Source organism: Pteropus vampyrus, unplaced genomic scaffold (genome assembly GCF_000151845.1).
Source record: "Pteropus vampyrus isolate Shadow unplaced genomic scaffold, Pvam_2.0 Scaffold324, whole genome shotgun sequence".
NCBI lineage: Eukaryota > Metazoa > Chordata > Mammalia > Chiroptera > Pteropodidae > Pteropus > Pteropus vampyrus.
The window spans coordinates 1,285,418-1,337,474 of NW_011889105.1; the positions used below are offsets into that span (position 1 = coordinate 1,285,418).

A 52,057-nucleotide genomic window follows, 5' to 3' on the forward strand; every position below is an offset into this window, starting at 1 on the left:
TTATGAGAATTTTATATAACTTTCAAACACCAGTCTCAAAGAAAATTAAGCACTGGTTAGAAAATCTGCAGGAATAAGCAAAGAATTGATATCTTGTGTCTAAAGAGGGGACATGGGTGCTTAGGGACAGGGGTGAAGAAACTATATTTTTAACCCTTTTACTTCCCTTTTGAATTTTGAACCATGTATTAATGTATTACTGTTCAAAAAATAAACTTTAAAATGTTATAAAAATCATGTATAAAATGTACATTAACAAGGAATAACCACAGTAATTTGCTTTAACAGTACCTTTATTTCGATTATTAATTGAAACGATGAAAAGATGAAGCCATTTCATTGTCAATATGATTATCTTTTTAACAGAATTTGTGGTCTCTGGGCATGTTTAAAACTTCTGAATAAAATAATCTTTCCTTTTTACCATTATTTTGAAAGACTGCTTTGCTGAGTGGTAGATTAAGTTGAATGGAATGAGTTATTTCCTAACGATTACATTATATGCAGGTAGGGCAGCCATTTAGCCATTAGCTTAGGGAGAAATGGTGCAAGAAGTGAATGTAGGTGAAGAAAAGGAAGAGGTTAAGTCTGGCATTGATAAGAGCCAGCTTTACATGCTAGTGCTGCACACATGCTGAGACACTACTGCTCCTGTGCCCTTTTGCTCTATCCAGTACTCTATCCAGTACTGCGTAGAGTTAGGTGCCTGCATTCCTCATCTGTTGCTATCACCAGGTAGGGCTGGATTAAGATTTTCGCAGTCCTCTAAACTCTAAAAGGATAATGGTGCCCTCTCCCCTTACGTAATTAAAAATAGAAATTAAGTTTGGAAATGAATTAAGACTTAAAAGGGAATGCAAAACCTTCCTTCCTTCTAAACTTCGTAAAATAAAAATTCCGAATAAATTCATCGGTATTGAACTTTTTTTTTGCATTTTCCTCCATTGCTAGTACTTTAGTCTTAGTTCAGGGGCCCGTTCACAATCCAGCACTTTCCGGCCCTTGAACCCCACCCACCTGGCGGCTCACAGGTGTCAAGCCTACCCAACCAGGGATCTCCTCCTTCCCCCCGCCACCACCTGGCCCTTAGCCCCGCCCACTGTGCGCGTCGTCGTGACGTTAGCTCGCAGTCGCCGAAGGCAGGCAGCAAATGAGCGCAGGCGGCCGTGGCCCACAGTCGTACCCTCTCATGCGCTTGCGCGCTCGTTCTGGGCCCTGCGAAGACCTGGCGGAGCCCAGCGCGGATGGAGGCCTAAGGGCGGCGGGGGCGGAGCGCGCCGCGAGCTGGGGGCGTGTCCGTGGCGGGCGCTGTCTTGAGGAAGGCCGAGCAGCCGCCACCACGCTTTCAGTCGCGGCGAGACGCAAACGAGTCAGGCTGAGGGCCGCGGCGGCGATGCAGCGACGGCGGCGCCCTTCGCTGCCTGCCTCTCAGCTGCCCGAGGGCTGCGGGGGAGGCGGTGGCGGCCGCGGAGGCTGCGGTGGCGGAGGCGGGAGCGGGGAGGTGGAAGTGCAGTTCTCCGCCGGGCGTTTGGGCTCGGTCGCGGTCGATTCGGCGGCGGCGGCGGCGGTGGCCGCACGCAGCACCGAGGAGGAGGAGGAGAGGCTGGAGCGCGAGCACTTCTGGAAGATCATTAATGCCTTCCGCTACTACGGGTAAGGAGCCCTTGGGGGATCCCAGCTTAACCCGTCGGGGGCGTCCGCTGGTGCAGCTGACCCGCCGGAGCGGTGGCGCCGCCCGCGCTCGCCCCGCGACCGCCACGCCTACGGGGCTCCCGGACCGGGTCGCCTAAGCTGACCTTGGGGGCCCCGAGTCACCTCGCATCACCATAGCCCCTCTCGGCCTTGCACACCCACGTGTCTGCTGCTTAGCCTCGTGTCTTCTGATCTCAGGATCAGATTAGCTCTCTAGCCTTCCAAGCCTCGTGTAAGGTTTGTCTTTGAGGCTGATGGGGGTGACGGGAAAAGTGCTGTAACAATTTCAGGCAGAAGGTAGTGGTGGTAAGTCGTCCACTGCTGGGCATGATTTATTTGTATGTGTTGTTGATGTTCTCCAATCCATGGTGAGCCCAAGTTCACCTCCACGTGGGATGCGGTAGGACGCATTTACCCAAACGGTTGCCAGTTCTTTTGAGAGCCGCGTAAGATTTCGACCTCACCTGCCCCTGGTGCGGTGAACGTACCGGCACATTTGTGGTGAGCGAGCGAATGATACCGCTCAGTGTCTTTAACTGGTGAGTGACATTAACATCGGAAGTGGTCTGGATGTTCTAACATTTTCTAATTATTAAGGAGGGACTCGAGTGAAGGCACAACAAGAGCCATCTTTGTGATCTTATATTTTGCAAATATGTATCGAATTCTCACTGTGGCCTGGACACGGTGATGATAAGACTTTAAAACTTCCTAACTTCTACTTTTCTCCTAGGTGTTAAAATAGGTTAGTCAAAAATTGTAATTCCAAGATCTCAAAGGGACTTAAGTCAACTGGATTTTCAGGTAAAGGTAGTACTTTTATTCGTGTAAGAGATGAGTCCACCAAGGGACATGTTCTAAGTCTGCAGTTGTAATCACACAGGCATGACCTCCTACATCAATAAAACCGTTCCCTGTGTTTTATGCAAACTTTTTATATTGCTTGACTGTGACCTCCTCAAGGACAGGGACTGAGCTTTATTTTTATGTCATCAGTGCCTGCCATATATTATTAAAGCTCTATTTTTAACAAGTAAGACAAGGAGTAGTAAAGAAATACATTTGTAATTCCCAAATAGACTGTCAATTTGTGACCAATTGGTAACTAGTTTGTTACTGTTCTGAATTTAGTAACTTGCTAAATAGAAGCTTAAAGTTACTTAGAATTGGATTACATTTGTGACATGAAGTTTTGAAGTTTAGAGACCTTGATGAAATAATTTATTAATTAAATACAGGAATAGAAGCTGTGGACTGCATTACTTATGGAGCCCTAAAGGGTATTAGTAGCGTGGGGATTTGATTTGGTATCAACAGAGGGAGGAAGACAGACAGCCAGAGAATTGAATTTGATGTAAGTATTATGCCTGGAAGAACCATACAGGAAGGGGAAGCAGCTGACAGATAGCTAAGAGTGATGCAGAAAAGCCTGGTACATTTTCCTATCGAAAAATCTAGAAAGAATATTGAGAAATGTCTTGGGAATATTCTGGACCTAATTAGTTAAAATGTATGTTTGTACCGATTTCTAAAATATTAGGACTAATTTTGAATTGATAATTATGATTAGGTATTAGATGGACCTTTTCATTGTGCGGGCAGGGGGACTTTGACCTAGATCTAGGACCCAAGTGTGACAATTTCTAGTGGTTATGATACAGTGTCCTATACTCTCATCCCTCTACTTTACCAGTTTAATGTGGGATTGAGAAAAATTTCATTTTTAAAAAGTAGTCTTTACTTGTATGTACTCTCTTGATGAAACACTTCAGATATCTTGACTGAAAATAGAATACAATTAAAAATAAACTTTTAAAAATATCACTTAAAGGATTAGGGGAACAGAAAGCATTGTGTTACAGAAAACACTGGATTGTTACATTCCAACATTTTATGATCTTCTAGACCTGCACTGACCAGTACCTTAGCCATTAATCACATCTGGCTAAATTTAAGCTTGAATTAATTAAAGCTTAATAAAATTAAAATTTTATTTCTTTAGTCTCAGGAGCCACATTTCAAGTGCTCAATTCAATAGCCACGTCTGGCTAGTGTCTGCTGTATTGGACAGTGCAGATGTAAGTCTTTCTATCATTGCAATAAATTCTGATAGACAATTTTGTTCTAGACCTTTAACAAGTACTTCCAAATTTTAGAGTTTGCTTTTACTCTAAATGTCTTTTAGTCAATATGTAGGAGATTTAGATTAAAGGTCATTGGCATGAAATACCTTTTGATTAATGTTTTTTCTTTCCAATGGCTTCCAATTTTGTGCTTCCTACAGATTTTGCTTAGATAACATTCTGACTAAAGTAAAAATGATTATAGCATTGTACTGAATTGCAAAAAATGTTGTTAGCCTTAAAATACCACTCTTGTTATGAATGAAGATAGCTAGTCACATAGAATATACTGAAGTTGAAAGTCGAAGGTTTTGTCAGAAACATCCTACTTTTAGAAATAGTGGTTAGATGAGATTTTAAAAATTGAGATGTAGAGCTCATTTTTACAAGTGAGGGGATAGGCATATAAAGACACGAGTAACTTGCCCGGGGTTGCACAACCAAATTGTGGTATAGTCTGGCTTGAAATCCACAGTTACTCACTAAAATTTTATCCTGCATTAGTAAGCCATGATGCTCTTAAGACCATTTTAACCTTCTGTATTAAATAAATATTTTAAATGGATTGAGACAGACTTCCCTTCTGAAAAGATGCTTTCCTGTTTGGAATTCAAGAGTAGTTCTACAGGTGCAAAGGAATGGGTCAATGACCTTTCGTTCAGAGTCAGCGTCGGATCCACCCTGATGATAGGTGACTAAATCAGAGTTGGGGGTTACTGCCCAGACCAGCCTTCCAAAAAGAGCTGGAGGTAGATACCCTGAAGGAAAGGTGGCTCCTGACTTAAAGCATAGTTGGCATACTTTTTTTCAAGGACCAAGCAATGAATATTTTAAACTCTCGGGGCTAAGTGGTCTCTGTTACAACTATTCAGCTCTATTGTGTAGAAGCAACCATAGGCAATATGTGAACAAATGGGCATGGCTATGTTCTAGTAAAACTCTTTTTACAAAAATAGAGCAAGTAGCAAGGGGCCATAGTTCACCCACCCCTGTCTTAAGGCACATAGTTTTTGAATAAACTCAAAAAGAACGTGGAGGTTTTGGCTCGAAATAAATGATAAAGATTTATTCTAGAGTCTTGGGGTTTGGAAACTGGAAATATAACTAGGCAAAAACACAGATGTGTTCTGAAGAAGAAAAAGTTAAGAGCTCTTATAGTAAAATGTGCATTCTTGAGAATAATCAGTCGTATATTTTTAGTCTTAGGATTAGTCCACGATGGTTATCAGTCAGATGTTAGTTAGGCAGTCTAGATGGATGTCAGATGATCTGGATACATGATTACTTCAGGGGGATGATTAGAGGGTGATCTGGAGGTCTCATGTATATCTAGGCATTGTCACAAAACTGGAAAGTTTAGAAATTTAAGTTTCCAGGCTAATTAAAACAAGAATAGAATCATTTCCTCGTACGTCCACCTACTTGATTTTAGTAATTTAGCAGCTTGACTGTAGTGACTCCATTTTATTTCTTCACTCTAAATCTCATAATATAAGCATTTCCAGAATACTGAAGGTAGCCCCAATTATAATAGTATTGAAAAGATTGGACTCTTCTTAACTTTTATAAGACCTCAATTATTTTAAGAGAGTCAATGTGGATGTGTTGTAAACAGCTTTGCACACCATTAAGTAACCAAGTTTAAGGGATATGCTACCTCTCATCCTGCTCTGTGTAGTTACATCACTTCTGTTGCAGGAATTGACAGCAAGTATGTGTGTGGGTTCTTCTGACCAATCCATAACTTACCTCAACTTCTTTGCTATCATGGAAATAAGTAGTCTCCATGGAAAACCAAAAATGGCACCTAGGTACCCTAACTGAACATTTATTCATTGCATTTTACATATGCTGAAATATGGAGATTAAATAGTGATAAAGATGACACTAATATTTTGAAGAATTCATCTGATGGTGGGAGGGGGTTGGGGACAGCAACCTTAGGCAGCAAGCCTTTCAGTAATTTTTGGAAGACATAATAAGGGCCTGAGGTAAAACATTGGAGGGGGGGAGTATAATTTGCAGATAGTTTTATGAAGTAGAATCAAAAAGATCTTGGGCTTATTGTGTGGGCTCTGAGAAGAGACATTTTAGAATGACTTGTTAATTACTTGAGTGGATGTATGGTGTACCATTCATCACTATCAGCCATAAAGGAAGAAGTGCAAGTTTTTTTGTTGAGACATGTCACGTGCTAAGTTCAGTTTGGATATGTTAAGTTTTGAAGTATGGTCAGAGGGAGATTGTGGAGCATCCAATGCCCAAGAATACTAGGAATGTAGTACTAAAAGACTATTTAAACCTGTTGACAGTGAATTGTAAACTATTGCAATGCTGCTGTTTGTCTAACATTATGGCCAGTTTAGTGCTTTCAGAGTCATAATCTACTGCTAGGAATATAAATTGATACAATCTTTCTGAAAATCAGTTTGTATCAAGAGTCTTAAAAATATTTACACTTTCTGTCCTAGTAACTCTTCTTTGGGGAATTTGTGGTAATTAAAAAAAAAAGATTTTAACACAGTTTATCACATAGACAAGTGAAATATCTAGATGCCCAATATTTGAGAAAATTTTGGTTGCAGAAGATGAAACGATGAACACTCATTATAGTCATTTGTCATATAGTCATTTGAAAACTTTTCTCAGGCCTAGGAAAACTCCTTTAACAGGGATGAAGAATTACAAGTGCTTTTAAGACTTTAATGTGCATGTCAATCATTTGGAGGTCTTGCAAAAAAACAGATTATATTTTAGTAGGTCTTGGGTAGGGCCTGAGATTTTCCATACCAAACCACTTCCAATTGATCTGCTATTCTACATCCCCAAAAGCTAAAAATAGTTGCTTTTAGAGGAGGGATTACTAGTAGCTTTTTTCCCTTGAATACTTTTACTTTTCTGCATTTTTCATATTTTCACTGTGAACATACTAATTTTACAAATCAGATATAACTGCTATATTTGACTGGTTCCTTTGTTTTCAGGCACTGGACTAAGTATTTTGTATGCATTATTTTGTTACATTTTTGGTGAAACCCCATTGGATACAAAGAGGAGTATAATGGTACCTATGTCATAGGGTTTTATGGAGATATTTTTTAAATAATTTTTTTTTCAATTACAGTTGGTATACAATATTGTATTAGTTTCAGGTATACAGTGTAATCATTAGATATTTATATAATTTATATAGTGATCACCCTGATAACCCTATCTGACACCATACATAGTTATTACAATATTATTGACTCTATTCCTTATGCTATACTTTACATCCCCATGATTATTTTGTAACTACCAATTTGTACTTCTTAATCTCTTCCCCTTTTTCACCACCCCCACCACCACTCCCATCTGGCAGCCATCAAAATGTTCTCTGTCTCTGAGTTTGTTTCTGTCGTGTTTGTGTATTTTGTTCTTTAGATTCCACATGTGAGTGAAATCTCATGGCTTTTGTCTTTCTGTGTCTGACTTACTCCACTCAAGCCCAGTATCCTCTAGATCCATCTATGTTGTTGCAGGTGGCAAGATTTCATTCTTCTTATGGCTGAGTAATAGTTCATTGTATATATGTACCACTTCTTCATTATCCATTTATCCATTGATGGACATCCAGGTTGCCTTCATATCTTGACTATTGTAAATAATGCTACCATGAATATATGGATTCACAAATCTCTTCAAGGTAGTGTTTTGGGTTTCTTTGGATAAATACCCAGAAGTGGGATTACTCTCGTTTGTTTTAAAGTCTGTTTTGTCTGGTATAGCGTTTGTTTTAAAGTCTGTTTTGTCTGGTATAGCGTTTGTTTTAAAGTCTGTTTTGTCTGGTATAAGTTTTGCCACCCCAGCCTTTTTGTTTGTTTGTTTCCATCTTCATGAAATATCTTTTTTCATCTCTTTGTGTGTGTCTTTCGATCTTAAGTGAATCTCTTGTAGGCAGTGTGTGTAAGTGTCTTGTTTTCTTAACCATTTACTCACCCTGTCTTTTGATTGGAGCATTTAATCTATTCACATTTAAAGCAATTATTGACAGATATGTAGTTATTGCCATTTTATTATTCATATTTTTTATCTGTTTTCTTCTTAAGTCCCTCTGACATTTCTTGTAATACTAGTTTGGTGTTGAATTTTTGCTTTTCCTTGTCTGAGAAGCTCTTTATCTGTCCTTGGATTCTAAATGATAGCTTTGGTGGGTAGAGTCATCTTTGTTGTAGGTCCTTGCTTTTCATCACTTTGAATATTTCATGCCAATCCCTTCTGGCCTGCAAAGTTTCTGTTGAGAAATCAGCCGACAGCTTTATGGGAGCTCCCTTATAGGGAGCTGCATTTGAGATTCTCTCTTTGTCTTTATCCTCTGGAATTTTAATTATGATGTGTCTTTGTGTGGGCCTGTTTGGGACTCTTTGCGCTTCTTGGCTTGTATGTCTATTTCCTTAGCCAGGTTAGGGAAGTTTTCTGTCGTTAATTCTTTAAATAAGTTTTCAATTCCTTGCACACTCTCTTCTCCTTCTGGTCCCTATGATGCAAATGATGGTACGCTTGATGTTGTCCCAGAGGCCCCTTAAATTGTCCTCGATTTTTTTGTGTTCTTTTTTCTTATTGCTGTTCTGATTGTTTTCTACAATCTTCTAAATCATTGATTTAATCCTCTGCTTTATATAATCTATTGTTCATTCCCTCTAATGTATTCTTCATTTCTGCTTGGTTCTTTTTTGTGTTTTCTATCTCCATTTTTATGTTTTTTGTCTCTGTGTTAAAGTTCTCACTGAATTCATCTACTCTTCTAAGTTCATTGAGTATCCTTATAACTAGTGTTTTGAATTCTGCATCTGGTCGATTGCTTGTCTCCTTTTTCTTTAGTTCTTTTTCTGGAACTTTGATCTGATCTTTCATGTGGGACATGATTCTTTGCCTCTCCATGTCGGCTGCCTGCCTGTGTTTGTTTCTATATATTAGGTAGGGCTGCTGTCTCTCCCAGACTTAGGAGAGTGACCTTAACTGATCACCTGAGCCAGGTGCCCCAAGTATGTCCCTTGTATGGGTTGTATTTGCCCTCCTGTTGAGACTTGGTTGCTGTTTGCATGTCAACAGGAAGGATTGACTGTTGAACTGATTGGTTGTGAGGACTGGCCAGTGAGAGGTTGACCCTATAGAGCAGGATTTGTTTTAGTAGGGCTCCAGGGCTTGCCCAGTTTGGGAAAGGCCCCACTGCAGGCCAAGTTCAGCTGTAGCCTGTGCCCTGCTTGGGGCTACCTGGCAAGAGTCACCAAGCATCAGCAGATGGCCAGCACCCATGCTGCGCTTAGAGGTACCTTGAGAGGCCAAGCTGTGAACCAAGGTCGGCTGTGACTGGCACTGGCCTTGGGGCTGCTCTGCAAGAGGTACAAAGAGTGCTAAGGCCAGATGCTGCTTGTTTGGGTTTTATGAACCTTTGAGAGATTTTAGGAAAGTCCACAGTATGAGCCAAGTGTCTGGAAAAGCCTCTGGAGGTGGCTTGGGTGGACCCAAAAGTTGGGTGGGGTGGGGTCTTGGAATTACCAGGGTAGGACAACCAGTGTTAGCCAGGTTGATGGAGACAGATATGGTGGCCTCCTGTGTCTGCATGCCAGGAGTTGGGAGGGTTCAACAAAGAGACAATGGATTCTGCCTGCACTTCTGTCTGGGAGGAAGTTACCCCTCACCCTGAAGCCAGAGAACTCAGTTTCTCTTCATATGTACCTGGTGCCTTCAATGTGTTGCCCCAGTGCTAGAGCTCAGAGCAAGTGAACTGTCAGCGCATAAGTTTGCATGCAGGCCCCTTAAGAGCAATGTCTGTGACTTAACTTAAGCCACCCCCCGTCTCTCTCAGCCACAATCTCTGCTGGTTTTCACAGACGGAAGTTGTGGGAACTTTTCTTCCCAGCACTGGAACCCTGGGTTGGGGAGCCTGGTGAGGGGCTAGGACCCTTCTCTCCTTGTGGGGAACTTCACAGCCGAGATATCCCTCACGATTCTCAACCACCCCATCCAGGTGTGGGACCAGCCCGTTCCTTGTCTCTGCCCCTCATACCAGTTGCCCTCCTACCAGTCTTCTTGAGGTGGCCTCCTCTGTGTCCCCAGTTATAGCACCTTTGTTCAGCTAGACTTTGGTAATTTCCAGTGGTGGTTTTTCTGTAGTGTAATTTTGATGTGGTTGTAAGAGGAAGCAAGCACAGTGTTTACCTACTCTGCCATCTTGACTGGAACTGGAGATTTTTCACAATAATCTATGTTATGTGACTTGGTTTAGTGCCTGGCATTTACTAAATCTCAACAAATGATAGATTCTGTAATCATAATCATCACTGTTGTTATGTTTTACAGAGAAAAGAAGTAATTTGCCAAGGGTCACATAGCAAATAGGTGGCATAACCTGGATTTCAATCCAGATCTATTTGACTCCAGAGCTCACTATTATAAACTGAAGGAGAGAAAAGGCAAACATCAATACAGCCACTGCCAGCTTATCTTTTCACATTGCCTATAAGCCCCCCTAGAACATCACTACACGCAAGCTTCTGAAAACATGTCTAGTTTTTTGCTTAAGTTTTGTCAGAAACTTCTTCAGAACTTCTTTTTTCATTTGTTTATCAGTAGTTATTATTATCTTTATTTTATTTACCTCCCAAAACAGCCCTGAATTATCACTGTTTACAGATGTGGAAAGTGAGAGTCAGGTAGTTCAACTTGCCAAAATTATATATTTAATTTGTGGTTAGGCCAAGATTCACACATAGCTTTATTTAACTCCAAAATCTATGGTCTTTTTACTACACCATAGATATAAGATCTTTGCATGGTTAGGATTGCCAGCTAAAAATTCAAGATACCCAATTAAATTTGAATTTCAGATAAACAATGAACAATTTTGGTATGGCGAATGAAGTATTTGAGACATTTTTAAAATACCACTGTTCAGAAATTAGAGAGTAATTTGCTATAAAGTAAAAATGAGAATTATTTAGATAGAGATACAGGCAACCAAATGAAAGAGAGTATTTTTAAGTTTAATACTGAGAAAATGCCAAAGAACATTAAAAGAAACATTTATTTGTTAATATATGTAAATTGTAAAGAATGATACAGTGAACATCCATAAATCTACCACACAGTTTTAAAAAAGAACATTATCTTATCCCTTTTTCCCCAAAGAAATTACTTTCCCGAATTTTCATTTCCTTGCTATCCTAGTAGTTTTTCTACATATGTTCAGTCCCTATAATATATTATTTGTTTTTATATAAAATGGAATTATATATTATGTATTTTTCTGCAACTTGATTTTTCAGGAAATATTTATATTCCTGAGCTTTATCCAAGTTATTGTGTGTAGCTATAATTTATTAATTTAACTAAATCCCATTGTATGACTATACTGTGCTTTCTTTGTTCAGTCTACTGGTGATGGATTTTTGGGTTGTTTCCAGATTTTTTATTTGTTATTTATGACAATGATGTGATGAAGATTGTTCACATTTCATAGTGACCATTTGCAAGAGTTTCTTGAGTATATGTTTGGGAGTATAATTGCTTGGTCATAGAAAGTGTGCACGTTAAGCTTTACTAGGTAATGCTACATTATTTTCCACAGTGGTTGTCCTAATTTACGTAACCACTATCAGTCAACATATACATATTCTAACTAGTCTACATTTTTACCAACATTTCATATAGACAGACTTTTAAATTTTGCCCATCTGATTGAAATAAAATGGCATTTCATTGTGAATGTAATAGTTAACTTTTAAAAATGATGTTCTTTTGAAATTTATAAATAGGTAGTCCCCAGTGTGACCTTTAGAGTTATTTGGTAATTTTAGAATGCAAAGTGTGAATATTGTCATGTAAAATGGCATAAAATTTCCATTTTTCATTTTTTACTACCTTTGCAGTATATAAAATTATGATATTTTGAAAAATTCAACTTATGTTGGATCTTAGTTAATTTCAAAACACATTTTATATATATTCTAAAGTAATTTCAGAGCAGCATTCTATTACTTGATGAACTCTATAACGTTCAGCTGGTTTTGCTGAAAATTTTAAGTTTGGAAATCAAAATCTTAAAAATAACTTAGTACACAAATTCTGTTTATCTCTCTCTTTTATCCCCTTTTAATTGGTGCTGATGTTTACTAGTTATAAACAGTTATCTTTTGGTTGCTTAGAGAACTTGTAATAAGGTAGAAACAAAATTTTCTAAGTAGGTATCTTTTAAGAAACAAAAAGGTTGCGACAGGACAGTATCCAACATTATAAGGAAATAATTGTACAGAAAGACAACCTTAAAATAAGATTGGCCTCTTCTGAGAATTTTTTGCCAATTTAAAAAACTCCTTTTATGTTTTAGCACCAGTATGCATGAGCGAGTGAACCGGACAGAAAGACAATTTCGATCACTTCCAGCTAATCAACAGAAACTACTTCCTCAGTTTCTTTTTCATTTGGACAAGATCCGGAAATGCATTGATCATAATCAAGAAATACTACTGACCATTGTGAATGATTGCATACATATGTTTGAAAATAAAGAATATGGAGAAGACGTATGTAAAAGTTTGTTCTATTTTTTATTTTAGGGCTTAACCTCTATATTTTAATGTCTGTATCTTTCTTGATTTCATTTTTATAAGTTTGCATGGGTCATTTGCGCTACTCAGGGCATGTTTTCACTTATGTGTTCAGTCATTTGATTGGACTTAGTAGAACAGTATACCAGAAACTGAATTTGTTCACTAATTATTTTTTCTAAGACTACTAAAATAATCTTTGGCATTTTGATACACTTTCAAATACTGTTCTGGCACATAGAGTTTGTGACTTAAATTTTTGTAACAACTTTACTAGCTACATAAAATTAAACTCAGTATCTGGTATCTGTCGATAGTCATCTTTTATTTTAAGAAATTATTTTCACTTATGAATCTCAAGGGACTGGCAGTAATAGAAACTGAAGTCCTCTTTTTGTATCCACAGGATAGATACAGTTGGGCCACTCCAGTGTGAGCCTCTCCATGCTGCCTCATCAATGACCTGGAGGGACTTTCTTTTCTCTCTTAGAGAGAGAATGTTCGGTCTCCATAGCAGCTCAGTGCTGGTCCTCTCCTGAGTAAAGAGTGTTTAATTATATGGTAGTTTCATGATTAATGGACCATAATCTATTGAGGGTAGAAGTGAGACCACCACACTCTTTTCATTTAGGATCTCAAGCTGCACTCGAACCCCGGTTGAGGTGAGAGGCCAGTGATTTATCCACTAACCCATCTATATAGCCCCTTAGTAGCATGTCTGTTTAACCATATTCAACATTGATTTCTCAGGAACTAATTGATTTCTCTTTTATAAACAGGGCAATGGAAAGATTATGCCAGCATCTACATTCGATATGGATAAGTTAAAATCCACTTTGAAACAGTTTGTGAGAGACTGGTGTGAAACTGGGAAAGCAGAAAGGGATGCCTGCTATCAGCCAATCATTAAAGAAATTTTAAAAAATTTTCCAAAAGAGAGATGGTAAATAGTATCTTGTTTTTAACCAGTTTATTTAAGATATCTGAGACATTTCATAGTCTTGATTCATTTTTATGGTTGCTGTGTGCCTTTATTCTTTTCATGTGTGAGTGTGTGGTTTTATATTTGTTTTGGGGTGCTTTGTGTGAGGTTGCAGTTAATGTTTCGAATAATTTTTGCTCTAGCATTTACGGGAAATTATCTAGAAATTACATAATGTGGTTAGATTGGATGTTCATTATCAGTGATGTCTTACCTTTTTATAATTTGCTTTATGGCAGAGCAAAAACTGCAAACTTTGAATTTTCCTCATGACATATTTGTAAGCAAATGAAGGATTGATAGCTTAGAACAGAGATTCTTCACTTTTTTATGTCATGAAAACCTTGAGTAGTGTAAAGCCCATAATCTGCTTTTCAGAATAACATTTGTAAATGTCTAAGATAAAATACATAGGATTACAAAGAAACCAGTCATTTTGAAAGATAGTTATCAAAATACTTAAAAAGCAAATTTGTGATATAATCTGCTTTTTATCATGTATCATATTAAATAAAATCTAGCAGCAAGTGTTATTGTGTTTTGAAAATACTGAATGGTATGTATATTTTGAGAATCTTGACAGCTAATAAGAAGTTAAAATATATGTGGTTTGTTTGGTGATTAAGTCACAAGTATTTCTAAAACTACTGTTGTTTGTTGCCCACATTTATAATTGAAGAAAAAATATCAGTTAAAAGTTAATGAAATTAAAATGTAATTTTGTTTTTCTTATCACCTTCTTAGATCCAGTGATTTCTCTCCATAGACCCCTTGGGTTCATGGATCTCAGGTTAGGAACCCCTGACTTAGAGACTGTATGTTTAAAGAGAACCACTGAATGGAGTTTAGTCTGTCATTTAAAAGGTCTTTGTAGAGAGGCTCCTTTTCCTCATCTCTTTCCCCTCCTTAATGATTAACATCTCTAAGTTTGGTATATACTTCCAGAAATTTCAGTACTTGTATGTGTGTATTCTTCCTCTCTTTAAAAAAAAAAACCAAACTATTTCAGAATAACTTCAAAATTACAAATAAGTTGTATGAATTATACAGATAGCTCCCATATACTAAATTCGTCAATTCTTAACATTTTACATTTGCTTTATTATTTCCTTTACCTGTTTCCCTCTCTCCTTCCTTCTCTCACTTCATGTGTATGTTTAGTATATACATATACATTAAATATATATACACAATTATTAAGCCATTTAAGAGTAGTTTATGTATATCTTGTTTTTTGTTGCTTTAAACTTCAGAATAATGATATTCTCTTACATAACGATATTTTCTTACATAAACACCAAATTAAAGAAATTTAACTGAATACTGTTTTCTAATTTACAGTCTATATTCAAGTTTTATAAATTATCTTGATAATGTCCTTTGTAACACTCATTTTTTTTGTCCAGTCTAGAATCCAATCCAGAGTACTGTATTACATTTGATCGTAATGTCTTAGTCTTTTAATCTAGAATAGTTCTTTGGCCTTTTTTTGACTTTATGACTTCATAGTTTTGAAGAATGTAAGGAAGTTATTTTATAGACTATTCCACAGTTTGACATTGTCTGACATTTCTTCATGATTACATTTAGACTATATGTCCCCTGTCAAAATAATATATAATTGATGTTTCCTTTTCAGGATACCACATTCAGTGACATACAATGTCTGTCAGCCCATCATTGATGATTTTAATTCTGATTACCCAATCAAGATGTTATTTGGTTTCCCTACGGTTTAGTTCTGTTCCTGAAACTAATAAGCAATTTCTGGGGAGACACTTTGAGACCATGCAGTTAATATCCTGCTACTTCTCACACCTTTTCCCTCTTAGAATTATCGCTCATTGATGATTCTTGCATGAACTAACCTATGCTATGATGATTGTGGAATGCTGATTTTCTAACACTACAATTATCAGTCAGCATTCTACTATGTCAGTATATCTATTATCAGGATGGACTCATGGTTCCCATTTTATCCAGTTATATTCAACAGTTATAATCCATTATTGTTGTTTTTTTATTTTGTTTTCACATTGCCTCAGATTTAGCCAACAGGAATGCTTTCAATTGCCTCCTATGTCCTTTTGGCAAGGCATGCCCCAGTCTTTTTTTTTTTTTTTTTGAGCACTTCCTTACTTTCTGGCACAGTAAGATGTTTCAGTCACATCTTGTATCTACCCTAGTTCAGTCCTGGAATGGGGTATACTTTTTAAGGACTTGGTTCCTTTTAATGCAGAATAGTGTATAGAAACCAAGATCTGGCACTAGGCATGTTCATTGTTAATAAGATGTCATTGCTTCTGGGCCTTTCTGTGGAGAGAACACACACACAAAATCATGAGGTTACACTGATACCTCCAATTCATCCAACCCCACTGGGTTTTTCCTTGGCTTCCTTCATTCTCTATATCTGTCTGCTTTTTTCCACAGTGAGGACTCTGGCTTCTGACAACATCAATACATTTACTTATTTACTCAATCCTATAATAAAAATAAAATGGTTTCAGAATTGCTACATCCATACCACTATGAAAAAAAACAAAACTACCCAAAGGAGTTCAGGATTAGCTAGCCATTATTTTTCTTCCTTAACCAGAAGTATTTGATAAAAATATTCTTCACATTTTGTTTATTTATTTTAGCTCCCCTTCAACCTTCTCACCCTCAGTGTGGTTGTCTTTTATTGGAAATTCAGTACATTGAGGTTTATTTGTTTCTGCTTGCTTTCAGTTCTAGGATCTTGTGATCCTGGTCCCCACCTCATCCTTGTCGATATATTTTTATTTTTTGATTTGTGGACGACTATTAAGTAGGCAAAACTAGACAAAAAGTGGTGTTCAGGAAAAGTGTAATTTCTTCCCCTGTTCCTTCTATACCCCATCTTACCCTCCACCCTCAATCCCACACCACGTGTAGGTAATCAATATCACTGATTTCTTGTTTATCCTTCTTGTTTTTGTTTTTTATGAAAGTAAATAGATACATGTTTTTAAGTACCCCCCTTTTCGTACACAAAATGTAGCATACTGTATATTTTATTTTGCACTTTGCTTTTTTCACTTAACAATACATCCTAGAAATAGCTACATATCAGTTCTCAGTTCATGGAGATATTCTTCCTAGGTCTTTTTTTTTTTTTTTTTTTACAGCTTCAGAGTATTTCAACCAATCTCCTATATTTGGTTATTTAAGTAGTTGGCAGTATCTTATGATGATAAATAATGCTATAGTTAATAATCTTAAGCCTATGTATCTTTGTATTGTTGGAAGTATATCTTTAGTGAAAATTCTTAGGTGTGGGATTGCTGCATTTGGATGGTAAATGTGTGTGTAGTATGGTTTGTGTACTAGTTATCCATTGCTGCATAACAAATTACCACAAATTTAATTGCTTAAAACAACACACATTTCATGGTTTCCGTGGGTCAGAAGTCTGGGCAAGGTTTAACTAAGTTCTCTGTGTATAGTCTTATAAGGCTGCAATCAAGACGTCTGCTGGGCTGTGTTCTCATTTACAGGCTCGGCTGTGGAAGTATCTACTTCCAAGCTCATTCATATTGTTGGCAGAATTTATTTCATTGTTGTTTCAGGCCCTGGCTTCTTATTGACTGTGAGCTTTCACAAATGGCCACTTCATCAAGCCAGCACGGAAAGTGTAGAGCAAGCAGGCGCCAAATGGAGTCTTACATAATGTAACATAATCATAGGTGTGACATCTGTTCATTAGAAGCAGCTCATAGGTTCTGCACACACTCAAAGGGAGGAAATTATAAAGTGATGTGACAGCAGAAGGTGGGGGTCACTTTAGTGTCTGTCTGCCACAGTTTTTGCCATATACCCTACTATGAGAGTTGTACTGTTTTACCTTCCTACTAGCAATGTATGAAAGTGCCTGTTTACTCACAGCATAGCCTTGCCAAACATATTATATTATCAAGTATTTGAACTTTTGTCAGTCTAATTGGTGGGAAATTATATCTTGGAATAATTTTAATTTGCATTTCTCTCATTATGAGAGAAGTTGATTGAATATCTTTGTATGTTTAAGGGCCATTTTGTATCTTGTTTTTAGAATTATACATGTCTTTTTCTTCATTTTTAAAAATTAAGACGATGAAATGCACATAAAAAGGTAACCATTTTAAAGTCAGCAATTTAGTGGTGTTAAGTACATTCACAGTGTTGTGCATCCATCACCTCTACATAGTTCTGAAACATTTTCATCAACCCAAAATAAACCCCATACTCATTAAATAGGTACTCCTTATTCCCTTCATCCCACTCCCCACCTTTGTTTGTCAGCAGTTTGAATATAAAGTGCCTAGACATGGTTTTCTTTGTCTTTATCCTGCTTGGGGTTTGCTTTGCTTTTGAGGGTCTGAGTAGATATATAACACCAAATCAAATATTCATTGCTCTTCTCTTTCCAGATGTATCTCCTACCCTTTTCTCTATTTCTTTCTCTCCTGGGATTCCAGATGCATGTACATATATTAAACAGTTTGATATTGTCTTGGGTTTCAGATAAAACTCTTTTTCCATATTGTCCCTGACCCCTAACTCTTTTTATATTTTAGTTTGGATAATTTCTATTGACTTTGCTTGAACTTCACTGATTATTTATTATGCTGGTCTGTTGACAAACCCATTGAAGCTTCTTTATTTCTGATAATCACATTAAAAAAAAATTCTAGCACTTCTACGTATATATTTTCGTGTGTATGTGTGTTCTTGCTGCTGAAGTTTCCTATTCGTACATGTGATTTGCCTTTTCCCCTTGATTCTTTAACATATTTTTAATGGTTATTCAAAAATTTCTGTCTCACGATTCTATCTAACATATGTGCTCTTTGTGGGCCACCTCTGTTGAAGGCTTCCTGTCATGGGTCACATTTTTTGCTTCTTTGCATGTCTCATGATTTTTTTTATTGAATGCTCAGACAATGTATGTAATGGAACAGTAGAAACTGAATTAAATAATATTGATAACCAGAAAAGTGGCCTTCCTTGTTTTCTGGCAAGCCACTACTGTGGGGAGTTGAGTGAATCTCTTAAGTGTTTTTAATATCTAATGTTCTTCTTATGTGTTAATACAATCACTTAATTACTTCAAACAATCACTTAAGAAAAATTTGTCCGTAAACCTATATCTAGAAATGTGGCATTGTAAAGTTTTCATCTGCATCTCACCTTTCACTTCATGCACATTGATTTTAGCAGCTCTACTACAGTAGATTAATAGGAAATCTTTGCAGTATTAAGAAATACTCAGACTCTCAAGGCATAGATATATAGTTACTTCTTCAGCAGTAAATGAACTGCTGTGTCTACAGGAAACCATTGGTATATTGGTATTGTCATCTGCAAGAATTAACAATTGAGGTTTTTTTTGTTGTTGTTTAGCCAGCCTTTAGACATGCAATGGCTGCTAATCTACCTTGTTTGAATACCTGTATGTGTATATGACATGTAGGTGGTCTTTAGCTGAATAAGAGTCATAAAAATCACTCACTGTATTTCTTTATGCTTGTAGATAATAATTTTTGGTATTTTGTGATATAATTATCTTCTGAAAACACTGAAGGGGTAAGAGTTTCATTATATACTTGTGATTACTTAAAGCTTTCACTATTTTTATTCCTTCATTGACGACACTTTACTGACATAAATATTTCTTGATTAAACAGTGTTCTGAGTGTGAGACCCAGAAATAGCTTGGTAAGGAGTAATGTTGGAAGCACAATTGAATTTATTGTTATTTAAGCCATGTTATCAAATTAAAAAAAAAAGACCCTTGCTTATTTCTGCATGTTCAAATATCTAATGCACAAGATTCAGGAGTAGTATAAGTAATAATTTATTGCCTTTTTTTTCTTATACACTGCAGATACAATTTAGGACTTTTTTAGCGACATGTTTTTCTAGTAAGAAGTTTATTCATAGGCTTCAGAGCTAGACAGATTTCAAATACTTCAAGTACTGAAACTGCTTGACATATATAGTACTCATCTTACAAGCATTTAATTTACATTTTTAGTGTACATGGACTTTTTAATGCATTTTGTATTTGTTTATTAGTGAGGACACAGTATGGTTGGGGCTTCTAATTTTTTATAGAATACTGTCTTTTCTTCATGCTTTTGATACTCTTTATTATGTCTGGATTGAAGATGGTTTGTCATAGATGAGATTGTATGATCTTTGACTCTTCTTTTTGCATGTATTAATCCCTTGTCAGATACATGATTTGTAAATATTTTCTCTCATTCTGTAGGTTGCCTTTTTACTTTCTTGAGACTGTCCTTTAATGTACAAAATTTTATAATTTTGGTGAAATCCAGTTTATTTTTTTGTTGCTGACTGTACTTTTCATGTCATATCTATGAAACCATTGCCAAAGTCAATGTCATGAAGATTTTCCCCAATAGTTTCTTCTGATAGTTTTAGTTCTTAAGTTTAGGTCTTTGATTAATTTTGAGTTAATTTTCGTATATGGTGTAAAGTGAGGTCTAACTTCATTCTTTCAAATAGGGATAGCCAGTTTTCCCAGCACTATCTGTTACAAAGACTGTCCTGTCCCATTGAATCATCTTGGTGCTGTTGTTGAAAATCAACTGACCATATAGGTGAGGGTTTATTTTCAGGCTCTGTATTCTATTCCATTGGTCTATACATCTGCCCTTATGCCAGTCCCATACTGTTTAAATCTCTGTAGCTTTGTAAATTTTGAAGTCAGGAAGTGTGAGTCCTACAATTTATTCTTTTTCAAGATTATTTTGGCTATTTGGGGCCCCTTGCAATTCCATATCAATTTTAGTATCAGCTTTTCCTTTCTGTGCAAAAGGCTACTGGAATGCTGTTAGGGATTGTGTTGAATGTGTAGATTGTTTTGGACTGTGTGACATCTTAACAATGTTAAATCTTTCTATCCATGAATAAGGATGTGCTTCCATTTATTTAACTTTTCTTTAATATCTTTCAGCAGTGTTTTATAGTTTATAGTGTACAAGTTTTTCACCTCCTTGGTTAGATTTATTCTTAAGTATTTCATTCTTTTAGATGCTATCGTAAATGGAATTGCTTTCTTAATTTCCTTTTGGGATTGCTCATTAAGCATGAAGTTAGCTGTGGGTTTTCATAAATACCCTTTATCATATTGAGGAATTTTCCCTTTATTCCTACTGTCCTGAGGGTTTTTATCATGAAAGATGTTGCATTTTTGTCAGATGCCTTTTATGTGCCAAACAAATGATTGTTTTTTTTATTACATTGATTGATTTCTTTATGTCGAACCACCTTTGCATTACTGAGATAAATTCCACTTGATCATGGCGAATAATCCTTTTAATATGTTCTTGGGTTCAATTTGATAATATTTTGTTGAGGATTTTTACTTTTATACATATAAGGGATATACATCTTTTTTCTTTTGTAAAAATTCTTGTGAAATTTTTTTTTTTCTTCTGATGCCTTATCTGACTTTGGTATGAGGATAATCCTGACCTCATAGAATAAATTAGGAAGTGTTCCCTCCTCTTCATACTCCTTCATTTTTTTCTGAAAGTTTGAGAAGAATTGGTGTTTATTATTCTTTAAATGTTTAGTAGAATTCACCAGTGAAACAATCTGGTCCAGGATTTTTCTTTGTTAGAAGGGATCTTAACTTTTGCCCATGGAATATTGAGGTGGCAACATTGAAATCTGCTTTTAATTCTTCTTTATAAAATATGAAATCTTCCTCAGTAAGACTTGTTTTGAGGACTCATGGCTTAAGTTGGAATAACTAAAAATTATACAGTTCTTAAAGGCTATCTGTGGTTACCTTAATAAGTGCTACAGTTAATTTTGTTATTTACTAATGGTCTTACAATAACTGTTCTACAACTGTTAGAATTTTGATCTAATCTCTTATATTTCCTCATTTTTCACAAATTTTAAAGATGTTTCAAATTTTTGGAACTTTTATAAACATTGTTGCTTCAAAGGAGTATGATATCCTTAAAGTTTCTAGCTGGTGCTCTCTCTCAATGTGTATATTCAGTGCTCTGTTCCATAAAATAATTGGTAATAGTAGAAAAATAGTAGAAAAATAAGCTTCTGGAAACATAAAGTTCAGGTATTTTTCAGAATTCAAAAAGTTTCTGAAAAGTAAGACATAAGAGAAAAATTAAATGCTTTTTCTTGTGAACAGGTAAAATATTTCACAGGGCTCAGAATTTCAAAGGATAAAGTCTGCTTCCCATAGGTGTTACCCAGCCACCCATTTTACTTCTCTGAAAGTAATCAGTGTTATAAAAGTGGACAGGGACAACTAAACTTTAAATGAAGTGTGCCGAAATACCAAACTCTTATTTTGCTATTCTTGAACCCATGGGAAAGTTACACATTTCTTCGCATGTCACTTGTTTTTCCTGTTGAATTTAGATTGGTTTCTTTATAGTAGATAAGATGAGCCATCAAAAAACCTTAAACAATAAAGCTAATAAAACACAGTAAAGTCTGTGTCCATATTAAAGTGATAATTTTGCCATAAAAAGTAAACTCCAAGTCCTAGAAAAGGGACAAAATTATAGCCCTTCAGAATCCAGGTTGATTCCAGGTAAATCCTGATCAAGTTTGGAACTCAGGTAAATTTCCAGGATCTTCTTTGTGCCATAGCAAACATTTGATGTCTTTACACTCAGGCTGGATTGACTCAGAATTTATGTCAGCTAGCCTTTTGTGTTCTTTTCTTACCGAAATTTCAACAAAGGCCTTTTCTAATTGAGCTGTCTGTAAGAGAGAGTTTCCTTAAATATGTATAGAGTTAACTAATTCCTTAAATATGTATAGAATTAACTAATAATAACTTAATTATTAAAGTATTTTTCCTATGAAAACACATTTGTCTTATCAATTTGTCCAATTTGTTCTTGTTTAGAATTTTTAAATGCCTGGTCTGCAAGCACAAGCAGCTTCGAAGTCACAGATTAATGTTTGTATTGGGGTCTATTTGTTACAGAAGCAAATGCTTTTTTAATTGCACTGAATGCCAAACACTTCACTAGTTATTAGCTTAAGAATTTAGTGCTATAAAGTTTATAGTTGCTAATGAAAGAGAGATTTTTAAGTTTGAGTCCTAACTGAAATGACAAATCAGAACTGTACAGAATCATTCTCGTGAATCCTGAAAATTGCTGTATAGAAATCCTGAAAACTTCTGAAAATCTTAATTTCATTAACCCTTTCTATTTTGGAAGTATTTGAAATGATATTTTGTTTGTGGGATGAAAATCTGTTGTCTTTGTCTAACATTCAATTTATGTCTTAGCACTCCAAGAAGATCCTGGTATACTACTGACTATATTGAATATATTTTTTCTTTTATATAACTGGGCATAAGGAAAAAATATGCTGAGCTTTAAAGAAGCAATTTTCCACTTAAAATAAGGAATATAAGCTATAATTTATAAAAGAATTATTTTAGCTAAATAAACCATTTTAAAAAAGAAAATGGAGGAAATGTAGACTGTCAAAAAGTAAGAGTAGCATAGAGACTGAAAATAGATTTCTCCCTCATCTTGAAAGCCCTCTTAGATCAGATACATAGTTCAGGTTTCCTTCAAATCAAGATCTCAAAGCTCATACAATCCAAGGTTTCAAGTGCTTACAAATTCAGAGTGGACAAACAATTCAAGACTGATAACTTAGTAGAAAAAATAATATAAGTAGACAGTTCACAGAAAAAGAAATAAAAGATGCTCAATCTCCTAAGAAAATTCAAATGTAAAAACCACACTCAGATGCCATTTTTCACTTACTACATTGTAAAGATTTAGAAGTTCTATAACTATTACTGAAAATGTGAAGAAACGTTGCTGATAGAAGAATAAATTAGTAAAATTTTTATGGAGGCAACTTGGTAATATTTAAGAACAATGAAATATATTTTTTGACTCTTGTAATTCAATTTTGGAGAAGCTTTCTACAGATACACGCCTGCCTATTGGAAAATTATTTATGCTAAGGGTGTTAGTATTAACATATTAACTAAAGACAGGAAACAATCTAAATGCCCTTAATTAGTGGATTTTGATACATTATTATACAATCATGAAATGGTATACTTTTTCGGTCATAAAACAGATTAAGAAAGTTCTATGTACTGATAGGGAAAGAGGTTCAAGATGTCTTAGATCATTGTTGGTAAACTTTTACTTAAAGGGCCAGCTAGTGAATATTTTAGGCTTTGCAGGCACTGTGATCTCTGGGAACTGCTCAGTTCTACTGTCATTGGAATGCTGCCATAGATAGTAGATAAATGAATAGGCATGACTGTGTTCCAATACTAATTTACAAAAACAGATGACTGACCTGTGGGTCACAGTTACTAACTACTGTATTAAATGCAAGAAGCAAAGTGAAGAACTTGCGTAAACTGTAACACATGTGAATGAAGTACTGAAAGCATTGAGAAATGAGTTCAAGCTTTGCCTGGGATATTTGGGAAAGACTTTCTAGATAAGGTGATAATTTAAGCTACGTTTCTGTGGATGTGTAGGAGCTCTAAAGATTAAGGTGAGAAAATGTTCTATGGAATTGGTGAGAAGTTGTTAGGCTGATGTGTGGAGTTCTTTGTTGGGAGTAAGGTAAGTTGGGGTCATATTTTTGAAGGGGCTAAATACTAATTCTGATTCCTAACCATTTTCTTCTACTTTGAAAAAATTTTTCAACACCTAGTTCTATTAAACTTTAAATTTTTGTTATAAAGATTCTTTTGCATTTTTTAAAGAAACATTTCAGATACAGTTGAAACTGCCCAGCAAACCATGTTCAGAGCACATTCTTCTCTCCAGAGAAAACAATTAACATGAATTTGTTTGTTACTCTAATCTTAACCTTTCTGCATTAACAGTATGCTCATATAGCCATAAACGTACATATATTGTGTTGTTTAGTATATTTTAAAAGTTCATCTAATGGTTTGTGATGTCATTTCACAACTTTTTTTTTTTTTTACCCATATCTCTGTATGGACCAACTCTGATCAATAGAAATGTAATTCAAGCCATATATATACGTTAAGTTTTCTAGTAGCTACATAAAGAGGTAAACAGAATCAGATGAAGTTGATAATATTCTTTAGTAACCCAGTATACATTCCTTTTTTTATGCTAAGTCTTTGAAATCTGGTATTATTTTACTCTTCCAGCGCATCTCAATTAGGACTTGCCACAGTTTAAGTATTCAGTAGCTATCCACAAGTGGTTACTGACTTTTACTAATTGGACAGTGAATTGCTGTGATCAGAACTGAACCCATTTGATGCTTGAAGGTAGTACATACTCCTACCACCAGGGGTCAGCTAAGTGTCATGTTGACACAAGAGAAAGTATTTTGTTTTGGAATTTGCTAATCTGTGACTGCAATGTAAAAATCATTCTGTGTCCAATAAAGGAAACCTCTCAATATTTACTGTTGGTAAGATAGGTGGAATGGAAAGGGTGGTGCAAACGTGATCCATAGCCTCTTTAGACACACTGTGACACAGTGGCTCTCTGTTCTGTCCTTACAAATGTACCCTTTCTTCATTCTTGCTTGTCTGGAATAAACTATTGAGACTTTTCCGACTATTGTCCAGGAGTGTTATATTTGTAGTAAATACACTGCTTCTCCATAGTTACGCCTTAAAAACTAGGTAAACTTGTTTACTTATTTTCGCTAGTAATCTCCAGCAGACAATATCTGATTATTGAGCCATATATTAATTATATGCCTCTATTCCTGGTTTTCTAAGTTTTAACTGGGTTTAAAATCAGTTCGCCTTCTAGGTCTGTACTTAGATTTATATTTCTCTTTTTCTCCACAGAAATACCTTCATAGAAATGTCCTAGACTTTATAAGGATCCATAGCAGAAGCCTTTTAGGTTGCCTTAGTTTCACATACATTATAATTAGATGGACTTTCTGTTACTCTGTTAATATGCCTTGTATAAAGACCCAACTGAAAAAAAATCTAGCTAAGAACAAAGATTTAGGGAAAAATTTCCTCCATCTTGCCTATTCGTTGTTAATTCTTGATCATTTTTTCAATTCTGGAGAGTTTTTATGTCTCTTTTTTTGTCAAAATACAAATAATCGGTACATCTATAATCTCTGCTAACTCTGAAAATAGGGCCTTGATGTATTCTGCATTTCATGGCTCCATTACAACCTTCTCATAACAGTTTTATCCAGAAACTTTCTACCACAAGGTGGGGGTATAGGGTTCTATGGCCCTGGTTAGTAAGAGAGAATTTGATAATAGCAGTAATAAAGTTAACTTTCCTTAGGTTAACAAAATAATAGTTGATACTATTCTTAAAAAAATTTTACCTTAAGGTTAACATGGTTCTTAATGTCTGCATGGTATTTTTTGTTTTAATTAACATACAGTAAAATTTACCTTTTTTTAGTGTATAGTTCTGTGAAATTTTACAGAACTATACACATGGAGTTTTGTAACTACCAAGAGGATACAGAAGTTTCATCACCCCTCCAAAAACATTCGTGTTTCCCTTTGTGGTGACACACTCTCCTCACCCTTTACCTATGGTAACTGCTGATCTATCACTATAGTATGTTCTCGAGACTGTCATAAATGGAATCATATAATGTCAGCTTTTGAAATGGGCTTTTTGACTCAATAATGCTACCATGATTTCATTTAGGTTGTTTGCCACAGTAATTTTTTTACTCAGATTATCAGCCATTCAGAAATTGATTATTAGTGGTTATTTTTATGTAAAGATTTAGGTACTCTGGATTTACTTGCAAATCCTACTTTTGGTCGCATTACTTTGATTTTTAGAAAAATTCTAAGCTGACAACAGGCACATGGGAAAAATGCATGTTTGGATTGGGCAAATGGGAACTGAAAAAAGGAAAGAAGTAGTTCTGGAGAGAAGGGGGTTTTTGGTGTGTCTGCTGGGAATGGAAAAAGAGAGGGAGAGACCTGGGTGCAGTGCCATACCACTTTATAATAGGGGTAGCACAGAGTTCTATAGCTAGAAGTTTTTCAAATTCTAATACTAAACTTTCATACGTTTTTGTTAGATAACCGATATAGGTAGGCCTGAACAAGGTGAGAGGATGTACTCATTCTCTTCATTAAAAATTAAAGTGCTCGCACATGCACACACACATACATATACACATTATCTATAATGTAGAATGAGAAGAAAGCATTTTATTTCAGCGAAAACTATTATATGGCACCCTGACATTAGTTTGCCCTTATCAAGCATTATAGGATGTCCTGCTAATCATAATAAGCCTATTTGTTAGAAATCATTTTTAAAAATTTTAGTTTACACCTTATTGTATATATACAATTCAACAGTGAAACAAACTAAATTAATTAATAAGGTTTTTATTCAGATACATGCTTCATATGTTAAGACTAAATAATCCTGGGCAAATTCCCATGTTACTATATTTGTAGACTGAATTTTCAAAAGCCCCATAGTTATGTTTGTTTTTCATTTCAAAGTGGGAAATGCAAAGATTATCATAGGGCTGCTAGTAAAGAGCCTGTTAGGAACACGCCAAACTTAAAAAGACCATGTAGTTTAAAGATAAAGAATTACGCATAGGAGTAGATTTGGAAATTGGATTTGGTTTATGAACTAAATTTGGTGGATACAGACAATATTGAAATTCATTTTTAATTGTCATGACAGTTAATACACACATTTTTTTCTTTGGTTTTCTGTAGGAATGCCATTTTAGTTTCCTTAGGGTTATATTGATTTGCCAGAAGTCCAGAGAAAGGTCTTTGATTTGCTAAGGCTAATTTTTAGCAGTTTGGAATAGATTTTATAGCAAAAGGAATTTGTGATGGTGGAGTGATGCTTATAAGTGGAGAACAGTTTGGTTGTGCTCCTGGTTGTGATATATTTGCTATCGTATGTGCTCAATTAGAAGACAGTTCCTCATTTTCCGCATGAGATTATCCCCTCTCTATGCCAACTGAAATAGAAGCTTTTAAAGATAGACCTGACACATTAAAATTTATATATATTTATTTACATAAATCGTATTAAATATAGAATTTAGAAATAAAATTATATTTTGTTTTACTGTCTCAGATGATAAAATAATTTTGTTCAGTCTCTTCGTATGTATTGGGATCCCTTTGAGATAATTTGTCTTCCTAAGACAGTTGTTCAGGTGACAGCTGCTAGGAATATGAGTGTCTTCATAAGTCTTCAGATCTAAGGTGACTACATATTTTCTGAAAAATAATACTTTGGGGATAAAACCCTCACCCAATATCTGAACATATGATAATTCCTTATACTTTTATTTTTCATTGATATTTAGAAGTACTTCTCAATTTCAAGTAGTCAGAGTCTCAACTGAGCTTATTATTAAATATCTAAGTTTTTAGTTGTTAATGTGGATTTCATTTTTTTGTTTTGTTTTTTGTTTTTGTTTGTTTTTTTCCTTTAAGGGGTTGGACATAATTGCCTTATTTCATTTCAGGGATCCATCTAAAGTAAATATTCTGGTACCTGGTGCTGGACTAGGAAGACTGGCCTGGGAAATAGCTATGCTAGGTTATGCTTGTCAAGGAAATGAATGGAGTTTTTTTATGCTCTTTTCTTCCAACTTTGTACTCAACAGGTATTTAATTTACTTTTTGCTAGAAATAGTAATTTCTCAGAATCAGATTGACTTACCTATTTTTGAACAATTCTGAATTTGAAGATAAGTACATAGTGTTTAATTATGATATATATCAAATATATCTTAAAATCAATTTGCTTATACAATCATCACTTTAATCAATTGCCTAGTTAACTGAATTTTTAATAGGATGGGTGACTTTAGAAAGTGATTTGGCATTCCATGAAACTGAAATGATTTCTGTGCAGAATTTTAGGTCTAAATAGGATCCAGTAAGGAGTATTTTCTCATTGTTCCTTAAACTTCTTTACTCTTTTGTTTCTTCAGCGAAGTAAAAGTGCAGTGCAGCAAACATAACTTTTTTACTGTGATCATATTCTTACAAAATGGCCAAGTAAGCTCACATGACTGAGTTGGAAAGATCTCTCAGAACTTCTGTGGCCTCTTTTAGTAAATGGTGGACAAGAATTGTTATTTTTAAAGCTAGGAGAGATGTGTTAGAGAAAAAAATAAATAGCTGCCTATTTAAATATGTTGTCTTGGTGGCAGTATGAGTTAGGAGATGATGAGAAGATAAAAAAGATAGGTAGCAAGCAACACCTATGCCATTTTTGAAAAACTACTTGGACCGTTTTTAACTTGAGTTTGAAGTTTGGAAATATATTTTTAAAACTCTGAATGAACAACACATTTATATCTCTGAATTTACTTCAATTTTTTTTTCTGTCTTTTTAATTCATGATTAGTTACTCATCTGCATGTGTATGTGCATTTTCAGATAATTGGGTGGGGTGTAGTGGTAACATTTAAAATATTAATTATATAAGTAAACCTTCAAACAGATTGTATTTTAGTGTTTAAAGTAGATTTTCTTGGTAAAATATTTAGTTAACACTGAATTTTATGCTCATATTTTGCAGATGTTCTGAAATTAATAAATATAAGCTTTATCCCTGGATCCATCAGTTTAGCAATAACCGGAGGTCAGCTGATCAGATTCGACCCATCTTTTTCCCTGATGTTGACCCCCACAGTCTTCCTCCTGGTTCTAACTTTTCTATGACAGCAGGAGATTTTCAGGAGATATACTCAGAATGCAGTAAGTCCAAAGCAAGCATTTTAAAGGTCTTGTCCTTTATTCTAAATTTAATAAGTTAATTTTATTCTAAGCCAAAGTTTTGGTCATTCAATTTGATGGTACACTACGAGGTATACATTAGTGACAATTTAGAATATTTTAAAAGTCATATATAAGGCAGTGATAGGAAATATAAAGAAATAGAAGATCCCACAATTAAGGAATTTAGACTCTACTGGGTCTTTTAATATAAGACAACGTGTAAACAAAGTTCAAATGATTTAACGAATGTAATAAAGTTGAAAGTAAGTTAGTGCGAGAAGGGAGTTATTTGTGGAGACGCTGTAACTTGAAGGATAAGGAGGAATGGCATTCCAGGCAGGTAGAGGTACAGAGATACAAATGAATAAGGTAATCGGGACTGGTAGAACAACCTGACTGGAAGGGAAAGACAGGTTTATCTGTGGATTTAATGAGACATATGACTAGAGAAGTAGGTTGGTTCCAGATTGTGGAGGACCTTTATAATCAAGCGATGAAGTTTAGACTTCAGCCTTGCAAACTAGTGAAGAAATTTGGCTTGGCATTGGAGAAAGGGAGATAGTAATGAGGTCAGCAGATCATTCATTTAACAAGTATTTGTTGAGCACCTGGTAAGTAGCAAGTTTGTTCTAGGCATTGGTAAGAGCAATAAGCAAAACAAATCCCTGTACACAGGGAACCTTACGTATTCTAGTAGGGAGAGAAAGGCAATAACAAATTAAAATTGTGAGGAAGAAAACTAGGGCAGGGTAAAGAGGGTAATAAGGATTGAGGGAAGGGCTGCTATTTTATATAGCTATCAGGGAAGGCCTTTCTAAGAACAGAACTTTAAAAATGCTGAGCATAGAACCTTAAAAAAGGGAACAGGCAAGCCATTCAGATATTTGGGGGAAAATGTTGCAGACAGAGGGAATGGCAAGGGAAGGAAGATTAGGGAGTTAGAAGGGCACTTGTTCTGCTCAAGGAAGAGCAAGAGAGTAGGTTGGGCTGTTGTTTGGCTGGGGTGTAGTTAGTGGTGGGTGCAGTGGTGGCAGATTGGGTTGGAGAGGATTTGGTGTAGGCGAGGACTTTGAATTGTACTCTGAGAGAGGTGGAAAGCCTTGGAGGGATTGGAGCAGGAAAGTAACAAGGTAGTAAAGGTTTTGTTTATTTTTCTCTGAACTCTGACATTTGGGAAACCTGTACTATGAAAGTACTTTTATTGTACCAGCATATACAGAGACACCCACCTTCAATTCATTCAGTCTCTCCTTGTGCCAGCCCACAATCTCCAAGAGACAGTGTTCTCCGTTGGGTTCCTACCCACTTTTTCTTATTGCCGCCATCTCTCATTTTCACTAGCAAGTCTCCAAAGAACTGGTGGATGTTTAAGTATTTTGATGCCATTTGTTTTCAGTTGCGAACAAGTCTAGTCTTTCTGAAACCTTTCAGAATTGTTTGTTAACACTAGTTGAAATCACAATTTAAAATTCAAATGACTATTATTTCATTTTCACTGATTTTAAGTGAAGGCTAGAAGTTGAATCAATCATAAAACATATCATTTGGTAAAGAAATATAGTGATGTAGGTTATCAACATGATTTTTAAATTGATTATCAAATTATTAATAAAAACATTTATGCATTGCAAAGTATCTTATAAAGGATTATTTGGCTACCTTGATTATAGTAGTTGATTGGAAAAGTTTAGCTTCTATATTCCTGCAGTTAGATATTAATATTCTATAAGAGGTAACCGGCATATTTATGCAATTAAAAGAAAAGTCAAAATAACATTACAAATGTAGTAATTTGATTTTCCTTGAATAGATACCTGGGACTGTATTGCTACCTGTTTCTTCATAGACACAGCCCACAATGTAATTGATTACATTGATACAATATGGAAAATACTCAAGCCAGGTGGAATTTGGATAAATCTAGGTAAGTTCCTCAGTATTTATTAGGATTTTACACATTAATCTGAATACTTATAGATATTCTACATTTGGTAACTTCACAGTACCAAATCTTCATGAAAGTTATATTGTACAAATTTTAAAACCTCTGCAGTTTCCTTTGGACTACATCCTAATTAATGACAAAGTTCCTCCAATTCTAGCTAGTTCTTCCAAAAGCAGTGGAAGTCCCAAAAGTTATATATTCATACTAAGTTAGTCTCACAGCAGTCATAATTTCAAAGAGTACTAATTATTAATCTGATGATAATCATTACCTGATTTTCCCTAACCCCCACTTTATGACAACCCTGTTAAGAGGAAAGTGTTCTTTTTTTCTTTCAGTAATTTGAGAGAAAGCACTTATCTTTTCTATGGAAACTCCTCCCAGTACGTATGATAACTTTTGTGACTCTCTTGAGTTTAAGAAAGAATAGAAATATTTCATATATGCAAAAAACTTCTTTACTATATCTTACTGCTAGGTGCTGGAAATCAAATGATGAATATGACATAGTCTCTCCCATCAAGACTCAGGGAAATTGCCAGTTTTATCCTCTTTCTTTAAAGGGAGAATAATGATAACATCAAGATAAAACATGCCTGTCTTTTTTAGTGAGATATATAATTCACGTTAAGAAAGATATGAGGGTTAATATACTATATAAAAGTCAGATATACATTGTTTGAGTATCTAGCCTTCAGGATTGGTTTTGTTTTGTTGGTAGGTTCAGTCACCTGCTCTTTTTTTTTAATGATTCTACTTTACCAGAGATTTTGCCACTAGGACTAAGCCTGTGGGTAGTAGACCTTTTCCAAACTTTCTTTAGAACTCCATAGGACAGATGAGAGAGCAGCTTAGCTGTAAAATGTAATCAAAATGGATACAATTATCTCAAACCTTGGGTCTTCTTTAACAGAAAAGTGTTTATTTCTTTTCCTAAGGAATGATTGAAAGATAGCATTACCTACTGGGTGTTTGCTCACTGTGGGTTAGGCCACTTATAAATACCTCGCGTAATCTCAAAATGATTCTATGTTGAAATGACATTATTGCTATTTTATTGTTTAAGAAACTGAGTCTTGGTTAAGCAGAGAGGCCCTGGACCTTACATATGGCAGAGTCAGACTTACATCCCAGATCCAACCCCTTGAATGCCTAACTAGTCTATAGGCTTGCACTGAATCAGTTTATACTTAGCATTAATCTGACTGTATTTATGTGATTAAAATTTTTGATCCCAGTTACTCAGTTATGGTAAGGTTTTGTGTATTTCCAAAGCTATTTGACTTTAACTTTCCTTTTAAACATTTATTTTATTAGTTCATTAATATTTTACTGAGTTAGTAATAACCATACTTATAACTGCCTGGAAAAAATAAAATCAGCCCTTGGTAAGCATACTATTTGATAAGAGTAGACGTGCTACGGCAAGGCCTATGAACATCAGAGGTAATGGGACATGTTGGTTAAGGGGGATCAGTTAGGAGAGCTTCCACTCTTCTTACCACAGAGTTTCTAAAACAATTTTGAGAATTGGAACAATGGAGAAATACAGTCCTTAACAAGAGTTATTTGGAAGGTTAATACTTTCCAATAAGTCCTTTCCATGTATAAGTTAAAATATAATAAGTTAAAATATAATAATTATCTCAGAGTCGATTTTTCCTTAAATATTGGCATCTATTTAGTATTAAATATAGTATTAAATATAGATATCTATTTAGTATTTGTCACTTTTTATGCCATGTACTCATCCCTTATTTCATATTACTCCTGCCCAATCCCATGGCTTCTTTTACTCTTTCAATTCCTAGTCTGAATCTCTGGTCCAGTTATCTCTCTTATGCTTCAAACCACTATGTCCAAATTGGATGTAGCACAAATACTTCCAAATCCATGTTTCTCAAGAAAATGATCCCTATGCTTCCCCCATGCTTTGTCTGTTCCATCTCAAATTCTCACAATCAGAAGACCTTTAGGAGAGAGATTTACTTCACTCCTCTTCATACTTACCATCTGTACCAAGTCAGTCTGCAAGTTCTATCTCCTAAAGCTCCTTAATAGCTCTTGATTCTCTTTCTATCTCAGCGTTTCTCAGTTGTGGCACCATCGACATTTGAGACTGGATCATTCTTCATTTGGGGATGGGGAGGGTTGTCCTGTACACTGTAGGATTGTTAGCAGCATCTCTGGCTTCTACCTACTAGATTCCAGTAGTACTTCCCCAGCCGTGACAACCAGAAATGTCAGTTGAGACTAACCTCATGCTAGTACCTTAGTCTAGGCCCTAATCATTGCTTCCTTGGATTACTGCAGTAGTTTCCTTAAGGGTATCCCTACCTTCAAGTTATCTCTAACCCTCTATGCCCTTTTCAGTTCTCCATATTACCAGCAGAGTGATCTTGCCAACATGCAAATCTGTTCCTGTCACACTTCCTGCCTAAAAGCCTAGCTTTCTAGTAACCTAAACTCTTCAGGATATGTACAGTGTCCTTTGTGATCTTTCTCCTATCTTCTGTCTTTGCTTCATTTTTTTTTAATCCAGGTATAACTGGCACACAATATTATTTACAACAGTTTCAGAGATTCAACATAATTCAGTATTTGTAATATATTGCAGAATGATCACCACAATAAGTTAACATCCATTACCATACATAATTATAATTTTTTTTCTTGTGATGAAGACTTTTGAAGATGTATTCTCGTAGCAACTTTCAAGTGTTCATTACAGGATTAACTATAGTTACCATGCTGTACATTATATTCCCATGACGTAACTGGAAGTTTGTACCTTTTCACTCCCTTTACTCATTTTGCCCACCCCCACCTCTGGCAACCACCAATATGTTCTCTGTGTCTGTGAACTTTTTTGTTTGTTTGTTTTTGTTTTTTAGATTCTACATTTAAGTGAGATCCTATAGTATTTGTCTTTCTTTGACTTATTTCATTTAGCACCATACTCACAAAGTCCATCCATGTTGTCACAAGTCACAATTTCATTCTCTCTTACGGTAGAATAATATTCTATTGTATTACAGTATATACCACAACTTTTCTTATCCATTCATCTATCCATGAACATTTAGGTTGTTTCCATATCTTAGTTACTGTAAATGCTGCAGTGAACATCAGGGTGTATATATCTTTTCAAAGTAGTGGTTTTGTTTTCTTCAGTTAAATACCCAGAAGTGGGATTGCTGGGTCATACGGTAGTTTTATTTTTAATTTTTTTTGAGGAAACTTCATACTGTTTTCCATAGTGGCTGCACCAATTTACGTACCATTAACAGTACATTAGGCTTCCCTTTTCTTCACATCCTCACCAACATTTGTTATTTCTTGTCTTTTTGATAATAACCATTCTAACAGGTATAGGGCGATTTCTCATTGTGGTTTTTCATTTGCATTATTACCCTGACGATTAGTGATATTAAGCATCTTTTCATGTATCAGCTTTGTTTTTATTTACCACTCTTTGCTGACCTCAAGTGCCAGTCCTTTGACCTAGAAAGCCCTTTCTCATTCCCCTGTTTTCATTTGGTACTTTCTATGTGCTCTTTATCACTTAGCTCAGGTGATCCTTTTAGGTTGAGTTAAGTATTCTGCATTTCTCTTTTACATTCTCACAGAATCTCTTAGTAACATTTAACACATTGTAGTGGTGTCACCCATATATTTTTGTTTCCCCTGCTATTTTCTAATCTTGATGAAGGCACTAATCTAATGCCTGCTACCTTACCTTGTACAGAGCCTGACAACTAGTAGATACTTAGTGAGTTATGAGTATAAGTGAATGTATTGTTTTGAAATTTGAAAGAGAGAACAAAGAAATGTTAAGCTGCCACAGAGGATTGACTGGCTTTCAAGAGACATGATAAAGTGGCATTTATATTGCTAAATTAATAACATTCTCATGGTTTTGGCTTTAATCTTGTAGACCTGGAAAATTAATTTGATCTGTAAAGTGAGAGAGCATCAGCCCCTTGAGAATGATTTTACCCTAACCATGCTTACATAGACCAGAAAGTCAGTATACATATATACTGAGAAATGTAATTGCCATCCATTCTGGCATGCCAAATAAAAATTTACATTGGAAGTTAAGTGATAATGGAGATATTGCCCAGATTTTATGAAATCAGAGTTTGGAATATTATTAATGTATAAAATGCTTTAAGGGAAATTTGAGGTACTCTTTAACTTTCCCAGGTTAGAGAAAACTAGTGAGCTTTTTAAGGGAACTAGTATGCATATGTCTTTTGGGAAAGGCTATGATTTGGCAAAATGCAGACTACCTGTGCATCTTGTTTTTCAGTTTTTCATGAGGGCCAATACCCATTAGATGCATTTATGCATAATCTATTTTAAAAAGTGCGATGTGGGGTAGTAGAGGGCAGGCAATTAGCAAAATGTATCTTACTTCATCTGGAAGAATAAACAGATTAAAGTACCAAAGGAGATCTTTATAAAGTATAATGAGAGATGGATTTTATCAGATTTTAAAGCATTATAAAGCTACAGAATATTTTAAAATGTGAGAGATTTCCTATAGAAGGTGGATGATTAAATACATATATTATCTCCTCAATGAGCTAGTTGAAATATAAAAATGTATAAAACACATGGACAGAGAATAGTATAGATGCCCATTTCCAATCCATGCTCAGGCAGGAGACCAGTAGTTTAATTCACTGGGAAAAGTGAATGGGAAATGAGCAGAATTTATGAAAGTCTAGCCTAGTAGAGAGTGAGGGTGAAATATAGGACAAAAAAGAAGGGGATTAATTAAAAGTCTGCTTTAGAAAATGATCAGTCAGTGGCCACAAGCCCATCTCACTCCTGTCCCTACCACCTCCCTACCCTGCCTGTAAAACTTTTTGCTGGGATTTGAGTGGCAGCTGTCTGTTTTGCATAGATGCAAACCATGTTTCTTATCTTTGAATGGGCATTTCAGTATAGTTACATCAGCTTTTTTCTAGTTAATAATAATTGTATGGTGTATCTTTTTCTATCTCTTAAACCCCTTCTGTATCTTTATGTTTTAGATGTCTCATATATAGCATAGGGTTAAATTTTGTTTTATCCAGTCTAATGATCTGTGTCTCTTAACTGGAACTTTTAGAACCTTAAGGGTATAAATAGTTTAAATCAACTTGTTCCAAATTTGGTAAATAGGACCCTCTTCAAGCTGGTCTCTGTGTCCTTTTGAAATATTCCTGTCATTGTGTGAACACCTCTTTTCTGGCATAACCAGGTGTTCCATGCTTGTACTTTTTCTGCCCAGCCCTAGACTAGCCTTTTCCCCCAAGGATTCTTGGTTCTTTTAGTGGGGAATAGTTTGTAGAAATGAAAATCTGGATTCTTCCACTGCGATAGTATTGCTTCTAGGCCTTTTCAGAAGCCGGGGGGTAGGAAATATATGTATGTATCTGTCTGTGTCTATAGAGATCATGTGTTCATACTGATACCTTTAGTTCCAAAACAATGCTAAGTATAGAGTACAAGGTTGGCAGATAGCTTTCAACACATAAAAAAGATCATTCCAGTGGCTTTAGCTTCTGTTTTCACTGTTGACAATTCATCTACTTTAACTGTTGCTTCTTTAGAGGTAATCAGTTTTGTTTTTTTAAGATTTTTTTTTCTTTATAGTTTTTCAGATTCAATGTTATATCTAGGTCAGAATTTTTCTTTTTCAAACCTGGGTACAGTTTGTTAGTCTAACTGAATCTGTTAATTAACTTCTTTCATCAATTTTGAAAAATTCTCAGCTTAAAACAGCCAGTGTGAGGCAAGGTTAGCATCAAAATAAGTAACAGTACTATTTCTTCACATATGTACTCTGCCTCATTCTTTTTCTCCTTCTTTTGGAAATGAAATTAAGTGTATTTTAGTCCTTCTTATTCTAGCTTCTGTATATCTTAACCACGTCTCTTAACCTGCTGTTTTTACTTTGCACTGCATTCTAGATAATTTATTCGGATCTGTCTTCCTATTCACAAATTCTCTCTTTAACTATGTCTAATATCTTTATAACCACTGAGTTTTTAATTTTGGTTATTGTATATTTTATTTCTATGTTTTGTATTTTACTCACTTTAAAATTTTCAATTTTCTGTATATATTTTCAAGAGTCTTTTATTTCTTTGAAAATGTTGAATATATTGTGACTGATAATTCTAATATCTCAAATTTTTCCAGGTTGTTTCTTCTTTCTCCTATTTTTGCTCGTTCTTGCTCATGGCTTCGTTTCCCTGGACTGTTGACTTTAACCATTTTGTTGTCCATTGCCGTTGAGAAATCACTTTTAGGATATCGTGAGGTCTAGATTGAAGGTGTTTTTGTCCAAGGGAATTTGCATTTGCTTCTGCCAGAAGACTGGAACATTGTCAGATTAGAATAAAAGAATATTAAATTCTGAATTAAATTAAATTAAATATTAAACAAAAATCCGAGGCTTATGGGACCACCCATGGCTGCAAATCTACCCTAGGGTTAAAGCACGATTTACAACCTTTCTTGAATAGTTCTCTTTTTATTTTTATTTTTTCTCCTTGATTAGTAAGCACTAGGCCAGCTTTTCCTGTAGCCCCCTTGCATTAAAGGATAGAAGTAAGTTTACCTGTTTCTGACTCTGACATTAAAGATAGCCCTTAAGAGTTCAATCATAACGTTTGGCGATCTATCAGACCCCCTACCTTGGGCAGGCTGAAGACTTTGTCTTTTGTCCCCCTGGCCCAAAGAGTTTGTCAAGTTGCAGGCCAGTTTTATCTGGATAGTCAGATACCCTCAGGCCGAAAATGGGTATAGATTTGCCTCTGGTTAATCCTCTAGATTCCTGGCAATTTCTTACTAACTTACCAGGTATTCTTTGTTTTTAAGATTTTAAAATACATTTTATATACCAATTGTAGTTGTTTTCAATAGGAGTATTGGTCTGAATAACCTAAACTGCCTTTGCAGGAAGCAAAAGTTCCTTTATATATATTTGAACTTTTATTTATTTTTTTATAATGAGCTCTATTTTTTTAATTAAAAAAAATTGGAAAGGGGAAAAAAGCAAAAGGCTACCCAGAAGTGAAATAGATAACATAAATGTACAAATTATAAAAGAGTCAATATAAATGACATATATAGGAGAAAAATTGTTCATCTTCATTTCTGGTCAAGTAAATACAAATGAGATGCCATTTTTCACTTACTGTATTTGGGTAGGTTTTAAAATTTTTACTTAAAATTTATATAAGGTACTGTGAGATTGGGTATGCTTATATATACTACTAGTGGGACTGCAGTAAAAAAGCTTGCTGCAGGAAAAACAATTTATGGAAAGATCTTAGTTCATACTTTTGGTCAGGGTTTGGCAAACTACAGCCCACAGACCAAATGTGGCCTGCAGCCTATTTTTGTATGGCCTACCAGCTAAGAATTTTTTTTACATTTTAAAAGGATGAGGGAGAGACAGAGACAAAAATAAGAATATGTGATTAAGACCGTGGCCCACAAAGCCTGCAGTATTTGCCATCCAGCCCATTACATAATTACATTCACTATTACATACTTTTGTTAGACTAATTATACTTGTAGAAGTCTGTCAGAAGAAAATAAGATGTGAATAAAGACTAAAGGCTAATTAATGAACAAACATGCTCAGCAAGAACTTAGACTGAACCTACATTTCTAACAGTAATGAAATGGATAGATAGTCATAGGATAGCCATACAGTAAAATCATTCTTCAGAAATAATTAATGAAATAGGGAACTGTTCCTAATGAAGTGTAAGATGCAAAACTATATACGTAATATCTCATACTGATGCGGTAGGAAAGACTACAAGGAGATACAATATATTTTCAAGTGGTTATCAGTGAGCGTTAAGATTATAGATGGGTTTGATTTTATTTTTATGCTTTTTTTCATATTATCTCAGCTTTCTATTATGAGCTTATTTATGGTCAAGGAAAAAATTTTTTTGCTCCTTCTGTTAGATCCACTAAAAGAATATGAAGAGACATGAGAGTTGAGAAAATAAAGAACTCCGTTAGGAGTGTGTCCATGTTTTATTCATCTTTATATATCCAGCGCCAGGAATTTGCTAAGTGCATGGTAAACATACATTTAAAGAATGGGTGACTAGGTAATAAATACGAAAATTGCTCAGCCTTAAGGAAATGCAGATGAAACTGTGTATGGCTTATCATTTTATCCTTGATAGATTAGCAAATAATTTGTTCAATAAAAATGCTTATTGTCTTTTTTCAAGTCAGATTTTTTGGGAGGTATAATTGACATAATAGAATTTACCATTTTTTAAAAGTGTATAATTTAATGCATTGTAAAAATTAGGTCGTGTAACCATTACTCTGTCAAGACAGGGAACATTTCTACAATCTCCCCAAAAACCCCCCTGTGCCACTTTATAATCAGTTCCTTCCTCTCACCCCCGATACATGGCAATCACTATTCTGCTTTCTGTTACTATAATTTTCCCTTTTACAGAATATCATATAAATAGAATTATACAGCACATTATTTTTTTGTGTCTGGCTTCCTTTACTTAACATAATGCTTTTAAAATTCATCCATTTTGTTTCATGTATGAGCAGCTTGTTTCTTTTTACTGCTGAGTAATATTCCACTGTATGGATGTACTACATTTTATTTATTCATTCACTGATTGATGGACATTTGGGTTGTACCCAAATTATAATTTTGAGTAAGTTCTATAAACACTTGAGTGCTTTATGTGGCCACAAGTTTTCATTTCTCTTGGGTAAGTACCTAGTGGTAGAATTGCTGGGTCAGATCTGGTGCGTGTATTTAAAATTTTACAAGAAACTGCCAACCTGTTATCCACAGTGTCTGCACCATCGCATTCCCACCACTTGCTAAGATGTTGAAGCAAGTGCTCAGCATTGCAATTGCGAGTGAAAACTGTTTTATCACTTGGAAAGCATTTTGGCAGTTTGAATCAAGTCAGTAAAAGTATTTATTCTCTTCAACTTGGAAATTCCACCTCAAGAAATGTCTTTGTAAAGAAAAATCTAAAATACTCATAAAAATATTAAAGTACAATTTGTAGTAGGAGACTATATGCATAACTGTACATTCACTGTTAAGCTGGGCATTATGGTGGATTCAAAAGAAACTTAAGACATGGTCTTTCATTCATGTAGCTTGTAATTTAAAAAACAGTGCTAATTACATGAAAAATAATCACTGAGGAGTGCAACATTGTGTTAAATTGAGTTGTAAAGTATGCTATATCAAGGGAATAAGCAGTAGGGCCAGGAACTTGGATAAATTATTTAAAACTTGATTTTAGCAAGGTTTTGGAGCATGGCTAAAGCTTGAATTGGAGAATTGGAGCTTTCTAGGTGGAACACAACATGAGTAGAAATAAAATATGGCCTGAGTATGTAATAATTATGAGAATATTTTCATGTAGAAATAATAAAACAATATTGGAGGCTTTTAAAATAACAGCAAAAGCAGCATACACTTTAGAGCTGGAAAGACTGCTATGAGGCTCTACGTTCTTATAAAAATGCTTCAAAGTCTTCAGGGTGGTCTGACACAGCAGGTGCTCAGTAAATGGTAGCTACTGTCATTTTTACTAGTAGTAATAAAACAGGAAGTTAAGCTTGATAGGGTAGTTAGATAGGAAAACATTTTGAAAAGAGCACTAATATATAAAATATATTTATAATCATTTTTTTTCTAGTGGTTTATGTAGAATAAAAAAGAGAGAAGAAGAATAAAAAATTTTAACCCTAAGTAATTATATTCCACAGACTCATGAGCCTTTTGGGAGCTGAAAGGTTATCCTATTTGTTACATTTATCTTCTGTGATTAGCACATTGTATGAGGAGTGGAGATGGGGTGGAGGTGGTGGGTTGGTCACGGATTTATTAACCTGATGAAAGGTAAAGAGAAGATTGTCTAGATTAGTCCTGAAGTGTAACTGTGGAAGGATAATGTTGCCTGGGTGAGGCCAATGGATTGGAAAATATGTGAGAGATAAAAGGATTGGCAAATCTGGTTTCAGGCAGATGATAGTTTCTTGGATTTATGGAATGAGAGAATAGAAAAGAGGAAATGTTATTTTTAAAAAGTTGTAATAGCTATCATTTAGTGCCCTCTATATGCCAAGGGTATTGCAAATTATCTTACATTAGAGTCATGTTACAGGTGGTGTGGTGCAGAATTAGTGACTTGCCAATAGGAACACAATTAATAGGTGTTAGAGCTAGGATATGAGCTGTGTATTTAAAAACAGCTTACTGTCATAGCTTCCTTCCAGGGGAAGGAAGTAGGGGAGCAGGAGTTATAAGCAAGACTGTTTAAGTGCTTTATAAGTTTTCACGTTCGTAGCCATAGTTTTGCATTTACTTCGGGAATTATAATTACAGTGTACCTTTGGAATTTGGGCATTTAGCATTCTCTGCTTCAGCTGATCTTCAGTAACTTAAGAGTTACAGGTGTAACACCCGTGATATAGAGAATCAGTACAAGACTGGTGTACCAGAGGCACTCACTCCTGTGAAAGTAGGCCCAGCACTGGAATGTCAATTACTGGCCAGAGTTTCAGGGGTGGATATAGTCCTTGGCAAATGTAAATGTTCTTTATTTCTCCTTTTTATATTCGTTCATCCACTACCCAACTTAATTACTTGATTTAGAGTTCAGTGTAACAGAGCTACAAGTGCATGTTTATATTCAAGTAATTCATAGTATCTTTAAACCATAGGTCCTCTGCTGTATCACTTTGAAAATTTGGCAAATGAACTTTCCATAGAATTGAGCTATGAAGATCTAAAAAACGTTGTTCTGCAGTATGGATTCCAGCTAGAGGTAAGGGTGGAATGAAGTATTGCCGAAGCTTAACTTATAAAGCACTTAAACAGGAATGGTGATATTATGGCATTTACTGGCTTTACCTCTTAACCTCTCTGTTTTCTCATCAATGAAGTGAAAAAAATAATACTTAGTTTTTAGAATTATAAGTATTAAGGATAATGTGTATGTAAATGGAAAACTATATCCCTGGTGTCATCATGTTTCAATAAATGTTAGCTGACCATCATCATAGTACTGGCCTTTCGTAGACTGATAGATACCAAGTAAATTAGGTGCTGGGGAAGTAGATGGGAGTGGGAAGGTAGGTGTAAGAGGGATATGGTTCACTATATGTGCTTTTGCACTATTCAATCTTTTTTTATTGTGTGCATTATTAGAAGGTTTTATGATACTTTGACTATTGTGTTTTAGTTGTGTGCTTATTTAGAAACATTCCATTGATTTAAAAATTAAACTAAATATCTTTAGTTCTTAAAGATAAAGAGAAGTAGTATATTATAGTAGCTTAGAGTTCAGGCTCTGGATTTAGACTGCCTGAGTGTGATCCCCAGTTCCACCACTTATTAGTGGTGTGACCTTGAGCAACCTGTTTTTGTAAAGTGGAATTACTAATAGTATCAACCTTGTGGGGGTACTTGTATGTAATAAATGAATTAACATCCAGAATATATGTAAAGTAGCACCTGCCACTTACAAGTACTCAGTATTTTTTAGTGTTATCATCATGGTCATCATCATCATTATGATTGTTTGCATTGCAGGTGGAAAAAGAATCTGTCTTGTCAACATATACTGTGAATGATCTCTCCATGATGAAATACTACTATGAATGTGTCTTGTTTGTGGTGCGTAAACCACAATAATGGTCTCAAGTGATATCACCAGGAAAAAAGCTTAATAAGAGCAAATCCTGAAATAAACAACTCAAAATCAACTATCACAATGACAGGACACAACCTCAAATCAGTGGTGCCTTTTTATTCCTAAAAAAATTTAGAAATAGCATCTATTTTCTTAATATGTCTATCGCTTTTTCAGAAATATACTATGCCATGCATATTTGTACTACACACGTAAAAAATGGAGGAAATGTCTTCAAGTATACTTTTTTCTCGAAGCCCAGAATTGTCTTTCAGTAGGAAAAACATTTTCTCCAGTGTCTTCATGAAGCTGTCTGTTCCAGGTCTGCCATGCTAATAACTGATAGTATTGAAATCCATAATAATCTCTTTTATTTGTTTTGTAAACATTGCACATGTTATTTTTAGAAGAGTCTAAGGATCTTCTGTCATATTCAACATTTGGAACTGGGATTTTTGTTCACTTTGGACCTAAGCAATCTATACATAAAATGTATGTCTATTCTTTTATTATTCAAATTCTTTTATTTTTTTCTAGCTCAGCTGAACTTAGAGAAGCATCAGACCTTTCATTTTTATGAAGTGCTACATTTAATAGGATCACAGGCCAGTAATGCATTCTAGTAACTGAGAAATTGGTAAGTCTTTTGACAACACTAAACTCAACACGTTTTTAAAGCATACTTATCATGGATCACTCTGAAATGTATGAAGATCTCAACATGCTAAGTGAGGCACAAAAGCCTTTATTAAAGGTACTGCTAGGAAATAGGGGAAGTAAAAATAAAATCTGCCCATTTGAAATGTATGATTTCAAACTGTGAGTGAATACAGAGTCGGTCAGTGAAATGTTTGCAATAATTTCTTTAGATTACCTGGATTATAAAAGCAAGCACTTTTTTTCATTAAAACAATTGTATACTAGTAAAAACTGTCATGATGGTATTAATGTGGAGAAATTTTGAATATGAAATTCAGGGATAAATTACTGCCTGTGGTATGTGTCTTTAATATTGTAAGCAGCAGCCATTGATTTCAGATTAGCACCACTTTTGTTCCCTCATAGCTGGGGTTAAAACAGTATATGCTGCTTTAAATTTCTACCTCTAGCAGATCTTTATTGGATGGGGTTTTCCTTTGTATTTTTTTTTTTTTTTTATGTTTATTATTCTGTTTCCAGGAGCTTGGAAGGTATAGGTAACAAATTTAACCTTTTCTTGGAGAAAAGGAAGTACTCTTGAGTATTTTACAGATGATTATGATGGCATTAAATGACCTCTGTGGCCATTTGGATTAGATGCTTAATCTCAGTATGTGCTGGTAGCATAAATGTCATGGTTTGATAGGAAAACTTACTTGTAAATCTTTAAACCTTTATGTCGTTTAGGTTGGGGGAGTCACTACATGATTTTGGCATCTTATTAGTAGGAGCTTTTCTGCATACAGTAATGGAGCTCTTGTGGCCTTTATACCCATTATGCAGTAGAGGATTCCATGAAATTAATTTGACTTGTCAATTTATGGAAACCTGTTGAGTTGTTGTTGTTGTTTTTTTAACTATTTATCTTTTTTGTGTCCCTCTATACTTGGCAGCTCATTTAGTGGGAATTCTCATTACCTACCACATGAATGAACTTGAAATAAATTGCCAGGGGAAAAAAAATTATTATTATTATTTTTAAGAAAGAAAAGAGACTTAAAAGGAGCCTAGGTATTTTTTAAAAATCTATTGAAAGGAAAAGAATGCATGCTGTTTATGGGTAATTTAGAAAGGCTTTTTATTCACTGACTAGTATTCACTTTTTTACAGCTCACATCAAAACAAATGATCTTTATCTCAGAGAGGCAAAAACAGGTTGACACCGATGGGTTGGCTTTATTACTTAAAATTTCTGCTATCAGGTTTTATTCTTTAGTAGTGTTACCTGTATTTCTAAATTATAGCTTACATTTTTGTTAATTCTGAAATCAGGTATTTCATTTTTAATGTTTCCCTCATATCATGAATACATTTTTTTAATGTTCCACACAAATTTGCATTGCTTTTTTTCTCTTATAGTTTGTAGTTAATATATTCTAAACTTGAAAATTGTGGTATTAATAATAGAAGTGTCACTGGAGGATTTAATTTTGTATTTCTCACATGTAGTCCTACTAAAGTGTGTAAGCCTTAAAGTTTTTTACTTTTTTCTTAAATTAGCTCTACACACAGATGTTTTCATTCATTTTAATAAAGTGGAAGAAGATAGGTCATTATGCTTGCTGGGGTTTTTTTTCCCCCTCCATAATCTGAAGTGGTGCAGGTTAGGGTATGTTAATCAGATGAGCAAGGTGGAATATGTAAAATATAAAGAGAAGCTGTATAAATCACAGTATAAAATTATGACGTTTGGGAACTGTAAAATGTACTGTATTTATATGTAATTCTCATTCTAAAAGTTGCCACAGTGGCTGAATTGGAAGCTTCATGTCTGCATGAAATTTCCTGTATTTTTAGTGTGTATAATGGACTTAATTTTTCTTGACTATTAAAGTCTGCCAATTGTTATGAAATAATACTTGCTTGGTTGTTTGCATCTAAATTAGTGATAACCATAGACATGAGAATTTTAATTAATTGAGCACATATCTTATACTAATTTATTCTGATCTTTGATTTTGTTAAATAATAGAAAAAGAACTGTAAACGAAACCAGTAGAAGAAAGTTCCAGGACCCGCCATTAGTAGAACGAACACTGACCTTGGCACTTAGATACTCTGGGTTCATTTTCTTGAACTACTGTTTGTGATCTTGGGCAAGGTGCTCTGAGTTTGTTTCCTGATCTGTAAGAGAGGATTGATACCACCTATTTCAAAGGGCTTTTAAGAAGTCATATGAGTTATATGTAAAATATTATATGTAAATATATGAAAGGACATGGTAGACAATTAAATGTAATTTGATCTATGTTGATTGCTATATAGTGACAGAAAAAGATGAAGATCAGTAATAGGACATTAATTTTAGTACTGTTATCATGACCCTTTGAAAACAGTTTTAGTGGAATCTTAGGGGCAAAAGTCAAAGATAACATGTATAGGTATAGATTCCAAAAGTTTGGTGGGAATTATAAAGAAATATAATAGTAGGTAATGGGAGAAAGGACACAAGTAAAATTTAATGGAGGGTTGCTCTAACTTTACAAACATACTAATACATGCCTCTTACATATGTTTGATTATTTCTCTTCAGTGGCTATTTAGAAATGGAATCATTCAGTCAGTTGTATGTGCATTTTCAGTCAAGTTGCCTTTCAAAAAGACTACATGCTATCAACAGTGCTTGAGAATAACCATCCATTCCCTAACCAGTACTAGATATTGCTAATCTTTTCATTTTGTCTATGTGATAGGAAAACATGATATCTAATTTTAATATTCATTTCTTTACGAGTCAGTGAAGTTGAGCAATTTGTGTAAATTTAGTGGCCACAGAGAGGTGTCCTTAATAATATACGTTTGTCAGCTTTCACCTGGCAGACCATACAGGCCATTGGCAACAATCTAAAAGTTAATAAAAAGGTAGCAAGGTTGTCAAGGGGAAGAGTGACCAGAGTCATGAGTACAACTTTAAGTTCTATCCACTGAGAGGAATGATCACATCTGCTTTTGGTTTTACATAGCTGGCACTGAGGCTGAACAGTGGCAGCAGCCTATTGGACCCCACTCCGCCATTAGGTTTCAACTTAGCCTATCTGTGATCGATGCCCAGGAGTTTATAGGAGTGTCTGTGAATCAAGAGCCCCATTGAGCTAGCAACTATAAAGTTTACCCTCAAAGGAATAGCTGCCACTTTTTCATGGCACCAAAAGCTGTTTAGGGTCAGACCGGCTACACTCTTGAATATGCTATTTCTGTTTGACTTGCAAGGCTTGTTGGCTTCTTTTCACCTTGTTAGGCATCAAGTCCAAGTTGATCTACCCCCAAATGGGGACATCAAACCAGTCACAAGCCTCCATGAGTCATACATTCAGTTTCAACAAAAAACTTAGTAGCAGATTAATTGCTGCCTTCTTTAGTACAAAGGTGTATTTGGTGACAGTGACAAGCAGTTGGTACCTGGTACCTGGTACCAGTGACAAGCAGTCTGGTACCTGATCATGGCCTCTCTATTTCAGCAGCCTTAAGGCTTTGAAGCTATGGTTTCCTTTCTCCTTTCAGCGTTATGTATTATTTCTGCTGGACCACCCAGGAGGGGAGAGTCCATGTAGTAGTCCTTGAATGTTACATTCATGGAAAGGAGAAGTACAGGCATATATCAATTCCATTATGCATATCTAGTTTATAATTTCTGGTGTGTGGTGCTTTAAAAACCTGTCCACAAATTCTTTATACCCCTCCCTTTGGGAGAGCCCAATTCCCCTCCCTCTTGAAGTGCAGGTGGTAGTGTCTCCCTTCAAATGAAGAGACTGTGGTGGAAATGTGGTGATTTCTAAGGCTAGGTCATAAAGATGTTATAGCTTCTATTTTTCTCTCAGAACACATACACTAGGGGAAGCCAAATGACATGTCATGAGGTCATTCAAATAGCCCTATGGAGAATCCCACATCATGAAGTACTGGGGCCTCCAAACAATCATATGAATTGGATGAGCTTGGAAATGGATCTTTCAGTCTCAGTCAGGCTGTGAGATGATAACTCCAGCCAACGTCTTGACTGCAACCACATGAGCAACACTGAACCACGGAGCTAAACTGATGTTGAACTGATTTCTAATTCACAGACTCTGAGAAAATGTTTGTTGTTTTAAGCCACTAGGTTTGGGGATAGTTTGTTACATAACACTCATCATTTCTTTACATGCATCCAAGTTTCCATCTGGCATTATACTTGCATCTGAAGAACTTTCTCTAACATTTCTTATATTACAGGTCTTCTGGCATTGAATTCTCTCAGCTTTTGTCTGTCTAAAAGTCTTTATTTTACCTTTTTTCTGAAAGATTTATTTATTGAGTACAGAATCCTGTGTTGACTTTTTAAAAATTTCTTTAAAGATGTCACTCTATTGTTTTCATGAGTACTCTGCTCTAATTCTTATCTTTGTCCCGCTGGATGTATTTTTTCTCTGGCTGCTTTTAATATTTCCTTTTTCAGTAGTTTGACCATGATGTGTCTAGGTTTGTATGGTTTGTATATGAAATTTATCCTGTTTCTTGGATCTGTCGTTTGATATTTTGTTACAATTTCTAAAAAGTTTGTTGCCATTACTTATTTAAATATTTCTTCGGCCCTGTTCTCTCTTTTTTCTCCTTCTGGGATTCCTACTACATATGCATTAGATTGCTCATTATTGTCCCACAACTCCCAAACACTCTGTTCTGGTGTTATCTAGTTGCTTAGTTTTGTCTGTTGAATTTTACTCATTTTTTTCCATCTTTGTCTTTCAGATTTATGAAGAGCTCCTTTTTATCCATCTTCATTTGATATCATGCTTTTAATTTCTAGCATTTCCATTTATCTTTTATTTTATAGTATTCATCTCTGCTGAAATTACCAATGTGTCAATGCATGTTATCCACTTTTTCTATTATAGCCTTTATTATAGGATTTTTAGTCCCTGACAGAAAATCCCAATATCTGAACCACCTTATTTCTTGACATTTTTTTTCCTCTTGCTTTTTTCCCGAGTCTCATTGAATTCTATTTACTTTGTAAAAATAAAGGAAAAAAAAAAAGTAAAAAGAGGAGGAGGAAGAGAAGGAGGGGAAAAATACAGAACCTGAAGTAAACAATATTTTACCTGGGTAGAAATATATTCCTTAACTTAGGTTGGTATGAGAGGTTGAATCAATCTTGCAAAGAACTCAACTCAAGTTCATTTTGTTATTATTTGCAGAGCACCACAGGTTCCAAATTCCACTGTGAGCTGTGGGTTACCTCATGCTCAGAGTAGAGGACAGGATGCCAGTGGCTTTTTTTACTGGTATTCCTGCTCCATCTCCTGTATTCAGCTGTCTCTGCATGCCTGTGCCAGAGTTCTCGCTCCATGCTCCTGCCTCTCCCCCAGAGGAAGACTGCTGTTCCTCCTTAGTCTGTGCTAGATTCATAGTAAGGGACAGTGAAGTTGTCTTAGTCCAGCCTCTCTGTGCCCCTGGGCCTCACATGTGGGCCTTTTGCCAGCATTCTTATCCTCTTCTGCATGTATTTGTGGTTGGTCTTAAGCAGGAATTTCCTGCTCTTCCAGTAGAAGTATCAGTGGAAGATACTAGTAACCAAATTATCTTTTGTTCCCCTTCCCCAAATGTATATTTTTGCTTCTAATTTTCCTCCAAGGATCTTGTCCTTGTTCTGGGGATGAGAGGGTTTCCTACCCCAGCCCTGAGGCAGGTGGATTTACTTTTACTCCTCTCCCACAAGCAGTATCTTCCTGGGAGAATTGTTTGCTGACCCTCTATCAACAACTTATGGATTTGCTTACAGTAGAGAATGTTTCAGGGAAACAGATGGGCTTTTATGCCTGTCTCACCTCAGTAGCAGCTATAATTCATATATACGCCTTCCAGGGGGGCTCTCTCCAGTCTCCCACCCTGCCCCAAATCTTTCTCCCAATGGAAGATCATGGAAAAAGCTTATGAGTGAGTGCAAACATCTCTTGTGTCTGGGATTCCCAGCTATTCCAAACTAAGATGCTAATTCACAATTACCAAGAATGTAAAATTTTTTCCGATTTTTTTCTTTGCACCTATAAAGCAGCCAGTTCCCTGTACTCTGCCAAATGTGAAAAAGTTGTGTGTCCCATCTCTCTTTGGAGAGGCTTGTCCCTCTTTAGAATTCATTTTACTTAATTGCCTTGCAACATCAATTCTGATAGGCTTAAGAAAAATTATGGTTTTTAGAATATAAAGGAGCACAGAATGAGAAAGAAAATATAAAGTATTTGTTACCAAGCCAACTACCGCTTTCACAAAAGAGATATAATCACTTGGCTACATGGGGATATTTCTGGATAGTCTGGAAAGAAAAACTAAGAACAGTTCACCAGAAGGAGAGAATGAGAGTTTATCTACTTGTCACAGTTTGCTCCAGGAGAGATAACTCTTTGCTAAAAGATTGTGCCATCTGGCTCAAGCTGTTGGTGAGGCCAGGTCTACTGCCTTTCTGTGTGGCACTTCACCTGAGGCATTGGTCTGCAAGTTTCAGGAATGGTAGCAGAAGACACAGAACTACAGCAAAGTCATAAGTTTATTACAGCAATAGCAGTAGCCAGAGTATAATTTTGTTCCAGTTCCCTGAGGCCCTACTCTCACAGAGTGACACACAGAGTGCTAGTGATGCCGAAAGAAGCACTGGATTATGTTACAGAAGATCCTTGAGTTTAGGAAACCTTAATCTTTTATGATGGGCAAACAGTAAATGTGCCTTTTTGCCCTACTAGAAGATATATTGGACAGTGAGCAAACCTGCCCTTAGCTCCAGAGGGAAACACTGTAATCTTCCAAGCTTGTCTACTGTATACATATCCTTGAAAAGGTAATCTGGAATAAAGGCAGCCGGTGTTTGCTTACAAAATATGCTGAATTGCAAAAGACCCATGGAAAATTGTCTCCCAACAGAAGATAATGGAAGCCAGAAATTCTAAGTGTTGGCCTGTAGTAAAGAAGCTTCTAACCCACACAAGACATCAGTGACACTAAGATAATCTGAAGTAGTCCAAGATTGTGTTCCTTATGCTCTCTGCCCACATTCCTCAGTATCCTACCCTGTTGTTAACAGTATCCTCCCAGGAACATCTGTGCAGTACCAAAAAAAATACACATACGCACACAAACATGTATATGTATTCTCTGCTTTTTAATGTATTTGTGGCCTAGAAATATTGTATACCTTGATTTTTTGACTTATGTTTTGCTAATTGTTCTATATCCATACACATAAATTTACTTCATTTAATAAAAGCTGCACAGCATTTAATTATTTGTTGTTTTCAATCTTTTGCTATATAGCATTAAATTTCCATGAATAGCTCTGTACATACCTCCGTGTCCATTGTCAGTACTAGTACTATGTAGAGTATGCATTCTGAGAACTGCTAGGAATGTATACTTTATGTAGAACTGCTGAAAATGCCATGTGCGTTTTTAAAATTTCACAGATGGTGCCAGAAGCCTCTTAAAAAGTTACACTTTAAAACACTAAAACAAGAAGAGTGAGTATCTGTTTCTCCATATCTTCAACAACACAACCTATTATTAAACATTCTAATCATGGCTAATCTATTTTGTTGAAAATTGTACTAAAATCTTTTGAAAAATGCAGGTTTTGTTTGTTTTGGAGGGAGGAGGCTCTTTACCATCACAGACAGCCTGGAATTGAGGATGGAATAAAATGGAGGAAGATAGACTTGGCCAGTACCCCAGCCTCACTATTTGCTGTGTGCTCTTTACTTCTTTATTCATTCCACAAGTATTTATCGAGACTCTAATTGTGTCAGGCAGCAGACTTGGTCTTGGCAATGCAGAGGTTGACTAAACAGATATTGTTTCCCCTATCACAGAGCTTATATAGCAGAGGAAAGATATCAAACAAGTAATTAAATTACATAATTGTTAAGAATTAAGGTAACCATGGTAAAGGACAGGTACAGGGCGCTCGGAGCATATGTGAGTAGGAGAATGTCAGAAAAGGCAAGACCCAACTATACTGTATATGTTGTCTTCAAGAGATTAAACATAAAGACAGTTAGATTGAAAGTAAACAAATGGAAAAAGACACATTGTGCAAATGGTAAGCATAAGAGGGCTGGAATGGCTCTTTACATATCAAATGAGGATGATTTCAAAATGAACGGCATTACCAAAGAAAGATAGTGGTATTAAAAAGTTAATATATTAGAGATGTAACAATCATAGTATGTGTAAACCTAATAATGGAGCTTCAGAATACATAAAAATTGATGGAACTAAAAGGAGAAACAAAACTTCACCATTATAAGTTGGAGATTTTAACAATGCTTTCTCAGCAATTAATAGATCAGACAAAAAAATGAGTAATGACATATAAGACCTGAAAAATAGTCAACCATCTTAGTCTTAGACATTTATAGAGCACTATATCTAACACCTGCAGAAAACTTTTTAAGTACATGTGGTACATGCACCATGATAATTCACATGCTGGATCATAAAACAAGTCTCAATATTGAAAGGATTAAAATTACAGAGTATGAATTAAATGAAGATGGAATTAAATTAGAAA

At 35.4% G+C, this 52,057-nt stretch overlaps 1 protein-coding gene across 2 annotated transcripts; it reads left to right on the plus strand.

Annotated features, from left to right (window-relative positions):
- The first annotated feature begins 1,291 nt into the window (after window positions 1-1,291).
- On the plus strand, window positions 1,292-45,379 carry CARNMT1 (carnosine N-methyltransferase 1). Of its 2 annotated transcripts, none has more exons than XM_023521941.1 (8): window positions 1,292-1,653; window positions 12,184-12,379; window positions 13,183-13,346; window positions 27,894-28,034; window positions 28,958-29,136; window positions 30,968-31,081; window positions 41,852-41,955; window positions 43,360-45,379. In XM_023521941.1, the coding sequence occupies exons 1-8, from the start codon at window positions 1,394-1,396 to the stop codon at window positions 43,366-43,368; spliced, it is 1,167 nt and encodes a 388-aa protein (XP_023377709.1). In that variant the 5' UTR covers window positions 1,292-1,393; the 3' UTR covers window positions 43,369-45,379. The 2 variants fall into 2 exon arrangements, with proteins under 2 accessions (XP_023377709.1, XP_011376201.1); XM_011377899.2 differs by having other exon boundaries at window positions 1,294-1,653; window positions 42,723-45,379.
- Window positions 45,380-52,057: the final 6,678 nt, after the last annotated feature.

Excerpts from the sequence above, each read along its gene's own strand:
- CARNMT1 (XM_011377899.2), top strand. The coding sequence starts at position 1,394 with ATGCAGCGACGGCGGCGCCCTTCGCTGCCTGCCTCTCAGCTGCCCGAG. Across the intron at positions 13,347-27,893 it reads AATTTTCCAAAAGAGAGATG|GGATCCATCTAAAGTAAATA; the intron begins GTAAATAGTATC and ends ATTTCATTTCAG. Across the intron at positions 31,082-41,851 it reads TGGAATTTGGATAAATCTAG|GTCCTCTGCTGTATCACTTT; the intron begins GTAAGTTCCTCA and ends TTTAAACCATAG.